This window comes from Gymnogyps californianus, chromosome 11 (assembly GCF_018139145.2).
Source record: "Gymnogyps californianus isolate 813 chromosome 11, ASM1813914v2, whole genome shotgun sequence".
Lineage (NCBI taxonomy): Eukaryota > Metazoa > Chordata > Aves > Accipitriformes > Cathartidae > Gymnogyps > Gymnogyps californianus.
In genome coordinates, this window is record NC_059481.1 from 193,700 (window position 1) to 265,448 (window position 71,749).

Consider the following 71,749-nt stretch of genomic DNA (forward strand, 5'->3'; position numbering starts at 1 on the left):
TTGCCTTGCTGAGCAACTGGCGTGGCAGTGTGAGAAACAGAAAAAGGCCTTCATGCTGTCTAAGCACTGTTCAGCAATAGCTGAAAATGAGTGTGTTGTCAACACTGATTTGGTCACAGATACAAAACATAGCACCATATGAGCTACTATGAAGAAAATTAACTCTCTCTCAGCCAAACCCAGTATAATCTCCACCCCTTATTCCATACCATTTACATCATGCTCAGGTCCCATACTGATGTATCCAATACATCATCATTAACCAAACCCCCTTCCCATCCTTTGATTTGTACAGATGTCATTCCCTTAGTCTATGGGCCATGCTGTAAAATGTCCGTAAAATGTCCATAAAATATCCATTGAGTTCATTTAGTCCATGACTTTCGGCCCCGTCGGTTCCAGTGGTCATTCATGACAGGAGAGGTGGTGTGTTGTGTGGAGTTATTGGGCACCAAACCCAGCTCACATCAGGTCACTGCTGCACTTGCACTGCTTCTTGTGAGGCTCATTCTCCATTGGTTCGGGTGGTTCCTTCTGTAGGGTTTCCTGCATCATACAGCTTAAATCATGGGTTGCAACAATGTAAAGGTACATCCATTACAATCCCCACCCCTGGTTTCATTGGACCAGGTTATAGGGTTTAACATTGCAATAAACTTCTTCCCTTTGCCCCTGCTCCAGCATGGACTTATCTACAGACAACAATCCCTTAGGGGTGTTCTTGCTGCAGCATGGACTTATTCATGGACCAGTCTGTTCAAGGGTCCACCTGCTGCAGAGTAGACTTTTATCCACAGCCACAGTCAATTCAGGATGTACCTGCTTCAGCGTTGCATCAAGAGCTGCATTAAGATCAGTGCTGAGAAGAAACAAAGCGTTATGGTCATAGATGACTCCCTCCTGAGGGGAATGGAGGCACCCTTTTGCAGACCAGACCCTCTTTTCAGGGAAGTTTCCTGCCTCCCTGGGGCCTGAATCAGGGACATGACCAGACAACTGACAAGCTTAGTACAGCCTTTGGATTATTACCCACTCCTGCTCTTTCACATGGGTACTAATGATGTCACAAGAAGTCCGGGTCAATCAAAAAAGATTTCAGAGCCCTGGGAAGAATGCTAAAGGATTCAGGAGCACAGGTAGTGTTTTCCTCAATCCTCCCAGTAATGGGGAGAGACATTGAAAGAAACAGGCATGCCCAAGACATCAATAGCTGGCTCCAAGACTGATGCCTCCACCGGAACTTTAGTTCTTATAATGACGGAAGAGCCTTCGAGACACAAGGTATGTTAAGGCCTGATGGGATCCACTTATCCCAATGGCAGAAACACTTCTTTGCTCGTAAGCTGGCAGGACTGATTGAGAGTGCTTTAAAATAGAATCGATGGGGGAAGGGGATACCATCAGAAGAGCTGAAGGTAAGCCAAGGGTTGGCATGGCACCGCCTGAGGGTGGCACAGCTCCATGGACACTAAGGGTTTAGGAGCACATCTGAAATGCTTGTACACCAATGCACGCGGTATAAGAAACAAACAGGATGAACAGGAAGCGTTGGTCTGTTCCCAGAGCTATGATGTCATTGGTATTAGTGAGAGTTGGTGGAATGAGTCTCATGACTGGAGTGCTGGGATGGAGGGCTATAGGCTGTTCAGGAGGGATAGGCAGGGCAGGTGAGGTGGAGGAGTTGCACTGTATGTAAAGGAGAGGTTTGACTGTACAGCCCTTACAGTTAGCAATGATGTGGTTGAGAGCCTCTGGGTGAGGATTAGGGGGGAGGAAAACAAAGGAGATGTTGTAGTGGGTGTCTACTATTAATTGCCCAGCCAGGTTGTTAGCACTGATGATTTATTCTATAGGCAATTAGGAGAAATCTCTGGATCAGCAGCTTTTGTCCTTATGGGAGATTTCAACTTCCCGGACATCAGCTGGGAATACCATACTGCTGTGACAAGCAAGTCTGGGAAATTCTTGAAGTTTGTTGAAGATAACTTCTTGTCACAAGTATTCAGTGAGCCAGCTAGGAAAGATACCCTCCTAGACTTGTTTGTGAGTAGAGAAGGACTCATGGGAAATGTGATGGTAGGTGGCTGTCTTGACCACAGTGATCATGAAATGGTTGAGTTTAAAATTGTCCATGTAATGAGAAAAAAGGACAGCAGAGTTACTACCCTGGATTTCAAGAGAGCAAACTTTAAGCTACTCAGGGAGCTACTTAGCAGTGTCCCCTGGGAATCTGCTTTTGAGGGCTTAGGCTTAGGGCTCTCCAGGACCGTATTCCATGGGATTCTTTCAAGCAGATCTATAAAGAGGCTGAAGTTTGCTCTACTGAAGCCTAGGGTTATGATCCTGCTTTTTGTGCCCTACTCCCTGCTCTTATGATCCTAAATGTCACCATCCCATGGTCACTGCAGCCAAGGCTTCATGTCCCCAGCCATTTCTTTCTTTTTTATAATAATTGAGTCCAGCACAGCATCTCTCCTCTATGACTCTTCAGCCACCTGTGCTAGAAAGTTGCAATCAATGCACTCAAGATATCTTCCACATTGCTTATGCCTTGCTGTGCTGTCCCTTCAGCAGATACCAAGGTGGTTCAGGTCCCCAGGAAGACTAGGACCTGTAAATATGATCCTTTTTGCAGTTATCTCAAAGGGGGCCTCATCTACTTCTTCCTGTAGGAAGGAAAAGCACACGCAGTGGAACCAGGGTTGTGTATCCTGGGAAGAGAATAGGGATACTGCCCAGATGTAAAGGGATGGGATCAGGAAAGCTAAGGCACAGTTGGATTTGAATTTGGCAAGAGATGTGAAGAATAATAAGAAGGGCTTCTACGGGTATGTTGGACAGAAAAGGAAGATTAAAGAAAATGTATCCTCCCAATAAATAAGACAGGAGAACCAGTGACAACAGATATAGAGAAGGCTGAGGTATTCAACAAATTTTTTTTTGCCTCAGTTTTCACTGGCAATCACTCTTTCCACATCTCTCAAGCCCCTGAACCTCCAGGTGGGGACTTGGGGAATGAAGTCCTTCCCATCATAAGAGATCAGGTTCGAGACCATCTGAGGAACCTGAACACACACAAGTCCATGAGACCCAACAAGATGCATCCCAGAGTCCTGAGGGAACTGGCAGATGCAGTTGCTAAGCCACTCTCCATCATTTTTGAAAAGCCATAGCAGTCAGGCAAAGCTCCCAGTGACTGGAGAAAAGGGAATATTGCACCCATTTTTAAAATGGTAATAAGGAGGACCCTGGGAAGTACTGACGAGTCAGCCTCACCTCAGTAAGCTCATGAAACATATCCTCCTGGAAGTTATGTTGAAGCATATGGAAGACAGGGAGGTGATTAGAGACAGCCAATATGCTGCACCAAGGGCAAATCGTGCTTGACTAATCTAGTGGCCTTCTACAATGGAGTGACTGCATCAGTGGAAAAGGGAAGAGTTACTGATGTCATCTACATGGACTTCTGTAAGGCCTTTGATACAGTTCCTGACAACATCCTTACCTCTAAATTGGAGAGATAACAGTTTGATGGGTGGACTTTTAGGTGGATAAGACTTCCAATCAATGGCTCAATGTCCAAGTGGAAACCAGTAATGAGTGGTGTCTCTCAGGGGTCCTTACTGGGACCAATACTACTTAGTATCTTCATCAACAGCATAGATATTGTGATTGAGTGCACCCTCAGCAAGCTTGCAGATGACACCAAGCTGAGTGATGCTGTTGATACACTTGAGGGAAGGGATGCCATGCAGAGAGACCTTGACAGGCTTGAGAAGCAGGCCTGTGTGAACCTCATGAAGTTCAACAAGGCCAGGTGCAAGGTCCTGCACCTGGGTTGGGGCAATCCCCATTATCAGTACAGACTGGGAGATGAATTGATTAGGAGTAGACCTGCAGAGAAGGACTTGGGGGCACTGGTGGACAAAAATAGGACATGAGCTGGCAATGTATGCTTGCAGCCCAGAAAGGCAATCGTATGCTGGGCTGCATCAAAAGAAGCGTGGTCAGCAGGTCAAGGGAAGTGATTCTCCCACTCTACTCTGCTCTGGTGAGACCCCACCTGGAATACTGCATCCAGCTCTGGGGTCTCCAGCATAAGAAAGACATGGAACTGTTAGAGCAGGTTCAGAGGAGGGCCACGAAAATGATCAGCAGGCTGGAACACCTCTCCTGTGAAGAAGGGCTGAGAGAGTAGTGGTTGTTCAGCCTTGAGAAGAAGCATGCTCTGGAGAGACCTTATGGCAGACTCTCAATATATAAAATGGGCTTTAAGAAAGATGGAGAGAGATTTCTTACGAAGGCCTGCAATGACAGGACAAGAGGCAACGGTTTTAAACTGAAAGAGGGAAAGTTTAGATTAGACATAAGGAAGAAATGTTTTACGATGAGGGTGGTGAGACACTGGAACAGGTTTCCCGGAAAAGTTGTGGATGCCCACCACTGGAAGTCTTCAAGGTCAGGTTGGATGGAGCTTTGAGCAACTTGATCTAGTGAAAGATGTCCCTGCCTATGGTGGGGGGTGGACTAGATGATCTTTAAAGGTCCCTTCCAACCCAAACCATTCTATAATTCTATGATTCTAATTCTGGAGTGGAGTGGCTACATGGGGTAAAATGAATCTTTGTTAGAACCGAATCTGATGACATGATTTGTACCAGGCCTTTTCCTAAAACAGGCACCTCAGGATTATAATAGTCTTAGAATCTTTCCACAGTTCATGGGGCAGAGAGACATCTTCAGATGGAAATACTGTTTCTATGTAGGTTTAATTACCCTTGAGAGGGACTATAAGTGCTATACAGGAACTATAGAGGAGTCTGGGCTGATAGGGTTACAAACTTCACTAAAAGCTTAAAGATAAATGGATTTAATCCTTCATGCTTCCATACAGTTATGCTCTGTGAGGATTATGCTGTCAGTCAACATGGTTTATTTCTGACAGACAATGTAATTTACATGGGTGAAGGGTCCAGGAGAAGTTTAAAAAACCCTGATTCTAGCATTTTGTTAGGATGCTTGGGGAGTAGCAGAATTTTATTAGTGTTGTAGTGTTGTCATCAGGAGCTGAATGTGATCTTGAGCATTCCCACCTCTCTCTGTCTGACTTTATCTTTTGCAGGCCTCAGAAATTACTACACTGTCATGGGTATCATAGCTTCCAAAAATACCAGTAGAAACCAAAGGACAAAACATTTGCTCAGGTGGGGTACAGCAAAGTGAAGAAGCTGTCTGTGCAGAAGCCAGCTAAATGAGAAGAAGCCCTTTTCCTGGTGTTCGTTTTCCTTTCCATCATCAGTCCCCTCCTGATACCAAGCTGTGATGTGGTGAAGTCACAGTTACCATCTCATCAGACCCTCTGTCCCCTTGTCCTCTGTTTTAAATATATCCTTATTTAAGCTCTTGGCTTTGCTTCCCTCTCAGTTTCTCTCTCTTGTGTATTTTTTAGCCTTCCCTAGGTCTTAATTCCTGCCTACAAAAATTCAGTTCTTAAATCCTACAAATGAGAAAAACTTATTTTAGATCTACTGGTCACAGCATATGCTTCCTTACAGCTTCCCATATCCCTCAAGATTACAGTAAATTATTTTTTGTGTTCCTTTCTATCTCTTGCTGATGCATGTGATGTTGTTCTGTTTTTAACTGTGCAGTGTATGCCAGCTTTCTGTGAGATCTCCACCTTCATTTACTGTGTGCGTATCATGACTGCTATGGAAATGTTATCAACATGGTAAGGAACTTTGCATCCAGCCCAATTCCTTTCCCTGGAAAAGATGAATGGATTTGAAGCATAGCTTGAGACCTATGTAGGCAAGTCTATACACCTTGGATCATGTTTTCAGCCACACAGAACCTCCAAAAGACCTTGAAAATGCAACCTCCCAAATCCCCGGGAAGAAGCAAATCACAGAAGCTTATTTGGATTGAAACTTCTGCTTCCTTTATTTAATTATCTTCTGCTAACATTTCTGAATTATTCATGCTATTCTAATGCAAGTAAAAGGACAGTCTGAAGGTACAGTAGAAAAAGAAACATATTCTTTCCTGGAGCTGTTTGTCCCTTACTTTTGAACATAGACAGAAACAAAGAGTTATTTCCTATTAACATTAAAGTTACTGATGGCTATAATTCAACAAAAGAAAACACTAATCTTTTTCAAATTCTTGAAGAGAAATAGATCTTTTGCTTGACACATATTTCTGATCCCTGAAAAGCCGTGGGCTTTATGTCCACAAGCAGAGAATGAGATTGGCAAGAGGGAAGAGTAATGTGTTCAACACCACATGGGCAGGTGCTAGCTCTACAGGGATAGCTGGAGTCAGGCTTTCACAGCCTAGTTAAAAGAGCACAAGGGAATTTGTTTGTGCCTTTGAGAACATAAGTGGGAAGTGGATTCTGTCACTGAGGAACCAGATTGTGATGGCTGCACTGACTGATGCCACAGATGAGAGGGTTTCAAATGCCATTAATAACATCAAAATACACACATACCTAGTGTGTTGGGTTTGTGTAGCGAGGAAGGGGCTACAGGGGTGGCTCCTGTGAGAAGCTGCTAGAAGCTTCCCTGGCTCCAGCCTGGACCCACCTCTGGCCAAGGCTTGAGCCCATCAGCAACGGTGGTTGCGCCTCTGTGATAGCATATTTAAGAAGGGGAAAAAAGACTCCTGGGAGTGAGAGTAAGATGGAGGAGGAGGAAGAAGAAGAAGAAGAAGAAGAAGAAGAAGAAGAGCTACAGTAAAAAAAAAGAGGAGGATAGGAAAAAGAAGATGGGAGAAGAAGAGGAGCTCCAGTGAGCAGAGGAGTGGGATGTGAGAGAAACAACCATGCACACACGGAGGTCAGTGAAGAAGGAGAGGGAGGAGGTGCTCTGGAGCAGAGATTCCCCTGCAGCCCGTGGTGATAGGGCAGGCTGTCCCCCTGCAGCCCATGGAGGTGAATGGTGGAGCAGAGATTCCCCTGCAGCCCATGGAGGACCCCACAGTGGAGCAGGTGGCTAGGCACAGAAAAGGCCACGACTCTGTGGGAAAGCCCACACTGGAGCAGTTTACAGAGGACTGGAGTGCGTGGAAAAGGACTTGAGTTGGAGAAACTCATGGAGGGCTGACCCCCGTGGGAGGGACCCCACGCTGGAGCAGGGGAAGAGTGTTAGGAGTCCTCCCCCTGAGGAGGAAGGTGCGGCAGAGACAACGTGTGATGAACTGACTGCAACCCCCATTCCCATCCCCCTGTGCCGCTGCAGGGGGGGAGGTAGAGGAATCAGGAGCAAAGCTGAGCCCGGGAAGAAGGGAGATGCGGGGTAAGGTGTGTTTCTAATATATGGTTCTGTTTCCCATCTACTCTGATTTGGTTGTTAACAAATTAAATTGGTTTATTTTTTCCCCAAAAATCGAGTCTGTTTTGCCTGTGACCATAATTGGTGAGTGATCCCTCCCTGTCCTTGTCTCGACCCACGAGTTTTTTGTTGTATTTTCTCCTCCCCATCCCGCCAGGGAGGAGGAGCGAGTGAGCAGCTGCGTGGTGCTTTGTGGCCGGCTGGGCTTAAACCACGACACCTAGGCCCCTGCAAGTACCCCTGGCATACAAAATATCTGCATGGTGATGAGAACAAGACTTAACTATGAATAAGGGAGCCAGGTGCCTTCTGCAGTTTAATAGAGAATACTAACTTTTGGGTCTGTGGGAGGAGGCTGCTACATCTCAAGGCCAACCACCAGTGAAGATAAGCCATTTGCATGCTTACCTTAGCACGCTGATGACTTGTTTAGACCTAGAACATTGATGTTTAGGTTGTGGATGTTGAGTGTCATGGGCAAGGCAGAGTAAACAATGAGTAGAGGATGTGGATGCCAGGGTTCGTTTAAGAATGAATGAGATTAGAGTTTTTACTGCTTGATTATTTCACATACTTCTCATTCCCCCACAACCCCAGAGCCATTCACTTGTTCTCAACATCTCTTCCCATCAGCGGGATTGCTGCTGGCCTGGGAAGGTCAGCAGATAGTCATGACAGTTTTGTGCCATGCAGCTGCTTGCAGTTATCAGTCTTTGGTGTTACCAGTGGGGTCCCTGGGCACCCCCAGGCATTTGATTCATACATGTCCTCCTTTTCTGGGGTCTTCTTTATCTCACTAAGCCCATTTTTCTCCATCTAAATAGTTTTTATGCAAAGCACAATGCACGATCAGTCTACTAATCAGTGGTTTCAACATCTCCCTTCATGAGTTGGAGGATTTAGTATGTGTCACTTCAGTTTAGTCCATGTGTTTTCACAGTTTACAACTAGCTTGTACCAGCTGTAACTAGCAACTAGCAGGCCTGAACTTGAGAGTTCAAAAGCTCAGTTTAGGATGCTAATACCCCCCCCCACAAACACACATATATACATAAACACTTATCTGCTCCCCGTTGGCGTTCACAATCATCTCAGTTGTTTCTCATCTACCACAGGGAGCTGAGCAGCAGATAGGAAGGTAGGAAAGCTGGGGCACATGCAGTGGGCATAACACCATAATGAAACAATCCCCCACTTTGTAACACAGCTTCTGAAGTTAGTCAGTGTGAATAACCTACTGTTTCTTCCTGCTCACTTCATTTTTCTGTTGTCTGTTTTCTTCAGAGAAATTTGATAAACTATTGTCTTCCACAGAAGTGCTAATTCAGTACTTTATCATTTCCATCCTCCCAAAGATGGGGTTTATGCACTGTCCACATCCACTGCCAACATGTCATGGCAGTCCCTCTGCTTACAGTAGGATTTCAACCTGGGAAACAGTTGTGTTAAAACTCTACTCCTAGCTTTTGAACTAAAAAAACCTCAGAACACCTGGAAAGCTACAAAGGGAATATAGAATGTTGTCTTGTCATATTAATAATATGATTTCTAAGTCTCCTCCATGGTCTTCCTGCCTGCTGTCTACACTAAGCTCCTAAAAGTAAGATTCAGTTCTTCCACAATTCTGTCTCCAGTACACCTAACGAGAAATCCAGTCTTTCAAGCTACCCCTCCAAAAGTAATCTTTTAATGTTTTCCCCATAAGGCATATATTTTCTGTCCATTTTCCCCAGCTTTCATTTTCTCTGCCCACTTTTCTGTTTTCATTTCTGAGATGTCTCTTGTGGGTGATAAAAGGCTTAGTTCACCCCTGCTGCCTGGGTGCCATGGGTCCGATAGAAATGGGGGAAAACAAAGCAGCAGAAATGGAGCTCATCATGTTGTTAACTGTAGAGATTTAAAGAGGAATGTATATGTATGTTTGTTACAATGGTGGATGACTGCGTATCTTGCTCTCAACCCCTATTAGCCAATCAGCTTTTCCAGCTTCCCAGTTGCTAAGCTGTGATTCAGCAGATGGCTATGATGATTTCAGGGAAGTTTCTGACCCCAAGGGGAATCTTGCTCCAAGCCATCAGGACTGGGAAGTGGTCAGAGCACTAGAGGAAGGAGGTAGACCTGGGCAGGCACACAATGATGATGGGGAAATTCAGTGCTGCCAGTTCCTGGGGTGCCATTCCCAGTGTCAGGATTGTTGCTGTATTACTGATGGCCCAACCTTCTGGGAAGGGGGAGAGAATCTCTTCTACTCGTGGAAAAGCAGGAAAGTTTTATTGGGCTGAAAATGCCTGAGGCCTGGGGAGAAGAGACAAAAGAAGGTGATCTAGAGCACATTCCCTGGTGAGTGTGGCAGGGCGTCTGGGACTGTAACCTGGAGCCTTCCTGCTAGCAGGCCCCCTTCAGAAGGTCCCGTCTCTTCCACCCACTGGGCCCTTCCCTCTCTGCACCAGATGTCTGGTTTCAGCTTGGGACCCCTTGGAAGTCAATGTTTCCTGCAGTAATGGAGGGAATCGTGTCTGCATTCCCTGTGCACAGGACCCACTGCTGTAGTGCTCTTGTTCTGGGAACTCTCTTCTCCCACTGTCTTCCTACAGTCATGGAGGAGAAGGGAGGTATTTTCCTCTGCAGGCGCAGTGGAAGCTCTGAATAGATCAAAAAGGAAAGGAATGGACAAAATTTGTATTTGTCTCAGGAAATCACCCTGGGGTGGGCCCTGTAGCTCAGTGGTTAGAGCACTGGTCTCGTAAACCAGGGGTCGTGAGTTCAAACCTCACCAGGGCCTTACCACACAAGTGGCTGGGTGTCTCTGCATCCCTGGGTGCCAGTATGGCTGCTCTCTGCCTATGCACTCTGGAGTGGTGAGCACCCACTCAGCCAGGCCTTGGGCTGCACAAGCCACTTATTCCCCTTCCCTCCCAGGTTATTCACCCTGCCAGGCAACAAATGCATCCTTTTCTCAACTAAGTTACATTTTTATAGGGACTGTTTCAGCCTTGACGTGGCCTCTGCCAAAGCCTTTGAAGAATCAATCACCAGCACAAGGGAATCCTGCCTCCTTTCCAAAACCCTAAGCTGAGCTTGCAGTCGTGATCTGTGCTTCAGAGGAGGCAGGCACCAATAATTCAGCTACTGGCACTTTGGAAATTTTATCAGAGAAGCACTATCTGTACAAGTGAGTCAGAAACATGACTTTCTTTCTTCATGTTATTGGCATTCTGGAGATGTCTTTTCAAACCATCCTGTGATGAACTCAGTGGGTGTGGGACACTGATGAATTAGGTAAGGATATGTGGAACAAGAGTGTCTGCTCCTTTAAGGGTGTCTGGTCAAAGACCTTTTCAGTGCAAAAAGGGGCAATAAGAAATGGAGGAAGCCATAAACAGAACATACAGAGACACAAACCTGACTAACAAGTGATGAGGAGGCAGTGATGAGAATCAATCCTGATCAGTCACACTATTTGATAATGGTATGTGGGACTCAGAATGTTTATTTCAGCAAGGTTATCTGACCAAGGACCTTGTCAAATGGGATATTAAGGAAAATGGGGAAACTGTAAACAAAATATACAGAGACACAAACCTGAAAGGCAAACATAAAGAAGACAAAGACAAGAACCAAGCCTCACCACTTACGCTAATTCATGGGCTATTAAGAAACTGAAGGCAAACCAGGACTTTGTAGGATGCAAACCTGAAGGTCCTGGGTGTTGGAGGGGGTTGGTGGGACTGTACAAAGTGAAGAGGGAATGTGCAGGGGAAGGGAACTGAGGAGGAACAAAAGAGGAATAGGCAGAAATGGATGTTAAAGGGGTCAGGCACTTGCAAAACAGGGCTAGTCAGTATGCCTGTGTGATTGAGCCCCGTGCCTGATCACTGCAGTCTGTCCTATCTTCTTATTAAATCTTTTCTAATGATCCCTCTGCCTAATCTCACTCCCTATCCCATGTGTATGTGTGCTGCAAGGACTAGGTGCTAGCTACCTGGGTGACTGGCATGAGTGGATTTGGTGCCAGCTACTGGAGGCAGACCCAGGGTGTGGGCATCCCAGGCCTGTGGTGTCAGCTGCTGGAGCAAGCAGGGTCTTGGCCACTAGCAACTGGGCCATGAACAGTGTCCAAAAACCAGCTACTGGGGTGGGGGGCAGCGTGAGTGAGGCGAGGGCTTGAGCAATGCCAGTGGCTGGAGTGGGACCACGAGTCACAGCCACGTGCCCAGTTCTGACCACTGGAGGTGCAGGGGTGTGGGAAGGGAGGAGCTTCTGTATCTTCCCCAAACCTGGTGTGCATGCAGACGTGTGTGTATTCACTAGCAAACTTCAGGCTGGACCAACTGGCAAGTAAGGGGGCCTGAGGTCCAGGCCGGGCTATCAGGCGAGCAAGGGTCCATGCTGTTATCCAGAGGGATGCATAAATGTGGGGTAACTGTGGGACCAGTGCATGAGTGCTGTGCATCTGCTAGGAAGTGTCAAGCTGGACCAGCTGGTGAGTAGGGGATCTGCGGGGTGAGTAAGAGGGCTGGAATCTGGACAGGGGTGCCAGGCAGACAGAGGGGCTGTGCCAGTACTCAAGGGATCTGCAGATGTGCACAGAGAATGTTGTGGGCATGCTTTTACTAGTGGAATTCTACCTCTACCAGCCAAAGAGGAAGAAGGGGACTTGGCCATCTGTGCCTGTGTCTTATGTGGGTCCTGTATGTAGGTGCTGTTGAAGGCAGCACCTTGTCTGTGGCAGTCTATGTGTCAGTGTTCTCTGTGAGTGTGTGTGTCTGTGTGTGCATCACTCGGATACATGCTCAGCTTGTTGTGGTTTAACCCCAGCCAGCAACTAAGCACCATGCAGCCACTTCCCCCTCCCCCAGTGGGGTGGGGAGGAGGGAAAAAAAGTAAAACTCGTGGGTTGAGATAAGAACAGTTTAATAACTAAAGTAAAATAAAATACACTACTAACTAATAATAATAATATAATAATAATAATAATAATTGTAATGAAAAGGAATACAACAACAACAAAAACACCCAAGAAAAGACAAGTGATGCACAATGCAATTGCTCACGACCTGCTGACTGATGCCAGAGCCGTGATCCATGCCTCCCAGCCAACCCCCCCCATTTATATACTGGGCATGATGTTCCATGGTATGGAATACCCCTTTGGCTAGTCCAGGTCAGCTGCCCTGGCTATGCTCCCTCCCAGCTTCGTGCACACCTGCTTGCTGGCAGAGCATGGGAAACTGAAAAGTCCTTGGCTTAAGATAAGCGCTACTTAGCAACAACTAAAACATCGGAGTGTTATCAACATTATTCTCACACTAAATCCAAAACACAGCACTGTACCAGCTACTAAGAAGAGAGTTAACTCTGTCCCAGCCAAAACCAGGACTCAGCTTCATTACTGGTTGGACCTGTAAATGGGAAAGCAGCAGCCATGTCCCTCAGCCTGGGCAGAGACCCCAGGTCCCCGGGCACAGGGCTGGGCTCCAGCAGCTGAGCAGAAGAGTCCCGGGCCAAAGCAGCAGGAGAAGGCAGCCATTTCTAACTTCCCTTAACAAATTAAATCATCCATTACCAATGTTTCCTGTGTCTGGCACTGTGGGCTTAGAGATGCTGAGAAAGCTGAGAACCATGCCAGAGATACATTTCAACCATACACCGGTGAGACCAGAACTTAATGCCAGTGATGAGGGGCTGTGTGCAGCAGTTCTCATGACAATGGTGATCCAGGAGGAGTTGGCAGCAGTTGTGGCCTGGCTAAGCCAAGGACCACTGGCTGCTCCTTGCTGTAATGAGGCAAGAAGAAATCATTTGGGAAGAAGTTAACAATGATGAGCAATAATAATCAGTAGAAAGTGGGTTTTGGTGGGTTCCAGTCCACATTTGCAAGCATGCCATGCTGGAGCAGTGTGCAGTACCTACAGAGCAGACCTAAGCAAAAGGATGCTGAGGTTGAGAGTTCAAGGCTCACCTGGGGCTTTTGCTCATCCACAGCCTGCTCTCCTCTTGGTTAGTGCAGGTGATGCCAGTGTCCATACAGTCTTCTGGGACAGCAAGCCACAAGAGGCAGTTCCCAGGTGATGTGGGCAGTGCAGCATAGGAGTTACTGTCTGCCAGGCAGAACTCTGCTCCCCTCTCTTCTCTGCCGCAGGCAAGTCTCTTCCATAGAGGAGCTGGAGGAACAAACTCATTTGCCGTGCTCATCTGCTCTCATTTTTCTTTGGCTCTACAACACATCCCAGTACACAGATACTCTCACAGCAGCTCCCTGCCCAGGGTCACTGCAACAGATTCTCCCTATTCAACCTTTTCACCTCCAGGTGGAGCACAGGGAGACACTCTTTTTTTTCTGAGCTGAGCACAGAGAGCGGGAGGTAACATCTCTTCAGCCTTGCAGTCCTCCTTACTCAGCAGGGAAGGAAGGAGGGCAGTTCAGCCCTTCCAGGCTGTGTTTACCTCCCAGCACAGGCTGATAGCTCTTCCGGAACAAGAATACAAATATTTTCTGCTGCTCTTCCAGAGAGGGCAACAAATCCCTTCCAGGTACTCCAAAAAGACAGGAGCAGCCTCAATGGGTTTTTAAAGCCATTTCCAGGCAACTGTTCCCATCGCTGAATACAAATGCCACTGCACAGACATCTGCTGTTCAATTTCAGAACTAAATCTGGTGGCCAGGGCCACCAAAGGGTATAAAGCTAATTGAGTGCAGCAGTACTTTCTGCTTTCAGGAAAATCACCAAGGGCAGCTCCTGATGCTGCTGACATGTGGCTGTGACCTGGACTGCAGCAGGTGCCCATGTGACACACACTTGCTGGCACATGGACCAAAATGGCCCTCATTGTTTGGTCTCTGATAGCAGAAATACAGAATCACACACCCTTCACACACACACATGTGCGCGCACACACATGCACAGAGATCTATTCACTCCCTACACAGATCCACAGATCCTTGACACACACAGACACACAAACAGTCCCATAAACCCCTCATTCACACACACACACACACACTTAGAGACTCATGCACCTCTTAGAGGTGCTCTCACACACATACACATACATAGACATGCACACCTCACACACACACACACACACAAACACAGACCCTTGCACCCCTCCCATGTACATGCACACACACAGAAAAACAGACCAAACTGGAATGCTGCTGCTGGCAGAAGCAGTGCTGTCCACGGCCCATTCCCTGAGGAAGATGCTGTGTGATCACACGTAGGGGATCCGCGTGCTAGAGATGCAGCATGCATCTCAGACTTGGCAAACAAAGTCCAGCTTAAGTTGTTGTGACATTAGGTACCAAAATCTATTGACCAGTGCCCAGGACACTGTGCTTCTCAGCTCTTCTGTAAGTGACTCTGGGCACAGATGCACTTGCCAGGCCAAAGGACTGCTCTCTTACAGATGTTTCCAAGACCCCCTGGCTTAGACTGCCTCAGCTTGCAATTTTGCCCCAAGGAGCAACTGAACACGTGATTCTTCTGGAGGGCTAGTGATCAAGTCTGTATTTTCTGGAATGGAAGAAGCGTGGCCAGCAGGTCAAGGGAAGTGATTCTCCCCCTCTACTCTGCTCTGGTGAGACCCCATCTGGAATACTGCATCCAGCTCTGGGGTCTCCAGCATAAGAAAGACATGGAACTGTTAGAGCAGGTTCAGAGGAGGGCCACGAAAATTGTCAGAGGGCTGGAATGCCTCTCCTGTGAAGAAGGGCTGAGAGAGTAGTGGTTGTTCAGCCTTGAGAAGAAGCAGCTCTGGAGAGACCTTGTGGCTGGCTTTCAATATATAAAGGGGGCTTAAGAAAGATGGAGAGAGATTTCTTACGAAGGCCTGCAATGACAGGACAAGAGGCAACGGTTTTAAACTGAAAGAGGGAAAGTTTAGATTAGACATAAGGAAGAAATGTTTTACGATGAGGGTGGTGAGACACTGGAATAGGTTTCCCGGAAAAGTTGTGGATGCCCCACCACTGGAAGTCTTCAAGGTCAGGTTGGATGGAGCTTTGAGCAACTTGATCTAGTGAAAGATGTCCTGCCTATGGTGGGGGGGTGGACTAGATGATCTTTAAAGGTCCTTTGCAATCTGAACCATTCTATGATTCTATGATTCTATGCTAGCGTGCTAATGTTTGTGTTGAGCAGGGAGCTCTAGCCATGTTGGTCCATCTGCCCGGAGGTACAAAGGAGTCTGCGATGTGTGTGTGCTGCAGATGAGAAGAACCAAGTAGTCACCAAAGGAAGGTCTTGAGAAAAAGTCACCAGGAACGTCAATGATCTGCAATAGAATCTCAGCCTCAGTTTTACAAGTTTACCTGGTTCTTGATGCCATTCCCATATATAATGTGCTGCTTCCTGTTAGTTCTGGCTAATGTTACATAAGAAAAAGCTACAATGTAAAGATGGCTTCGCAGACATGCACAATAGAACTTGACCAACAGTGACCTCGTCTGTACAAGTGGGTCTGCTGTTAGAAGAAACCAGACCAAACCCTCTGAAAGTGGCAAAGTTGCAACAAAATAGCGCAAACTCAGCTAATAAATATGCATTAAGCACACTTGCATGGGGGGGTTCGCATGTACAGATACTCAAAAGTGAACGGTAACAAGTGATATCATGGTCAAAGCCAACAGGTTATGTAAATTGTAAAAATTAATATGTGAGTGGTCTTAAAATTGTATAAGGAATCAAGAGTGTAACATGGGGTCCTTCTTGGGCTCCAAGACAAGCAATAAATGGGGTTTTATCCAGTGTGTACTTCTGCTGCCTTCCAGTATGTGCGCACAAATTGGAAGAGAAGAAAAGTACAATCAAATCCATTTTGCTAACAATTTGGTGACCCAGGTGGGACTCTGCAGGTTTCTGACCTGGTGAGTGTAGCTACTGCATACAACAGAGTCAGCAATGGGTGAGTTCACCCAATTGTCCTTGCAGGATCCGTATTCACTGGGATGGTACTGAAACCAGGGGCAGCATAAGTCATGGGGGTTCAATTGGTAAGGTAAAATGGGGTTCACCACTGGTGGAAATTCTGGAAAACTGGAAGAAAATTGACAGTACTTCAGAACTCAGTAAAGCTCGAGCTATAGTTCTCTGTCAGGATGAGTGGCCAGCTGAAACTCAGGAGGAGACGCCCTCTGAGCAGTGGCCCCTGGAAGGTTCATTTGATATGAATAAGCTGACTTTCCTGTGTCAATGCTTGGAGAATCAGAATCCTCAGCAAATGGACTACTGGTTAGTCTGGGATAACTGGGCTTTCAAACAACCAGGGGGATATGGATTTGGTTAAAGTAAGACAGCTGCTAACACAACAAATGCTGGGAGACTCAAGTCTAAACTCTACCCCGGCTCTGCTTCACCCTGTGTCTGCTCCTGCTACTTCTCAGACTCCTAAGCTGTACCTGCCGCTTCTTCCTGAAAATCATGCTCCTGCTTTGCAAGCTCCTATGATTGGGATGGTGGTGGCTAACCCGGCTGCAGGAATGCCTGTGGCAGCAGGACAGTAACCACCCCCTCCAATATGTTTATATTAGCCACAGGCTCCAGGAGATTTGACTCAATGGCACAACAGATGCCCCGGGTACAAGAGGACCTGGAAAAGACTGTCCGACTATTCCCTACAATAATAGAGGGACATCACCCCTGTTGGAGGGATGTTCAAGTACTGTTGCAGCAAATATTTCAGGCGGGAGATAGAGATTGGATATTGGGAAAAGATAGAGAATTAGCAAATTGTGATGAAAACAGACAACCTTGGCCAAGAGCAGACCCTACCTGGGATTATAACAATGCATGTGAAACAGCTTGCCATAACATGGTCATGCAATAAAAGGCTGCAGGACAAACAAATATTAACTGGGAAGGAGTTCAGGAAGTGAGGCAAAGATCAGATGAACACCCAAGCAACTTTTGAAATCACTTGCGGCAAGCACTATTGTAATATGGAGGAATGATTGAGGAAGACTTTAATGACAAATTTGCCGTGAGTGTATTACTCAACAGGCAGCCCCAGACATTCATAAATACTTTGTAAAACATGTTCCAGGATGGCAGGGAGAGAATCTACAAAAAATATTGTCTCTGGCAGCGTATGTATATGACAGCAGGTCAGAAAAAGAAAAGAAAGAAAAGGAAAGAAGAAAGAGAGAGGAAGTAAATATGTTGGCAGTAGCTTTGGGACGAACTCCAGTAATGAGAGAAAGAGGAATGAATTTGAGAGGACAGAGCCAAGGAGGAAAAGGTGCAGCAATGGCGGGAGCAATAAGAAGACAGTTGGACCCAAATTGTTGTGCATACCGTAACAAACCAGGCCACTGGAAGAGACAATGTTCAGTTGGGCCACAAATGACCAGAGGATTTGGGAATCCTCCTGTTTGGAAACCACCAAGTGGGGAGAAAATGCTGAGGAGTTGGCAGAATTCACTCAGTATGACTCTCAACAATGACAGGAGGTGGGAAAGCCTGGAACTCTCATGGCATGTGAACTAGTGGTAGGAGATTGTGCTTGAATCATGACAAAAGTCAATAATCACACTTTAGAATTTCTAATAGACACGGGTGTGACCTACTCTACATTAAATCGATACTCAGGTGGATTAAGCCAAGAGAAAGTACAAGTGCAGGGAACTGAGGGGCACCTGGTGACATTGGGGATAACAATCCCCTTATTAGTAGAAGTAGGTCCACATTTATTATACCATCAGTATGAGATAATGGAAGGCAGTCCAATTAATTTATTGGGAACGGATTTAATGAAAAAAATACAGGCAGAAGTTATGTTTGGAAGTAAGGGCATGGTGCTGGAACAGCCGAAGGTAACTGGTCAGATAATGATGGCTGATGAGTTCCAACCGATACCCCAAAAACTGAAAGATGTCCCTAGGCGAGTATGGGCTATGCCTGGAAATGAGGCTGGATTATTAAAATCAGCTATGCCTGTAAAAATGTCAGTAAAACATGATTAGCTGTCAATAAAATAACACCCCCTTCCTTGAGAGGCTGAACAAAGAACTGAACCTGTAATTAATGACTGTCCTGGTTTCGGCTGGGGCAGAGTTAACTCTCTTAGTAGCTGGTACAGTGCTGTGTTTTGGATTTAGTGTGAGAATAATGTTGATAACACGCTGATGTTTTAGTTGTTGCTAAGTAGCGCTTCTCTTAAGCCAAGGACTTTTCAGTTTCCCATGCTCTGCCAGCAAGCAGGTGTGCAAGAAGCTGGGAGGGAGCATAGCCAGGGCAGCTGACCTGGACTAGCCAAAGGGATATTCCATACCATGGAACGTCATGCCCAGTATATAAATGGGGGGGGTTGGCCGGGAGGCGTGGATCACGGCTCTGGCATCAGTCAGCAGGTGGTGAGCAATTGCATTGTGCATCACTGAATTTTTTTTCCTTTTTTTTCCCCCCTCCTTTTTTTGTTATATTCCTTTTCATTACTATTATTATTATATTTCATTATGTCGTGGTTTAAGCCCAGCCAGCCACAAAGCACCACGCAGCTGCTCACTCGCTCCTCCTCCCTGGCGGGATGGGGAGGAGAAAATACAGCAAAAAAAGCTCATGGGTTGAGACAAGGACAAGGAGGGATCACTCACCAATTATGGTCACAGGCAAAACAGACTCGATTTGGGGGAAAAATAAACCAATTTAATTTGTTAACAACCAAATCAGAGTAGAATGATGAGAAACAGAACCATATCTTAGAAACACACCTTCCCCCCGCACCTCCCTTCTTCCCGGGCTCAGCTTTGCTCCAGATACCTCTGCCTCCTCCCCCGCAGCGGCACAGGGGGATGGGAATGGGATTGCAGTCAGTTCATCACACGTTGTCTCTGCTGCTCCTTCCATCAGGGGGAGGACTCCTGACACTCTTCCCCTGCTCCAGCGTGGGGTCCCTCCCACGGGGGTCAGCCCTCCATGAGTTTCTCCAACTCAAGTCCTTTTCCATGCACTCCAGTCCTCCGTAAACTGCTCCAGCGGGGGCTTTCCCACAGAGTCGTGGCCTTTTTTGTGCCTAGCCACCTGCTCCACTGTGGGGTCCTCCATGGGCTGCAGGGGAATCTCTGCTCCACGGTTAACCCTCCATGGGCTGCAGGGGGACAGCCTGCCATCTCACCATGGGCTGCAGGGGAATCTCTGCCCCTGCACACCACCTCCCTCTCCTTCTTCACTGACCTCCGTGTGTGCATGGTTGTTTCTCTCACATCCCGCTCCTCTGCTCACTGGAGCTCCTCTTCTTCTTCTCCCATGGTCTTCCTCTCCTCTTTTTTTACTGTAGCTCTTCTTCTTCCTCTTCTTCCTCTTCCATCTTACCCTCACACCGCAGCCTTCCCCCCCCCCCCCCCTTCTTAAATATGCTATCACAGAGGCGCAACCACCGTTGCTGATGGGCTCGGCCTTGGCCAGGGGAGGGTCCGGGTTGGAGCCAGGGAAGCTTCTAGTAGCTTCTCACAGGAGCCACCCCTGTAGCCCCTCCCTCGCTACACAAACCCAACACGCATTATTATTATTGTTAGTATTATGTTTTACTTTAGTTATTAAACTGTTCTTATCTCAACCCACGAGTTCTATCTTCTTTCCGATTCTCCTCCCCATCTCACTGGGAGTGGGCGTGGGGGGGAGTGAAGGAGCGGCTGTGTCGTGCTTGGCTGCTGACTGGGGTTAAACCACGACAATGACAAAAAAATGGAATTTTAGTCTGATACACATCCCCATGCAACACTCCTATATTACCTGTTAAAAAGCCAAAGCTAAGCCCTGATGGAAAACCTGTGTACCAGTTTGTACAAGATCTGCAAGCAGTAAATAGAATAGTGTATCTCCCATACCCTGTAGTACCAGGATCCAATTCGATTACTCACTGAAATGCCTTCTGATGCCAATTGCTTTACAGTTTTAGATTTAACCGCTGTGTTTATTAGTATACCTGTTCATGAAGAATTGCAATTCCTTTTTGCTTTCACCTGGAAAGGACAACAATATACCTGGACACGATCACCACAGAGTTCTCCCACACTCTTTTCATGAATACTGAAACATGACTTACTTACAGAAAATAACACTGTCGAATGATACTGTACTAATACAATACATAGATAATTTGTTCATTGCAAGCAAAGACTGTAACATTTGTTTACAAGACACTAAGGCATTGTTATTTTCTTTAGCAGAAAAGGGTCATAAAGTGTCCCTTGCCAAAATGCAGCTGTGCTAGCAACAAGTAAATTACTTAGGGATGATAATTTGGCATGGGGAAAGGATAATTTCATCAGGATGAATACAGGCAATACAAGAGATATCTTTGCCTCAAACAAAGAAACAGATTAAAGCATTTCTAGGTGCAGCTGGTTTTAATAGATATTGGATACCTGGGTTTGGGGGAAAAGCAAAATCCCTAATAACATTAGCTAAAGATGAAGAGCCAGACCGATCTGTGTGGGCTCCGGAAACCCAAAAGGCATTTAAAGATCTAAAGCAAGCAGTCATGGAAGCTCCCTCATTAGCCCTGCCAGACTACAACAAACTTTTTATAGTGTATTTACATGAACAGAAAGGAATAGCCAGTGGTGTGTTGGACCAGAAAACAGCCAAATGTCTGCAAGCCGTAGCATATTACTCAGACCTTGTAATTCAAGGTCTGATTTCATGTGCTAGGGCTGTTGCAGCAGCAGCTGTGATGATTGAGAAAGCAAGAAACATAGTCCTAGGGCACCCCCTAAGGGTAACAGTGCCCCATGCAGTGAAAGCTGTATTGACTCAGAGGGGTCATTCCTTATTTACCCGTCAACGCCTGCATCATTATGAATTGATACCACTAACCGAAACAAATATTACCTTAGAACAGTGGGACTTGTTAAATCCAGCAACTTTACTGCCAGAAATATTACAGATGGAATGGAGATCTCTTCAAGACTGCCTAGAAGCTCTGGAATTGAAACCAACAGTGTTGCCAAATGTAAAGCAACAGCTCCTTGACAACCAGGACTTGGTGTTATTCTGCGGTGGATCATCCTACTACGAAAAGGGACGACCAGTTACAGGATATGCCGTCACCATGCAATTTGTGGTGCTGGCAGCAAGAGCTCTTCCAGCACACCTCGGGGCACAAGCTGCAGAATTAATAGCTTTAACTCGAGCATGTGTTTCAGCAGAAAATCAAACTGCTAACATCCACATAGACTCCAAATACACTCTCGGAGTAGTGTTTGCAGCAGGACTGATCTGGAAAGAAAGAGAGTTTCTAACATCAGCATGAAACAAAACAGCACGTTGAGAACAAATTTTGGATCTTCTACATGCCCTAGAAAAAACAAAACAAGTAGCAGTATTACACCATAAAGCCCACCAGCCAGATACTTCTGATCTGACTGAAGGAAACAATCTTGCCAACGGTGCGGCTAAGGTGACAGCTTTACAACCCTTACAGGTCCAACCAAAAATACAAGAAGAAATGCTATTGACCATAACTGAAGAAGAATTAAAAAGAGAACGTGAAACCCGACCCACAGAAGAAACTGAAAAATGGAAACATTTTGGAGCAAAACAGGTAAATGGAATCTGGACATTAGAAGGAAAACCTCTTCTCCCCAGGATTATATTGATACCTTTGGTCAGAGAACTCCACCATCGGACACGTGGAGGAGCATCTTATCTAGAAAATCATGTCTCTCCATCATGGGTGGCACCTGGATTGACCCAAGCAATATTACAAGTCACAAAAGGATGTTTGAGTGTGCAGAATGTAACGCAAACTCCAAAACAGAGGCAAAACCAAAACCAGGGCACCCTTGGGCCTGGGTGCCATTCCAGAAACTACAGATTGACTTCCAAGAGCTGCCTCCCAAAGATAGAAAAAACCACCTACTGGTTATAATGGATCAATTATCCCATTGGGTAGAGGCATTCCCTACCCGAAAAGCAACTGCTCAAGTGGTGGTTAAAGCTTTAGTGAAAAATATCATACCACATTTTTGAGTGCCTGAAGAAACAGACTCCGATAAAGGATCACATTTTACAGCTGAAATATTAGAAAACTTGTATAAAGCTTTAGGAATTTGACAAAGACTGCATACACCTTACCACCCCCAATCCTTGGGACAGGTAGAGAGAATGAACCGTACTCTAAAGAGTAAACTGGCAAAGATTTGTAGAGAAACTCAATTAAAATGGACAGAAGCTTTACCATTAGCACTACAGGAATTAAGGCAATGCCCAAACTCAGGTCATAAATTAACTCCTTTTGAGACTGTATCCAGAAGACCAGATAGAATTCCAGGAACCGTTTTTTCCAGCACATACAAGTCTTCTGGCAGGGAATGAAGCAGCGATCAAATATGTCTTATAGCTACAAAAAAGTTTTAGAAAGAAATGATATGAAGCTGTAATTACACAAACTTTACCTTTAGGAAAGCATTTGCATCCATATCAACCTGGAGATTATGTCATGACAAAGGTCTGTAAGACTAAAGATGCATTACAACCCAAGTGGGAGGGTCCAGTGCAAGTATTGTTATGTACTTATTCTCCTCTCAAAATTGCAAGTAAAGACGCATGGATCTACCACTCTCAGGTGAAAGCCACACCGAACTCCCTGCTATGATCCTCCTTTTGCTGCTGTTGAACACAATCTGAGAAATTCCACTACAGCACGTAACTCCGAGTTCAAACTGGTGGCTATTATTAGCAGACACTGCCTTAAATAATTCAGACAAATTCTGTGTATAGAATGGGTCAGGTACCACGAAAGTTGCAGCTACATGTTTCGTAGGCATGAGCACACCGGTGTCACTAAGATGCAACAACTCAAACTTGTCGAGCTTTGAGGTGAACTTAACCTACACTCAGCTTCCCAGTATAGGGAAAGTCTCAACACTGGCTGCATGGACAAATCAACAAGCCATGCGATTCCAACTTCTCAATGTTACTCCAGCCAAAACTTGCATGTCTATGGTTGATGCTACTGCACCATTAGTACACTTGAACAACAGTGATTTAATTTGTAACACAACAGCAAAGGTTTCCTATTATTCCACTCATAGCTATCTCCCAAAAGGATGGTTTCTATTGTGTGGACTTCAGGCCTGTAATTATGTACCCAAAAATGCAACTGGAGGTCCATGCATACTTGGAAGACTCACAATCTCTCTACTAACAAGAAATACCTCAGCCAAATATAACACAAGAAGCAGATGGAGCCTACCTTAGGCTCTACCACCGGATTGTGACTCAAATGTAAGTCTGTTCAGCAAAGCGAAAGCAGTGGCCTTAAGCGTCTCATTAGTGGGAGTCCCTGCACTAGCACTAGGTGCCAACCTCCCACTGACAAAGGTGACATGTACACTAGCAAAAACTCTGAATGCCACCTGCACTTTGATTACATTATTACAGGAGGAACAAGAATCGAACAGGGACGCAATCTTAAAAAACGGAGCAGCCATAGATTACTTGTTACTTAGGGCCAGCCATGGGTGTGAAGATTTTGAAGGGCTTGGTTGTTTCAATCTCAGGTAACAGTAAACCTACAGAAGCCCAACTGAAAAACTTAAAAGCTTTAGTACAAAATGTAAGACAGGACCCGAAAGGAAGAGAAAGGTGGAACTGGTTGTCAAATCCATTTCTTTCTACTGCCCCAATATTGAAAAAAATTATCAGTTTGATATTAATGGTATTAGGAGTTTTACTTATTTTGGGGATTACAGTCTGCTGGTTTACTGAAGTATGCCCAACCTGTCGTGCTCAAATTAGTGGATACAAATACTATTCTGCTCCAATTTAAGGTGTGTAGGTATGCACAAAACAAAAGGAGGGAATGTTACCTAAGAAAAAACTCCGATGTAAAGATGGCTTCCAAGACATGCACAATTGAACTTGACCAACAGCGGCCTTGCCTCTCCAAGTGGGTCTGCTGTTAAAGAAACTAGACCAAATGGGCTGAAAGCAGCAAAGTTGCAACAAAATTTTGCAAGCTCAGCTAAGAAATATGCATTAAGTGTGCTTGCACAGCGGGGTCACATACTCAAAAGAGAAGGGCAACAGATGATATCATGGCCAAACCCAATAGGGTGTGTAAATGGTAAAAAGGAATATGTGAGTAGCCTTGGCATTGTATATAAGGAATTGTCATGTGGGGTCCTTCTTGGCTCCCACCCAAGAGGCACCTTTATTGTCAGCAATAAAAAGGGGTTTTAACTAGTGTGCACTTCTGCTGCCTTCTCTCTGGTACCCACGCATGAACTAGAAGAGAAGAAAATGAGAGCAAATCCATTCTGGTAACAGGACTGAGAAACAGGAGACAACCTGAGATACCACTGATAAGGGCAAAACTGGGGATGGTAACAGCAACTTACCATCTGAAAAGGTGGAAAATAGTGTGGAAAAAGAGGAAGACACCCTGAGAAAGTAAGGATTGGTAACTGCCATTGGCTGTTCTCACTGCAAGAACAGGAAAACAGTCTGGAAAACAAAAATTGGTCTGAGAGAATAGAAAACATCATCGTCCCTTGGCTGTCCTGGGTGAAACACAGAAATTACCAGCATCTATTGGCCGCTTGAAGCAGTGGTGTCCTATGCCCTCTTAGGTCTCTGTGGTATAAAAATGACCTAGTTTTCACCCACAGCGGAGTAAGATGTGAGACTCTGTCTGTTCCTTTCTTGATCTCCCTCTGAGCCCACTGCTGGGGGCAGTTCAGTTTGTCCCCCCCACCTCTGGGATGGTTGGGTCCCCTTCTGGGATCTGTCTCATGCACTGGGTACCATATAGAGACATATAAGTAACCTATTCTAAGTGTATCTGCTATTCTATTTTTGATACATTTACTTTATTAGAGATAAGTTTGTATTAACCTGTAATACTATATAGATACTTGGTGCTCCTGTGATTGATTGTTGCTGTTATTGATTGATGATAATTATTTGTGCTAGCGAGAGAGAGAGAGAGAGAGAGAGAGAAATATACATATTCGCTTTTTTAATCCTGGGCACACTTGCTAGTGGGGATTTTGTGGCATTGGCTCCTGCAGAAGGGAGATCGTAACAAAAGAGAAAAATCATCTCAGGTAGCTTCCTTGGAGGAGTCTGGGGCTGCTACATGGGATTTCCGGTCCCTAAAGCAGAGGTCAAAAGACTCTGGGAGATGCATGGGAGGTCTCAGGTGGATCCCGGAGGAGAGAGCTTCTACCAATAGAGAAAAAACACATCAGGTAGCTTCCCTGGAGCAGTCTGGGACTGCTACCCTGGATCTGAGGTCCGTATGAGAAGAGGTCAAAAGACTCTGGGAGATGCCTGGGAAGAATCTAGGGTGAATCCTGGAGAGAATTTCCTCCAAAAGAGAAAAATCATCTTGGGTAGCTTCCTTGGAGGAGTCTGGAGTTGCTATCTGGCATATCCAGTCCCTGAAGCAGAGGTCAAAAGACTCCGGGAGATTCCTTGGAGGAGTCTCAGGTGGATCCCGGAGGTGAGAGCTTCTCCCAGTAGAGAAAAATCATCTCTGGTAGCTTCCTAGGAGGTGTCTGGTGCTGCTATCCGGGATGTAAGGACCCTTAAAACAAAGGCTAAAAGACTCTGGGAGATGCCTGGGAGACGTCTCGGGTGGATCCAGGAGGTGAGAGTTTCCTCCAAAAGAGAAAAAACATCTCAGGTAGCTTCCCTAGAGGAGTCTGGTGCTGATATCTGGGCTCTAACATCCCTTAAAGCAGAGGTCAAAAGATTCCAGGAGATGCCGGGGAGGAGTCTCGTGTAGATCCTGGAGGAGAGAGCTTCTACCGATACAGAAAATTTATTGGGTAGCTTCCTTGGAAGAGTCTGGGGCTACTACCTGGGATCTCATGTCCCTGTAAGCAGAGGTCAAAAGACTCTTGGAGGTGCCTGGGAGAAGTCTTGGGTGTATCCCAGAGGAGACACTTTCCTCCAAAAGAGAAAAAATCACCATGGGTACTTTCTTTGGAAGAGATTGGAGCTGCTTCCTGTGATCTCCATTCCCTAAAGCAGAGGTCAAAAGAGTCTGGGAGATGCCTGGAAGAGTCTCGGTAGGATTCCAGAGGACAAAGTTTCCTCCAAAAGAGAAAAAACATCTCGATTACATTCCTTGGAAGAGTCTGGGGCTGCTACCAGGCATGTCAGGTCCCTAACAGCAGAGGTCAAAAGACTCCAGGAGATGCCTGGGAGGAGTCTCAGGTGGATCCTGGAGGAGAGAATTCCGTTCAAAAGAGAAAAAATCATCTCAAGCATCTTCCTTGGAGGAGTCTGGGGCTGCTACCTGGGATCTCAGGTCCCTATATGAAGAGGTCAAAAGAGTCTTGGAGATACCTGGGAGGAGATGTGAGTGGATCCCGGAGGAGAGAGTTTCCTCCAAAACAGAAAAAATAATCTCAGCTACTTTATTTGGAGGAGTCTGGGGCTGCTTTCTGCAGCCTGGGATCTCCGCTCCCTAAAGCAGAGGTAAAAAAGTCTGGGATATGCCTGGGAAGAGTCTCAGGTGGATCCTGGAGGAGACAGTTTCCTCTAAAAGAGAAAAAACATCTCAGGTATGTTCCTTAGAGGAGTCTGGAGCTGTTACCCTGGATATCTACTTCCTCAAGGAGAGGTCAGAAGAATTCGGGAGATACCTGGGAGTAGTTTCTGGTGGATCCCCGAGAGGGAGCATCTACCAATAAAGAAAAATAAGCTTGGGCAGCTTCTGAGGTAGAGTCTGGGTCTGCTACCCAGGATGTAAGGTCCCTTAAAGCAGAGGTCAAAAGATTCCAGGAGATGCCTGGGAGGAGTCTCGGGTGGATTCCAGAGGAGAGAGTTTCCTCCAAAAGAGAAAAAACATATCGATTACCTTCCTTGGAGGAGTATGGGGCTGCTACCTAGAATCTCGGGTTGCTATAAGAAGAGGTCAAAAGACTCTGGGAGATGCCTGGAGGAATCTCGGCTGGGTCCCGGAGGTAAGATTATCCTCCAAAAGAGAAAAAACATCTTGGGTATCTTCCTTGGAGGTGTGATGGCTCCCTAGGATGACAGGGACCTGCCAGAGGTAGAAAACCATCTCTAGTGTCCATGCTTGTAAGCCCCTGTGGTGCCTCCAGTGGAGGAAGAGAAGTGGTCAGGCAGTTCTGGTGTCCCCTGGAGCCATGGCAGCCCCCAGGGCTGGGCAGCAGCTATTACTCACATGCTGAGGGAACAACATCACCAGTTCTGGGGTCAGGAAGGAGTTTTTTCCCCCGGGCAGACTGGCACAGGTCCCTGGGGGTTTTTTGCCTTCCTCTGCAGCATCGAGCTTGGCCTCTTGCCAGGGCTCCTCAGGGCCTTTTCTGGCCAGGGATTCCCTGCTGTTGCAGGACCAGGAGTCCAGTTGTGCCTTCCATCCCTCCACCTCTCTTCCCTGTGCCAGGCTGGCAGGGGAACCTCAAGGACCTCCATGCATTAGGTCACCTGGGGGTCTTCTGCCCTGTGCAAAACATGGCCTGTTTGGAAAGGCTGCAGGTGTGATACTCCGTCAGGAAGGAGCCCCCACTTGCTGCCTGGCTGCGCATGCAATAAAAGAGCATCTCTACTGGCACAGGCCTGATCCTTTTCCTTGGGCCCAGGGCTGCCCAGTCTGGCAGCCTCCCCTGCCAGCAACCTGGGTTTCCCAGGGCCTGTCCCTGCAGGCAGGGATAGGACAGGAGCCTGTTGCCAGAGCCCAGCCCCTCTCCGGATCCCCACTTCAGCGGGCAACCCAGTGCCGGCCGCCCAGCCAGACCCCCATCCCCAGCAGCAGCGGGCAGGGCTGTGCCCAGGGGCTCCAGAGGGGCTGCGGGGAGGGAGGGGAGCACCTCTGCCCTGCCAGCCTGGCCAGCATCCAGCCCTTTCCTCCAGGGAGCGGCTGGGTCTGCCATGGCCATGCTGACCTCCAGTCAGAAGGGTTGGTCAGTGCTGACAGCAGCAGGAGGAGCTGCTCTCCAGGAGATTGCTCAAGCCTGGCCCCCCTGCACTCAGTCCCAGGGGCACCCGCCGGCTCAGCCTGGGGATGCCCAAGGGTTGTGCCTCTGCCTGCTCCTGTGAGGATCTGCTCATGGACCTGTTGGCCAGGCGTTTCTGCCCCTTGGGCCCTGCTGGTACCTCCACAGCCTCCCACGGAGCAAGTTCCACATGCTCCCTGCCCCCAGGCAGCCAGGAGGTCCTCGCTTCTTCTGTGACCTGCTCTCTTCCCACTGCTGCATGGAAGCCCGGTTCTCGCTGCGGGACTTGGCCGACACGAGCTCTGTGCTCAGCTCGCCCACCACCTGCATGGTCCTGCACCCCGACTCCCCTCTTCCTCCTCCCCGCCAGATGGGGAGGGGGTCCCAGACATCCCGCCTCTGCTCCCAGGGCAGCAGCTCCATCCCTGGGAGCAGATCAGCCCCATCCACGCCTGCCTCATCTCCAAGGGCAGAGGACCCAATGGCCATGCCCAGCCAGGCCCCGCACACAGCCTGGCTGCAGCAGTGGGAGCCCTGGCAGGGATTCGCGGCCGCACCCGTCCTGCCCCGGCTCCATCCCCCTGCCCCAGCTCCGTTCCCCTGCCAGCAGCCCCCCAACCCCTGCCCGCAGCCCCTGCCTCTGCCTGCAGCCCCTTTATTACAAACTGCTGCAAAACAGCCACTAGTAAAAACAAATACATACATATATATGTAAAAAAAAAAAAAAAGTACGTATGTAATACAAGTCAGTACAAATTTCGCCCAGGAAAGCAAATATCCCTATGGTACAAGAGCAAAGCAAAGGGATGTACATGAGAAGCTATTCAGGGAATCTCCACAGGGCAGCAAGTCCAGATGCAGGACCTGCTGCCTGTGCGTGCTGCCCACCAGTGATACAGGGTGTCACTGGTAGGACACTCCCCACCCCACTCCCAGCCGCGGGGCTCATTGGCGACGGAAAAGTCTCCCGTGGGAGATGCTCTGCGTCCTGACTCTGGAACCAGCCGGGTGTCCCCGGCCAGGGGCTGCTTGGTCCAGGGAGCTCCTGCGGGGGAGTGTGTTTGGGGTTGACAACCAGGTACCTTTTCCACCCTGTTTGGTGCAGATGCACGGGTGGGCATGGGACATCAGTCCCGGGACAGCTGTTGCTGACTCCTCTTTCCTCGGAAGGGCAAATCATTATCGCCATGTCTCTGTCCTGCACCCATCAGTGTTTCTTTGTCCTGCCAGCTGCTACCCACTGAGGAGGGTTCAGCTGAGCTTAGCAGGGATGTCCTGGGACCCGCCTAAGGAGACCTCCTGCTTGGTCAGCATCCTCACCGATTCGCCTTGGTGGGGGCTCCAGCACTGTGCTGAGCCCAGCCGAGCTCAGCCGAGCCCAACCTAGGCTAGCCCAGCCCAGCCCAGCTGAATGGAGCCAAGCCCAGCCAAACCCAGCTGAGCCGAGCCAAGCCAAGCAAAGCCAAGCTGTGCCCAGCTGAGCTGAGCCGAGCCCAGCCAAGCCAAGCCCAGCTGAGCTGAGCAAAGCAGAGCCCAACTGAGCCGGTCAGGGCTCAGTGGCACGGGCGGGCAGGGCGGGCAGCGCTGCCTGTGGGCGCGGTGCGGCTCCTCCAGCCGCAGGTGATGGTGGGCAGGAACTAGTCCCTCGGCACCACGCACCGGGTGCTGCAGCTCCTCATCCTGCCCCGCTCCGGTGGGGGAGCATGGGCTCAGAGACCTCCTGCCCATGGCAGGGATAGGTGGGCAGATGGAGAGGGACACCGCCAGGGGCGAGGGAGCGGGGGGCTGAGGAGCAACCCGGGGGTCCCTATGTCTCTGGCAGCAATTGCCCTGATGGCAGGGACACCAATGCAAAGGGACTGAGCCGATTCTCATCATTCCAGCGCTCTCTAGAGGCATACAGTGCCAGCCAGGACCAAGCCTGCACCAGCCCTCGGCTGCACCCACTGCAGACTTTGCCTTGTGCTCAGCACTGCTGGCCAGCCTGTTGCTGCCACTGGGCTCATTAGCCAGCTGCCTCTGGGCTAGCCCCACTCTCAGGACAGTACATCCCACTCGTGAAGCGTTGCCTGGGGTTGCCCTTCAGGAACAACTCTGGAGCATTTTCCTGCTGCTGCTGCTCCCGTCCGTGTGATGTACGCGGCAGTTTCCCTTGCAGGTCTCTGCTGGTCTCTGCCTGCAGGACGTGACCCCTTGGGCTCTGTGCAGCCCTGCCCCACACACTGGGGATGGAAAGCAGCTGCTGCGGGGACAAACCCATGGGGGAGAAGGGGTGGGCTGAGGTGAGGGTGGGTGCTGCGGGAGGACAGTGGAGCTGGGTGAGCTCTGGGCAGCATGGTCCGGGGCTGTCCCTGGTGGGGGTCTGCCCGGCCCGGCCCCTGGGATGTTTGAGGATGCCGGTGCCTGCTTTTCCAGGGAGGAGCTGGCAGAAGGAGCTGGACAGGAGTGTGAGGAAGGGCAGCTGCCAGGCTTTGTGCTCTCTAGGGACACTCAGAGCTCCCAAGGGACTGGGACAGGCTCCCCACCGTTTTTGTTAAGATTTGTGCTCTGACTTCATGTTGCACTTAAATGTATATCAGATAAGCTTTGTTTCCCGCCCTGCAAAGATAATGCTGGCTTTCCTGTATGTGCTGCTTTTGGCTGGGATAGAGTTAATTTTCTTCTTAGTAGCTGGTACAGTGTGTTTTGGATTTAGTGTGAGAATAATGTTGATAACATACTGATGTTTTACTTGTTGCGAAGTAGCGCTTATCCTAAGTTAAGGATTTTTCAATTTCCCAGAGGAGAAGTAGTCGAGCTGAGATAGTTGGAAGACTAGACAGGCTTTTGAACACACAAAGCCTGCAGAATTGTCATCCAGTTATCCTGGTCCCCTCTTCAATGTAGTCTTTGAAGTCTAGAAATAAAAGTGAAGCAAATGTCCTCCACCCAGCATTCACCTTATTTTGCTCATCCCCCTTACTCCTGTGGGACCAGTCACCAGAGTTTTTCCTTCTTCCCTAAAGTTTACAGGGGCATTTATCTGCCGTCAGTCTGGCCTGCTATCAAAAGACAGCGCTGGAAAAGCTTTGTGCCATTGCACAGCATAGGCATATAGAAGCTAATATTTAAATATTGTCATGCATAGGTTTTGTTTAGTATAGTTTCCTGGGGATTTCACTTTTGGTATTTAAGTGCTGAGGCATTTGAGATTAGATTGTTCTGGCCAGCAGCTTTACTACAGGCTCCTCCGCCTTCTAGATGTTTTTTCATCAGAGTACATCAAGAGCCCAGCTAGCCTTCATCTCTTTCTTCTCATTTGTGCAACTGGACAGAATTTAGCCATGTCTGCTGCATATTCTGCAGCTTATTAATTTGAATTGACAATAATTAAAGAAATGGTAACCATTATTTAATGTTTCTATTGTAGTTGCTGTAGTGTAAAGGGTTAAGAAGAAGTTACTCTCCTGAGGCTCTTGTTGAAGAGAAAAGTAAGTTAGTTGAATGAGAAGCCTTTTCAACCCTAAGATGTGTCACTTTGTGAATCAGATCAGGCCCTCTGGCATCACCTCCTGTGATTCTGAGTGCCCAGGAGTAATGAACACCCATGTGTTTCCGTCTCCAAGGCATTCCCTTCCAGTCTTGGAAGACTGCATTATCGCCACACCTTGTAATAGCAGGCAAGAATGAAGTCATCCTCTTTCTCTGTCAGAAGCAGGTACCTATGATAGCAACTTATTCCTGTTACTGCCAGGAAGAGAAAGTAGCCAAGAGCATCGTCAGACAAGAAGCACCCAAACTAATGAAGCCTCATTGTTGGTTTGCTTCTCTAAAGCTCAGCCAGTTTTGCCTGAATGCTTGAGGAGTGTTTGATTCGCAAATGTGTATTTCTAGAACTTGGAAGTCCATCCACATGCTCAGCCAGCACTGGGCCCTGATGAGAACTGCAAGCTCAGAGGCCTGGCGTGACAAATTGTCCTGCAATCTGTGTGTCAGGCTCCTCGCTGTAGCATAACTCTTAGTTAATCACCAGCTGTGGGAGTCCTTGAAGCCAAACTCAAACGAGCAATTTCATCCCTTAAAGGAACTGATTGTGTCAGTGTTTCATCTAGGCAAATCTTAGGCTCCATCTCCAGTCCTCAGGATGTTAGATTCTGCTAGCAAATGGACTAAAAGTATTCATTTTACCTGTTTCTTCCTGAGATCAGAGGCATGTACAGACACTGCTGTCTAGCATCATCCATTCTTGCATGAGCTCCTAGGTATGAGAACTGCACCCACAGGAAGGAACGTCTGTAACTATGGCAGTTGTCATGTCAATTATCTTTTTTCCTCCCATTTTGAACTGTGAAGTGAATGTAATGATGCTACTCCTATGAATCCTAGTCCTTTTCAATTTTTAAAAGAATTACTTTTTAGTTAGGAAAGCTGATGAATTTTTATCCATAGGGTTGGGAGAGCCTGGCACGTTGTTTCTAGCAGGAGGATGTCAGGACTGAAGCCAAATACAGTTAAGGAAACACAACACTATTAATACAAGCAACTGATGGGACAGTATCACCTGGATGAGTGTTTCTTGTAATGTGTTACTAGTGCTGTTTCACAAAGTTCATACCAACAGATTGTATTTGCTCCCTTATTACAGTTCAGTGTGGTATGACTTTTGAAGCTTTACAAGAAGACATTGTCAGGACTCCTGCTCCTTTGAAATGTTAGTGCTATGTTCTTAAGTCTTATGCTGTTCTCAGATTTGAGTAAATGGGAGAGAGTATCGAAGATGAAAGTCAAACATGAGAATGTCCATCTTGTGCCTCATCCCTACATTTGCACTGTGTATCTAGAACTCAACTCATTTCAGCAAAACATATCTTGTGGTAAGTCTGTATGGTTATGTTTGGATAATTTCTGGAAATATCTATGATGTATGTCTTGCTTTTCCCTTTCCCTTCATCTACTGTGTCTTTGAATTAGAGGGAGCAAAACTGCATGCAGTATGGCTGTACCATGGATTTGAAATAGAGCAGAACAGTGTGTTCTCTTTTGTCCTGTATTTTCTAAAATTCCCTGAATTTCTCTTTGCCTTTTCAACACTGCTGACTCTTCAGCTAGTATTTTTATGAAGCAATGCCCAGTGGCTCCCAGCCATCATGCTTTAATGTCAGTAGCTAGGCTGGAGCCAGCACATGTATATGGAACACATGTTTTTCTTCCTTGTGCTTGACTACGTTTGTTGACATTGAACTTCACACTCTTTATTTCTATTTTCCTAAAGAAAGAATGCATTTGTTTTTCTAAATAATGATAGTAATAATGGTAATAATATTTTCTGTATAATTAGCAAATGTTGTCACCTCTCTAGTGTGTCATTTTCCAGGTTTTCTATGAATTCCCTGGACAGCCTCAGGCCTCAGCTGAGACCTCTGTGGGGCTCTACATTTAACCTCCTCTGTTGTGAAAACTGAGTGTTTATTCTTACTATTTCCTGTTCTGGTTATTAGTCCATGGGAAAAGCTGCTGGTTTGTCTTATGACTGCTTAGTAGATAATCTGGTCTCCTTTATAAAATGGACAAGTAGTGTTTTCTTAGTCTCACCCATTTGCTTGTGTGTAGCATCCCCTATCAAATATACCGTGTTTGGATGTAAAAACTTCTAAACTTGGAGAATTCACTCACTTCCATGTACACCTTGCTCCAGTATTTAATTGCCCTCTGCAGATAGTTGCATGACATTTCTATTCCAAAATTATGCACAGCATAACATGCTGTTACTTTCAGGCACTGATGTTTCAAGTTTCTGTTGGCAGGGATTTTTCTTCAGGAAAACATGTATGGATCCCATGCATCAGAGGTTAGCTGGCCAATATTCTGTGGAGGCTGTGCTCCAGCTGTCCTTTCATCTTCCATCTGGTGCCCAGAACACAGGGTGATGCTAACAGTTCTTCAGTTCCTTCTTCTCTTCTGAAGACTCCTTTGACTTCTTCAAGAAAAGCAGTTGTCCTCATCCCATCAACATGTGGTATTCATAGCCAGGAATTCTAGTTCTGAAAGTGCTGTATTTGCAGTTTTTCAATTTCAACATATCATATGCAAGTCCAGCATTGTTTCTAAGTAGTTTATCTTGTTCTCAGAAAGTGAGGTGCAATGCAAAAATGTACTTTTGAGTTGGTTAAAGAAAGTCCAGTCTAAATATTCACCAAATTTTATAATACCTTTGTTAGATGTAAAGAAGTAAACAAGGGCAGTGATGAGCTTGTAAGTTGTATGTGTGTTTTTGTTTTGGTTTTGGGTTGGGTTTTTTTTTTTAAATTTCTATTCTAAATAGTCTAGAGAAGCAGAATATATATAGGCAATGATACAGTTCTCCTATTTCTGGGTGTCAGTCAGGCAATGTAAGGTGGCACTGAATTCTCACCTAGAACTGTCCAAGTTGAGAGAAATCTTCCTGTCAATTCCATCGGACTTTGAATGAAGTCCTGCCTCAGGACCTGAAAGCCCTGCTGGCTTCAGTTAAATGCGTTTTCTACAAGTCTGAGCTGAGCTGTCCAATGGTTTCTTCACTGTGAGAGTCTGTATGAGGTCAATATTGCTGAATAATTAAGTAGTTTCCTATGTACTGTGTATGTCATAAACAACAAAGTTAAGCTTCTTTGGGAAGTTTTTGTTTAATGAGAGCCCAGGGTGGGTTTGTTTTCAATACAAGTAAGTGTCTGAAGATGGAGTGAATTAGTGAAGATGTCCTGTCCAAATTCCCCAAAAGAATTTTTTCTATCTCTGCTAGCGTTACATTTCTGCTAATTACATTCCTAGGTCCTCCTCTGAAGGTGGAGCAAATAGGATGTCCTGGAAAGCAGTATTTTTTGTTTAAAACTGTTGAGCATAATTCTCTGGATGGCCTCTCAGTGCTTATCTTCTGTTTGAATAAGGAAGCTAATCTTTTATTCCTAAAAAATTTTTTTTTGTTTTCATTGTATAAACATGAACAATTTTGCAAAATGCAAATGTATATCAACTCTGAATTTTGTTCTAAAATAGAAATGTTGAAATCAAATTTTATCAATACCAAGTTTGCAATGTTTTGAAGGTCAAGAGAAGAAATGAAGAGTCAGAAAGTACTGCAGTGGAAGAAACGGTGAAGAGAAGAGTGGAAATCGGAGCAGAGACCTCATGCCCACAGTCGGGTATGGACAGGTCAGTTGACTACAAAATAGTCTTCCAGGGCACATATCAATATTTTTAATGTCTCTTGTACCTTCCTTGTATTTCATTCCTATGTAATCCTTTACCCCATTTGTCTTCTTCCTTCTCTTCCATAGGTGACAGAATCTAAGCAGCATTGCCCATATTTGGAGAAAAGTTGTCCTATGCTTTCAGGTTCCCATGCTATTAACTAGAGGTCTTCCTGTTTAACTCCTTTGTGTTAACATTATCTGTAGAATCACAGCGGGATGAGAACTCAGCAACTAGACAAAGCAGTGCACTGGCTTGCACACCTGAGCCAGGGATGACAAGGGAAGAACTGGGAACAGTTTTCTAGCTGCATCCCAGCCTGTTCCTCTGAGTTGACTGACGAATGCTGCCTCTCAACTTGAGGCTGATGGCAAAACACATTTGAGCTTGCTGTTTCAAAGTGCTTTAGAGTCTCACGGAATTGCATGTGTTATGTGTACACGTGAGTATTATCACACATCTTTCCCATTGGTTTGTTTGGTAACTAAACTTCTCATGGTGATACCAAAGTAGATCTCTGTCTCTGGATTTCACAGAATCATTGAGGTTGGACGGGACCTTTGATATCATCAAGTCCAACCCCTCCTGCTCAAGCAGGGTCACCCAGAGCAGGTTGCCCAGGACCTGTCCCCTCAGGTTTTGAGTGGACTCCAAGGGTGGAGATGCCACAACCTCTGCGGGCAACCATTTGCAGTGCTTGACCACAGTTGTAGTCAAAAAGTTTTTTCTTGTGCTCAGATTTAATTTCATGTTTTGCAATTTGTGCCCTTTGCCTCTCATCCTGCCAGAAGGTGCTGCTGAGGAGAGCCCGGCTCCCTCTTCTTCATTCCCCCCATCAGGTGTACATCGATAAGATCCCCCCTGAGCCTTCTCCAGGCTGAATAGTCCCAGCTCTCCCAGCATCTCCACATCTGAAACATGCTCCAGCCCCTTCATCATCTTTGTGGCCCTTTGCTGGGCTCACCCCAGTGAGTCCCAGTCTTGTCCTGGGGAGCACAGTCTGGACAGAGCACACAGACTGGCCTCAGCAGCCCTGAGCAGAGGGGAAGGATCATGTCCTTCGAGGTGCTGGCAAAACTCCTCATAATTTAGCTCAGGATGTTGTTGGCTGCCTTCAGCATGAGGGTGCAACGCTGGCTCATGGTGGCTAACTTCAAGCTTAGTTCTTGACTATATTTCAGAGGCAGGCCCAATATTAGTTATAGTCTAGCAGGCTTCTTTCTTTCATAGAGTGTAGCTTTTAGAAAAAGAAAATTTGTGTCCATACTTAATGTTCACAAGTACGTGGCAGAGTCCCAGATCCAGCATGATTGGAAGTGTTTATGCTCACCTTTCCCCTTCCATGGCAATGTACAGACATTGTTGCCTTATATTCTGTCCAATTCCCAAATGGATTTCATGCAGAGATTATAATGGGAGAAGTCTGAAGCCAGTTCTTTTCCTGCTCATACAAATGTAGTCCTTTCATTGCCTTTTCTCCCCTTTCTCAGCTTGTGGTCACAATAAAACTGCTGGAAATGAGTGAAGAATGAGACCAAGATCCAGAATGCTTTCGAATCTCTTTTAGCCAAGACGTGAGTTGTAGATTCATAAAATACAAGGCCAGAAAGGTCTATTTCATGATCCAATCTGGCAGTTCTCTCTTAGTCCTGTGTCTTGCCCCAGAAGTTAAGATTAAAACAGTTAATAATTCTAAAGTGTATTCTTGATTTCAAAATTAAATTGGTGAGGCATCAACTTCAAGCCTTCTGTCATTTTCTTCCAATTACTCTGTTAGACTGAAGAGCTCATTCAGTCTGAGCATTCCCCCCTCCCCGAGAAGGAGTTTGCCTACTGTAATCAGACCACCTCTTGATCTTTTTTTCTGTTTGGACAAGCTCTTTTGCTCATAAGTCCTCATGGGGAATTTGGATTTGGGTTTTCTTGTGGTGCTATTGAGTGTTGAGCTATCAGAATCTCCAGGTGTCACTCCCCAGTGATACTGATCAGTTCAGAGAGCACTATTCTGTGTGTGAAGCCAGGATTGTTTTTCCCCATGTGCATCACTTTGTACATCTCCGTACAGAGTTTCCTCTGCCATTTTATTGCTCCATGACTGAGCCTTGTAAGATCTTTCTGTGGTTCTTTGCTACCTGCCCTTCTCTTTATGTCAGTAACAGTGTAGGATTTGCAAGCTTTCTCAACTCGCTGCTCATCCCCCTTTCCATGTCATGTAACACTGTTTTTAACTGCTTGTTGTTTTTTCCTAGAAAAGCAGAAAGCCTAATACTGGAATCAGTGCATATTTTTGTTTTTTAAGTGAGACTTTGAAACATGAGTACAAATATAGATGAAGGGTATCTATCTTGTTGGCTAGAGGTACTAAAGTCCTGATTTCGAATGAAATACTTGGAGTAGCCATTTACAAGATTGCTTCCTTTTTGTGACTTTTTGTAAACTCAGTTCTTACTTGACTTATTTTTAGAACTGGAGCCAACTGTGTTCACCATATGAGTAAAGCAAAGCATGGATTTGAAACAGTAAGCTACAGAATATTCAGAAACAGACAACAGCATCCGTTTAGTCCTGGATTCTTAAAGTGGCAAGCATAAAAATGCCTTCAGTTATTTTTTTTTCCCTTTTCACCTGCATCACCTGTATCAAGACATCTGTGATTCCTGCTCATCAAACTTAGCCAAGGGATGAGTTTTACCAGGAGACGACACAAGCTTTTCTGACTGTCAAGATACAAACTCAAGGGGTGAGCTTAGCCTCTCAGAGCTGAACCTGAAGGATGCCCTGCCTTGTCTTCAAGACTCCAGTGCTCTTTTAGCTCAGATGCCCCTTCTAAGTGACTTCAGGCTAGAAACCAGCACAGCAAAGAGAAATTAGCACAGCAAAGTTAATTAACTATAGGAGTGTTTGCCCAGGGCATGTGCTGGATTTTCCAGTGCTCACTGATGAGAAGGTGCATCTTAAGTGGAAGGCAAGAGGCAGGGGCAGGAGTAGCTGGATCAAGTGCAATGGCATCTGTCATGCAAAAAGCCAGAGGAGGTGATCACAGTGATCCTTCTTGATCTTAAAAGTCTGCTTGAAAGTTGCTGCTGTTTCTGTGCTGCTGTAGAGGCTGGAACTCCAGTGTGACTCAAGTTGAAGGGACTGTGACCTGCGGATGAGTCTATGCGGGAGCAGGACGCCTCAAAGTGTGTGGCCATGGATAAGCCCACAACAGAGCAGGTACACCCCTGGAGGGACTCCAGCCATGGGTAAGGCCATGTTGGAGCAGGTTTACTTCTGAAGGGACTGTGGCTGTAGGTAAGGCCATGCTGGAGCAGGTGTATCTCTGAAGGCATTGTGGCCCATGGATAAGGCCACACTGGAACAGGTGCACCTCAAAGCGACTGTGGCTGTGGATAAGTCTATGCCGCAGCAGGTATACCGCTGAAGAGACTGTGGCTCATAGATAAGGCTCCACTTGGAGCAGGTACAACCCCAAGGGACTGCAGTCTGTGGATAAGTCCAATCTGGAGCAGGGGCAAGGTGGGGATGTTTGGGGTGATGGTGTTTGTCTTCCCAAGTAACCATTATGCATGATGGAGCCCTGCCTTCCTGGAGACGGCTGAACACCTACCTGAAAGGAGGTTGTGGCGAGGTGGGTGTCGGTCTCTTTTCCCAAGTAACAAGTGATAGGACAAGAGGAAATGGCCTCAAGTTGCGCCAGGGAAGATTTAGATTGGATATTAGGAAAAATTTCTTCACTGAAAGGGTTGTCAAGCACTGGAACAGGCTGCCTAGGGAAGTGGTTGAGTCACCATCCCTGGAGGTATTTAAAAGACGTGTAGATGTGGTGCTTAGGGACATGGTTTAGTGTTGGACTTGGCAGTGTTAGGTTTACGGTTGGACTCGATGATCCTTGTGGTGGGTTGACCCTGCCTGGATGCCAGGTGCCCACCAAAGCCACTCTATCAGTCCCCCTCCTCAACTGGACAGGGAAGAGAAAATAAAAGGAAAGGCTCGTGAGTCGAGATAAGGACAGGGAGATCACTCACGAATTACCGTCACATGCAAAACAGACTCGACTTCGGGAAAAATTAGTTTAATTTATTACTAGTCAAATCAGAGCAGGATAATGAGAAATAAAACCAAATCTTAAAACACCTTCCCCCCACCCCTCCCTTCTTCCCGGGCTTAACTTTACCCCCGATTTTCTCTATCTTCTCTGCCCCGAGCGGCGCAGAGGGATGGCGAATGGGGGCTTCGGTCAGTTCATCACACGTTGTTTCTGCCACTCCTTCCTCCTCAGGGGGAGGACTCCTCACACTCTTCCCCTGCTCCAGTGTGGGGTCCCTCCCACGGGAGACAGTCCTCCACAAACTTCTCCAACGTGAGTCCTTCCCACGGGCTGCAGTTCTTCATGAACTGCGCCAGCATGGGTCCCATCCACAGGGTGCAGTCCTTCAGGAACAGACTGCTCCAGCGTGGGTCCCCCACGGGGTCACAGGTCCTGCCAGCAAACTTGCTTCAGCGTGGGTTCCTCTCTCCACGGGGCCATGGGTCCGCAGTTCCTGCCAGGAGCCTGCTCCAGCGCGGGCTTCCCACGAGGTCACAGCGTCCTTCAGGCATCCACCTGCTCCAGTGTGGGGTCCTCCATGGGCTGCAGGTGGATATCTGCTCCACCACGGACCTCCATGGGCTGCAGGGGACAGCCTGCCTCACCATGGTCTTCACCACGGGCTGCAGGGGAATCTCGGTTCTGGCACCTGGAGCACCTCCTCCCCCTCCTTCTTCACTGACCTTGGTGTCTGCAGAGTTGTTCCTCTCACATATTCTCACTCCGCTCTCTCTGGCTGCAACTGCAACTCCCCTGTAACTTCTTTTGCCTTTCTTAAATATGTTATCACAGAGGCGCTACCACTGTTGCTGATTGGCTCAGCCTTGGCCAGCGGCAGGTCCGTCTTGGAACCCGCTGGCATTAACTTTATCGGACATAGGGGAAGCTTCCAGCAGCTTCTCACAGAAGCCACCCCTGTAGCCCCCCCGCTACCAAAACCTTGCCATGCAAACCCAATACAATCCTAAAGGTCTTTTCCAACCTAAATGATTCTATGATTCTATGTAGAGACAGGACAAGAAAACTGGAAAAGATTTATTATTGAGAACAAGAAACACTTTATTACTATTATTTATTTCTACAGTAATCTATTTCTAGCTCTATGACACTATTCACTGGTATCTAGCATCTACGCTTTCTCTAGTATACCCTGTGTTGGGGTCCAACCCTGTCGCCTGCAGCTGCACTATTTGGACAGCTGGTGCAAGTAGGGCAATGAGGGTATGCTAGAGCTTGGTAGTGAGGTGGCCTTGGCATAGCAACAGCAGAAGGTGCTGCCAGCATGGAAATTGAAAGCCATGGGTCACAGCAGGGAAGCAGGCTAGCCCAGGGAGCCTGCAGAGCTGCTAAATGTAGATGCCCAAATGGAAAGGCAGGAAGCCCCAGTCCTGGTGTCAAAGGACTATTTGGTACAGGAAGTATAACGTGGTGTGGTGAAGTAGCAGATGGAGCAGAAGCAGCCTCCTGGACACCAGCTGGGGTGTGGCTGCAGTGTTGTGGTGACAGGGATGGGGCCGGAGGCTTGAACTTCTCCCTGCCCTCTGATACAGCACGACCTGAAAGCGTCATAGACGCTGTGTGTGGGGATGTACGGGCACTTCCCATCTGGGTGGTTGCTTTAGTTCATTGCTTGGTAGGTGTGGACTTGCTGGGTGCAAATGTCTGGGTGTCCTCCTGTGGAGCTGCTGTGAAGGGATGGTTCTCCTATGCAGAAGCAGCTCCCATTGCAGGCTGGACAGCTGCCCTTCTTCTCAGGCGGCCTTCCTTAAAATCCGGGTCCAGTGGGAATGCAGCTGGTGCTCTGTTTTTTACACCAGCACTTGGCTTACACATTCTTAACAGGTGAGGATAATCTCTCTTGAAATATGGGGCTATAGTAGAAGAGTAACTAAAAAATGAAAAGAAGAGTTAGTTGACACCATTTCAAGACTGAGAAAGACAAAGATATGATAACTAAGTGTTAGAATCACAAAAGAAAAACATGGATATTAGGAAGGACTCTCAGGTATTCTGAACATGAATAAACCAGGCTAAAATGTTATGATACAGTTCTGTTAATTACTAACCACCCTTGTGTTTTTGTTTTGGTCTCCAGTGGAGATGTGGCTCATGGTGTCCTGTGCTTAATAGCTTCTGATGGGCTTTCCTATGAATTTGTTGAAATGTTTTCTGAACCCCTGTAAGCTCTTGATATCCTTGGCATCTGCTAGCAATTAGTGGTTTTATAGGTTGTGGTTGAAGCCATTTGTAATACTTTCTTTTCCTGGGCTGAAGAATCCTGCTGCTGGGTCCTGATCTGAAAACTTTAATCAGTCTTGTTTTCTGGCAAAGCCTGTGCTCTTGAATCTCCTCATAGCCAGGTCTCCCTCCTTCTCCTTTTGTGTTAGAAAAAGGTGAACTCCACAATGTCAGTTATAAGATTGTTGCACTTGAAAGTAGGGGTATGAGTTAGCAGCACAAGAACGTTCAGATAAGCTTTTCCATATTGTAGGGGCTCTACAAGTCAGTGCTATATTTGACCAGCTCTGCTTACTTAAATACACAATTCCTCATAAGCACCATGAATTTCAGAGGCCTCCTTATCTCATCAGTGACTGAAATAGAGGTCTCTCCTATGGGAGGGCTGCTCCCAAGCCAGCCAGGGACTCACCATGGGCATTAGGCCACCTTCTTGGTGCTGCAAGGCAGGCCCAGCCCTGTCTGCTGGGTCTGGGGAGCTTTTGGGGCTGACAGAGCAGGGCCCCTGATGCCTGCCTGCCTGCACAGACATCCTCTGGCCCCCATGGTTTGGGACCTCTGGGGGGGAAGGTCCCTTTGGGACCTGGGCAGCAGATCAGCTTTGTATTCCCCAAACCCAGGGCAAGACAACTGAACCTTGCCAGAGCCTGCACATGGGGACTGGGAAGACCAATCAGTGTGATCCTGGGCAGTCACAGAGGAGGGATGCTCGCTCAGCCTTTCCTCCTCTTTCCAAGCAGCCACATGGCAGTATTAGTTGGGGCAGGCAAGGATCTGGCAGCTGCCCCACACTTCTTGCCTGGAAGGGGTGGAGAGGCGCTGGCTTGCTGGGGAAGGCTCTTCCCAGTTTTTTCAGTGGATGTTCCTCACCTGGTGCAGATCCTTGCATTTCCCTTTTGCTGAACTACATGAGATTCCAGCTGGCCCATTTCTCCATCCTGCTGAGGCCCCTCTGAATGGTAGTGTGTGCGCGCGTGTGCACACACACACACACACTCCCTTTATCAAGCAGTCCTCCCAGTTTTGTACTACCTGCAGATTTGCTGAGTCTGTTCCATCAGCCAGGGCATTAACAGAGATGCTATACACCATCAGTCCCAGAATCAAAGCAGAGGTCTCTTGTAGCTACCCTCTCCCACAGCAGCAGGCACCCCAGAGCTCCTAGCAGAGGACTGCTCCCAGGAGTCTTCCAAAGAGCCCAGAAAGCTTTCCCAGAAGCAGCAGAAAAGTGGAAGCAGACCCTGGAAACTGCTGTGCAGGCTGCTGCATCCCTTGGCTGCCTCTGCCTGCTGCTCTCCAAACCTCTGCTCACTCATGGTGAGGGTGTAAAATCCAACACAACATTCAATAGGAAAGAGGCCACATTTAGGCCAGAAAGAGAGCTGAGGGAACAGTCTTGCCTCGTCAAGGGGACAGGCAGCAATCTGGTACGGTCTTCTCCAGCTTTCATACATGGCAATTCTGGGGCGGAAAGAAGGAAATTACCATTCTTCCAGCAGTGTATTTCATTCTTTACAAGCTTTTTAAGAAACAGATGGCTAGTATGTATAGCAGGAAAAGAAATCTGAGCAACACAGAGCCAACTGCAGGTGCTGGTCTGCCTAACTACAGCAGCTCTCCTGTGATCCATGCCTTTTCCAGCATTGTTTTTCCATGTCTTTTACTCTAAAGGTAGAAACCTTCAGAGATTTCTAAAGGCAGATTCAGTAACCAAATCTGTATAAGCAAGGGAACAACCTCCTCTAGGGTAAGTTTCAAACTCTTTTTTAGGCAGGTATAACCCAAGAGAATCCAGGCAGGTAGAAGCCAGGAAAGTTCACGTACTCTTTTGCTAAGTTCAAGCCTCACGTACTTAATGTGTTCTGAAAAGCGAGGTGTTTTCATTAGGAGGTCACTCTTTCATGAGGAAAACCTTGCAAAATCTGGCTCAGTGACATGCTCCAGTTTTCCAGACTTTCATTCAGTCATCTGCAATGCTCTTGGCCAAAACACACTGAGCAAAAGGGACAAGGAGAAAGCAAAGACAACAGAAAGTAGGAACATGGTGTTTTGTGGTGAGGTTGTTCAAACACAGGGCAGTCAAGAATAAGAAAGCAGACCGAGCAGGTGCATTAGATATGGCCTTTGAGAACAGAGGACCATCAGGCCCTAAGTGCTAGACCAATTCCCACCACGAGCTTTTGTGCTCAGTGTGTCCATTCCTGCTTCAGGGAGACTTGAGCACCCCTGAGCCCCTTCAAGGGGCTGTGAACTGGAGCTGAAAAGTGACTGATACACTTTTCTTGCAGCAGCCTGGCTCAAGTCTTTCCTAACACTTTGATGTGTGGCTATAGACTATGTGACCATGCAATCCCAATTCCCAGAGCACCTCGCTGCAGCAGGAGAGACCTGTTGTCTCTGCTCCCGCTCGTCTCACTGCTCAGTTCTTGATGTCACAATCTTGTGCCTGCTCATATTTCCAGTATTTATGTTTTAAATCTAAAACATTACCTACTAAAAAATGCAAAGCTCTGGAGCCCTCAGGACACATCAAGAGGCTGGGCCTGCAGAGCTTCCTTTCCACTGTTTGAACTAAAAGAGCTGACTGCGGTGGCAGGTTAGTTTTCCTTAAGCAAAGGTTCAGTGCAGGCATCTCCCCAGTGTGCTTTCCAGTAACTGACAGGCAGCAGACGAGTGCTGGAGCTGGAGAATGAGGAGCTGGTTCCAGGCTTGCAGAGGGCTCTGCCATGGTCCCCCTCTCCCTTATCCAAAACAGCTGAATCCTTCTGACTAACTCATCCCCCAGAATTTGGGAACTAAACCTTGTGTTCAGGAACTGTGGCTGGTCAACCTCAGCTACAGGCATCTGGTGCCACCAAGAGATTAACACCATCAGCATAGGATGCTGGAAGGGATCTTAAACTGATGGATGTAACTTCTCTTCCACAGAAGACACTTTCTCTAAAGCTTTCTGCTTGATGTCCCAGACACTTGGATTGCTCACGTCTGTGCCATAAGGAGGGCTGGGAATGTCCATCATTCTGTAGTGACACTCATAACCTCTCCTAACAGCATCTGTTGTTGCCACCTTCAGAAAAAAAATCATCCCACCCTATCCCAGGTGGGTGTGAGAGCATTTAGGGGAAAACTTCAAAACTTTACTGTTTTGAAGGGCAGAGAGCTGTTCTTCTCAAGTGCAGACTTTCCCTGGACGTGCACTCAGGCATTGCCTGAGTCCCCAGCCCTGCTCCTGGCCTGCCTCGCCCCCAGGCACCCTGGGGACCCCTCCCGGTGCCCGGCAGTGCTGAGCAGGGAGTCCCACAAACACAACTGGTCATGCTGAGGTCCTGCTGCCGGGCTGGGATGTGCAGGGGGGCAGCCCCACAGCCCCCAGAACCGCCACTGAGGAGGAGAGGACAGGAAGGAAATGCTCGTCCCTGTCCTTTTCCCTCCCTCCCTGCACAAAGTCTCTCAGATATTTCCACACTGACTCACAGGTACCCTTTTCCTTATTTTACCCCTTCTTTCTCTTACCCATCTGCCACTCACAGAAACGTGGTTTCAAGCATCCTCTCACGTACTCCCACAGCTCAGTCCCATTTACATCTCAGACAGCAACTCCTGACCTGTTCTTTGTCGGCTGAAGACACTGGCTTTTTGACGGAGAGAACAATCTCATACTAAAGCACAGGTTTCAGAGAGGTGATACCATACACCGTCTGCATGCCACATCCTACTTTCAGGAAAGGGTTTGTTTAGGTAGAGTTGGGCTTCTTGCCTCTGAGAGATCTTTCTTGTGACAGAGAGCAAAGGGTCTCTATCTCCAACACCTCTTGTGGGTCCTGGTAGGAGATTCCTAGGAAACAGAAAAGCAAAATATGTCAATGGGAGCACACGCACATTCTCTTTTCAACCTGCGATGACAAAAAACCACCTCTGTAGCTGATGGGGCAGGAGCAGCCCAAGGCCTGTGCAGGTGCCGGTGAGGATGTGACCCACTCGAACCTCCTCACCCTCCTGTTGGCAAGCGCCAAACCACCTGTGTACACAGGGCCTGGTCAGCATCACTCATGCACAACGCAGAGATTTTAAGCAGTTCTGCTGCCTGTGGTTTGTGTTTCTGTGTTTTGGTTTCTGAGCATCACAGGCTGCTGTGCAGGTGGGCTCTCGGGAAGAGCAGCGACGTGCGGGGTGCGCTGTAGTCTTGCTGTCACCCTCCCGTTGTCAGAATGAAGAGTCTTCTGCTGGTGGATCATTGGTGCTGGGGATAAATCGGGGCACAGAGCTGCTAATTGTGGTGGGAACAGCACATTCCTCAGTTTTGCAGAGGAATTACAAAATTAAGCCAGATGAACCCTGGAAGAAAAATAACAGGTCTAATTCCTACCCAGAGCAGATCCGTAAAGCTCAGCTCTCTTCAGCAGGCAGAGGAGGCTTTATCACAGCTGACACCGTGGATCAGCTCTGTCAGTCCCACATCACGGGGGTGGCCACCGAGGGCGGGGGGAACCCGTGTGCCCAGAGCAGCCCTGGAGGGTTCCTGCTGGCTGGGGCAGGGTCTGACTGCCTGAGCTGAGCTCACTGCCACAGACGCTGAAAATAAACCTGCGGATTTTAATAATTTAAGCATTTAACTGCTATTAATATTTCGCTAAGCAGGACTGATAATGTAATTGTTATTTAATAAGTACCTAATAACGCATAATATTAAGAAACCCGCTGGCAGCGGCAGTTTCTCGGGGTTTAAACCCCACTGTTGCACACCGACATGCTTTCTGGGCGGCGCGTTGCTCAGCGGCTGTTCGCAGCAGCCCCAGCGCAGCGTGTCCCTGCGGGAGCCCCCGCCACGGCAACTCACTGCCCCCCGGCCCGGCCCCGTCACCGCGCCGCCCGCCGGACAGCACTACCAGAACCTGGCGCCAGTGGCGCCTCATGAATATTTATGACCGGCGGGCGGGGCCTGCATGGGCGGGGCCGCGGCGGGCGGGCCGGGCGGGCCACGCGAGCAGCAGAGCCGTGGGGGGAGGCCCAGCCCCGGCCCCGGCCCCGGCCCCGGCCTTGGGAGGCGGCGGCGGCCCAGCACTGGCGGTGGGTGAGCGCGGCGGGGCCGGGGCCGCTTTCCCTGGTGGGGGGTTGGGAGCGCCCGGGAAGGGGAAAACTTTGATCTAAACCCCCTAAATTTTACACGGTTCTGATTATTTTTTTAAAAAAAACAGGTTCATTGTCACAGCTAGGGCTGGTTCAAACGCGCTAATGTGTGGCCGTGCTTGTCCTTTTACCTTGAATTTGCCAGGTTTTTGCTGTCCGTAAGGGAACGTTGTGTCCGTGGGGTTTATCGATCAGATTACCCCAGGGGAAGTTAAGTTTATCCCTTTATTTTTACTTCAAATGTGAAAAAAGTGACGCGTTTAATGTTTTCTGCTATTTGTGGTGATTTGAATTGGGTGGTTTTCATCTGATTGAACAGCCTCAGAGCGGTATTTCTGAGGGTCTGAGTTACCTGAACCAAGATGCATCGATCAGAAACCAGTATTAAGCCAGAAGGCGAGAGCTGGCCCCAGGCGGGTTCTTACCTTCCGGCTGCGGGACGGGTTTGCACAGCTGGTAGGTGCTGGGAGAGGCTGGGGGGTGAGCAGGGGGTGTCCTGGAGACCAAAGGCCTTTGCAGAGCCTTGCTGCTCCTCTGGCTTTCAGGATAAAGTGAGTTCCGTTTCGGTAGTGAGCTTTGTATTTGCACATTTTTCAAAAGGCAAAGTGTGTTTTTTCAAGTTTGAATGACTGGCTCCACATTTAGAAAATAATCTCTTCACATCTATGGGCAGAGCAGAAATCTCAAGCAATTAAGGTACAAGAAGCAACTGAAAAGTAATTAAAGTACAAGTTTCCATGTGCTGGGAAACTGGGAGTGCTTCTGATTGGGAAGTATGGCAGCAGCACTTGCTCTGAGACTGCAAATAGTGGGAGGACCTCATGCCGTGTGTGGCACTGCTTTAGCCTCCAGAGTCAGATACTCCTTCATCTCCACCTGTCTCCTCTTCAACAGCTCTGCACAAAATAGTTGCTCTTCACTGCAGTAACGTTGTGGCTGTTGGTTACTATAAATATGGTGTAACCAATTGCCATCGGTTTTTTTGCAAGCTTGTACTGCCTGATTTGCTGTCAGTCTGCAGATTGTCACCTCGTTGCCAGATGACTGTCGGTGCTTCTCCTGGGGTCCCCGGTGTATCCAGGCTTTTAAGGCAGCCTTGCTGCTGCCCCTTCCCAGTATCCAAACCCTGAGCCACCCCTACTGCCCCAGTGACAAACTTCCCTGTGAGCCTTGGCGAGCCCCCAGTTCCTTCCTTGCAGCGGCTGCTCCATGCTTCTCCTGCGCCATCTTTCTGCCCAGGGGCAGCTCCTGGGCCTGCTCCTCGTCGTAAAGAGACAACAGGGATTGTCACAGGCTGGTCTGCGCTGTGCACTTGTAACAGCTGCATCTTCTTCAATGTTGAGAAAATGCCCATGTGACAGTAGAATTAATGATCAGAATAATTGATAACGAAGAATTAATCGAGATTTAAACAAAATAATGCTCGTCTTCAGAACACTTATGTAGTTCAACTTGCCTATTTTTTCTTCACCTCTCCTTCAGGATCCTGTTCAGTTCTGCTTTGTCCTGCATCTCTTTTTGTTTCTTGTACCGATTTCATGTAGCCAGGCAGATCGATTTCCTCCTCCTTTTCCCTGGTTTTCTCCCTCTGAATCCGTTTTCTGTAATTGCCTGGTCTTCGTGGAAACACGTTTAAAAACTGCTTTTGCATGCTCCAGCCTTTCAGGAGATGTCTATACCTGCAGGGATGCTGTGTGAAGCAGGTGGCACAGGTCTGGTGTCTGCTCCGGGTTGGTGTTTCCATCCCTCAGGTGCTGCTGAGAGGCAGGGTGCTGTCGACACGCAGTGGTAGCTTGGGTTCAGAGCAGAACCGGGTCTTTAGGGAAAAATGGAGTTTTCCTAAACTGACACCCTAACCCCGGCTCGCCGCCTGCTCCCGGGCACCCGGCGTGTCACCTGAGACTGGGAGCTGGCCGGGTCGGCTGTCAGGGGAGCGGAGAGGTCTGACAGCACCTTCCTGGGGTGCTGGGTGGGACAGGCTGGAGAGGTCTTCAGCTTTGAGTTTGATGTTCAGGGGAGGAGATACAGCAGGTAGAGCCGGATCGTCTCTGCTTGACCTTTTGAGGCAAAGTCCTGTTGTGGTTTTAGGTTTTAGAAGAGTTAACTGAGATCTTTTTTTCTAAGTTACTGTTGATAGATATGAAAAATGTCTTGTACTATTTTTGTTTTTAGTTTGATCTGCTGCTACTTTGGAACTTGATGCAGACTCCTGGGACTTAGAGAAACTGCAGTGCTGCTTTTCCTTCTGCAAAAAAATCTAGGCTATTTCCATTTGTTATATATGGGAACGAATCTATGTAAACTACATCTGTTTTGTTATTTGTGGATGAATGCTTAAGCCTGGAAAACGAAGCATTCAGAAGTTACAGTTAGCTTCCATTCTTATCCTTTAAATTTGTATCTTGAAGAGACTCGAAAAGTCCTGGGGGCAGTCGTCATTGTTGCTTACTGTTGGTTAATGCATTTATCCCGTGATCCCAAGTGATGTCCCCACATCTTTGCATGTCAAAAGGCAGAGCAGGATTTGTTTGGCTCCTATTACAATACCTGATCGATTTATTGCGTGAAAATCGCTTCCTGTGAGTTAAGAAAAAACGAAATTATGTTGACCCCGTGTCGTGGTTTAACCCCAGTTGGCAACTCAGCACCACGCAGCCGTTTCCCCCTCCCCCTCCCAGTGGGGTGAGGAGGAGGAAAGCAAAGGGAAAAAAAAAGTAAAACTCGTGGGTTGAGATAAGAACAGTTTAATAACTAAAGTAAAATATAATACTAACAATAGTAATAATGAAATATAATAATAATAGTAATGAAAAGGAATGCAACAAAAAAAAGGAAGGGGGGGGGGAGGAAAAAACCAGTGATGCACAATGCAATTGCTCACCACCCGCTGACCGATGCCCAGTTAGTTCCCGAGCCGCGATCTGCGCCTCCCGGCCAACTCCCCCCTGTTTATATACCGGGCATGACGTTCCATGGTATGGAATATCCCTTTGGCAAGTTCAGGTCAGCTGCCCCGGCCATGCTCCCTCCCAGCTTCTTGCACACCTGCTTGCTGGCAGAGCATGGGAAAGTGAAAAATCCTTGGCTTAAGAGAAGCGCTACTTAGCAACAACTAAAGCATCAGAGTGTTATTGACATTATTCTCACACTAAATCCAAAACACGGCACTGTACCAGCTACTAAAAAGAAAGTTAACTCTGTCCCAGCCGAAACCAGGACACCCTGTATGCAGTACATGATGCTACTTGAATATCAAAATACATAAGCATAGTCACTACTAAGCTGTTAAGTATCATTTTATTATTGCGCTTTGATGGAAGCCTGAAGTTTGGGATCTAAAGCTTTTCAGGCACTTTTCTTTCATGTAAAGCTGCCTGGCAAAGCTGGAGACTGGATTAATGTGGGCTGAACAGGATCTGTGGTTTGTTTGTGTTTGTCACAGCCCTTTGACACCTATGAGTGTTGACTTTGGAGTTCATGAGCTTGTGCCTCAGGGGTTTACCTGGAGTTCTTTGTTTGCTTGCTTTTTATCTGCTATGCTCTATTAAAAAAAAACCCAACCAACCACAAAATCCCAAACCCCTTACTGTAGCTCTTTGGACTTCTGTCATTAAATTGGGTATTGTTTTATGGACTAAAATAAAGGAAGTCCCTAGGATTTCTACCCAGGAGTGAGGTGTCCAGAAGGGACTGTCCTGGTACACTGCTGTCAGCCTTCAGTCTAGTGAAATGTCTGGTAGTGGTGGTGGTGTGTGTTTAACAGTCATGTAACTCAAATGTATGTTAAATATACAAGTTTCGCCCTTGTTCCGGATCTATCTGGGAGATAATTCTCAGGAGGTCATAAAAGGTATGTTCTGCTGTGCTTTACCAGTTTAAGATAATCTATCACCAGAAATGTCTTCTGTAGTGACTGCACAGAGCAAGAACCTCCAGTAGTGTTGCAAATTAATCTGATAAAATAATGATAAAATAATCCAAATTTGATTCTGTATATATAGAAGAGTTATAAAGCATAGGTTTGTTAAGTTTGCAACAATTAATGGCCTATAGAAACTTCACTAGAAATTAATGGCTTTTTGTTTTGTTTTAAGAAACCAAAGTGAATGATAGTCTGCTTTGTTAACGGTCCATGAAGGACCGCTTAGTGTTGCCAAGTTTAAGTGAAACTAGGGGAAAGGTGATTCTGGCAGGGGGAGATCACGACCACTGACTCATAGACCACCAACTCAGGAAATCCACCGACCCAAAAGGTTAAGGAAGTAAAGGTCTCAAATCGTGAGTGGGCATGCGTAGTAATTTACATGGTAGGTGAAGAAATTTTGACCAATCATTTAATAGAATAACAATGAATATGTATTGAATGATTAAATATGTTAACATCTCGTGTATAAAAGGTGATGGATTTTGATGTGAAGGGGAACACGGTTTGGCGGAGCTATCCCCCGTGTTCCCAGTGCTGAATAAAAGGAGTGCCTGCTTATCTGCATCTCATTGGTGTTGATAAGTTCTTTCCATCTCGTTTGGTGACAGTAGCAAGGGCATGCTGACCCTTGGGCAGCTTCAAAGCAATGGAGGTTTGTAAATAGGTTAAAAAAACAGTCCTGTGGTAGCAGTGTGTGTGTCTAAGTCCACCTGACTGTCTACGCTTACTCAGCATGTCAAAAGTTTTTGTGGGTAGGGGTGGATGAAGTGGGTATACTCTATAGGCAAGTGTTATAACTGTCCAGGCAGTTATCTAAAGAAATCAAAATTTATGTCTGAATGGAGTGGCATGCCTTTAGATGTAGGGGATATATGGCTTCTTGCTTCCTTGGTCTCAGCACAGTGTAGTGAGAGGTGTTTCCATCTGAGGGAGGGAAACTTGTCCAACAGCTGTCATCAACCTCAGGGCTTGTGGTCCTTGATGGAGTCCTAAGCGTTTGGGATAGTTTCACTTGTGTGGTGCTTCTCATTCTGCTCCCAGGTTTTCCCATTAATGCTTGCTCTTTGATTAATTTGTCTTTACAGTGTTTTGTAAATGTTCTCCATTCATAGCTCTGAGTACCTTTGTTTTGTTTCATTTTTTAAATGGCAGGTAAAGGACATGTTCCTTTCTTTGGAAACCTGTAAATAGCTCCAGAGTTTTCCTTGGGAGCTGAGAAAATGGGGATCCTCTAGAGTAGAGAAGAGAATTTAATATGAGAAGCACTTCAATGATATGTTTCTTGTGAGGATAAAAGTACCTGCTTTAATTTCTTTTGGTTGCTTCTGCATTATTTAGCAGTAACTACTGAAAAGTCTGATTACTTCAGGAAAAGAAGAAGAGATCGCTTCCGATTTTTGTGTCTGACTGAAAGAACTAACCTGAACATACAGAAAATTGATGTGAAGAGCCATTTTTTGTCATTATTGGGTACCATGTCTGACCTGTGGTGCTTCCAAAAAGAATTGAGGAGGAGGGGTGTTCCTGCATCCATTTCTGCTGTCTAGTCTGTGATGCTGCGTCCACATCCCTGTCATTTGCCAGATGCAAGGCAAAAGGTTTATCCTCATTAAAATTACTTGTCTTATTTCAGAAACCGTCCACATAGACTTCAAAATTAAACTTTTCACAATCTGTTTGTGCAGTGGGATTGTTTTTCAGGGCTGTGCCTGTGAAAGAGCCTTTAGAGGACTGTGATCTGTCCCTCGACTCTCAGATGGGGCAATGAAGAGTTTGAGAGAGTCATGGATATTTTTGATGCTCCCCAAAGCAGTTTGTTCTTATGTAGCTTCTAGCCAGAGGTCGAATATTTGCAGTCAGATTTTGCATCAGCCTTTGTACAGTACCTAGGAGACTTTCTTTTCCTGCACGATCTTTGTGCGCAGGAGGTGTCTTTTCCATTGACACAGTCATCTCTGTAAGTAAATGCTGCACACATTTGTACAGGTGCTGGACAGACTAGAAGCTGTAATGCCAATACAGAACGGCAGCTTAATGCTGGGATCATACTGTAGCTCTCACAAGTAGGGAGATTTTGGTTTGTTATCGTTGTGTTACAGGAATTTCCCAGGTTTGGTATTGAGTGTGAAACCACAGGGACCCTGCAGTTTCTCAGGTCTGGTTAAATGATGGTCCATATCAAGGTGGCTGCCTGAGTCTGGGGGTTTCAGTCCATGCTCACTAAATTGCTTGCAGGCAATTAGTGCCCTGGGGGGGAGTAATGCAGTTCAGGCTGTGTTGGCTAAGTGCAAGGGTGTACAGCTGCAGGAGAACCTGGACGTTCAAGCCTTGGGTGTAAACCCTGAGTAAGAACAGAGGAGGGGAAAAAGGGTCTTCAGAGGCTGTAGTCATGAACAGTTTTCTTCCCAGGGCCTGTGGTGCTTTCTGGGCAGAAAACTCTCCCTGAAACTCCTCCTCCTGAAAGGTCTGTTATGCTTTGTACCTTCTGCTTCATTTTGGATCTTTCTTTAAAAAAACTAATGTTTTTTTATTTGGGGTGTTTCCCCCCTCTCTAGGATGTGACATGCCTCTGTTTTGGAGAAAAGCGAGTAAAAGAGCGGAAACTGGGACAGGACTAGGTAAGTGGGAGGAGTGGTAGAATATTATGGGCAAAAGTGGGTTTGGATTTTGATCTGCTCCGAAATTTTCATACCAGCCTTCAAACTCACTTGTTATTAATGTGAAGGTGATAGTGAATGAAGCAGGGGGAGACACAAAGAAGTGCAGGGAGCAAGGAAGGACTCAGAGGATTTGCAACACCTCGTGCTGTGTTAATCCATTCAGCAAGAGATCTTCCCCACTGCTCCCAGAGTGTTAATGCGCTGCTCGTCCAGCGTCAGAAGAGGTGACTTGCCAGTGACACAGCTGTCACTCCTCATCCCTGACTTCATAATTCCCTTCAACCAGGGCTACAGCCTTTCTCTTAAGAATGTGTGTTAGAGGTACGAGTGCACAGGGGCAGCAGTGTGAACAGTGAGCAGTGAGAACAGGCAATGTCTCAGTCCATGGACGGGGAACCTGTTACTCCTGTCTTCTGATGGTGGGATGTCGTGGGCTTTAGCATCTTGCAGAAGGTTGTTCTTGAAAGGATGAGAAACAGGGAACTGCTCATCTGTCTTCCTAACACGTGGCATTAGGGAGGTACAGTTGGGCTCCCAGTGCGTGGGAAAATCTGCTTTCATGCTAATTAGTTAGTATGTATTAAAATGAATTTGTCTTATCTTCATTTACCCATGGCAAATCCAAGTGGCCTGCTCCCCACGTGGAGCTGCTCCAGGCAATGTTGTGGCAGCCTGGTGACTTCATCACCAAGGCTTTTCCTTATTTAGCTTTTTGGTTCAGACTTCCCACCTTGTTTCCTGAAGTGTAAGATCCGTCCCAAGTCCGTGTTTCCATAACTGTGGTTTAAAGAGTAGCTGGTGTTCTTGCAAGTGGTTGCAGAAACCATTAAGCGAAGTCCAGCTTCCTCATTCAGGGCTGTTCTGGATGGAGTAAAAAGGGAAAAATGGCGATTCCTGTCCTGGAGTTTTCCTGGGGGAAATTTTCCAAATCCCACATGTTAAGGTTGAAAATTTTCACGGTGGAAATTAACTTACAAATAATCCAGTGTTCCTGAAATCAAAGCACTCTGTGTTATTCCTCAGTTTTGATGTCTTTCAACGTTGGTGAGTCGCTACAACGTTAAAGACATATTTTGGTTTGTGGCACACTTGCTGCCCTCTCATGCTTTCCCCTCCTGACCCCAGGTGTGCTTTTCCTCCCTGTTGCATGAGGGTCCCTGCAGCAGTGTCCGAGGGAAATGGTGTGCGGGTCTGTGTGTTGCAAACCATCTGGCCAGCCTGGCCCACAGCGGTGTGTATGAGCCAAAACTCTAATTTTCATAAGGCAATGGAGGTGATTTGGGAAAAAACTCCACTTTTTCATGAAAATTGATATGAAATTTTCCAAGCTGTTTCAGGAAAGGAAATTATTTGAGTTGGAGCAACTGTGTCAAGTATTTCTGATTGGTGAAAGTCTAATGATTTTCTCTCAAATTTAAAACTTCCCCATGAAAAGCTTAAGCTTTGCAGAAACTAAAATCTGTGTCAGAAAGATCTTACTGGTTGGTAATCTGCTCCCGCACTGTGCATATACAGCCTCACAGCACAGATTAGTTTATTCTATCATTCTGCATCCACTAGTTGAGGATTATAATCTCTTTTCCAGAGTAATTGAGCATGTGTTTATAAGATAAGCATAAGTGACAGTATCACATTTGTGACAGCAAAAAACCCTGTCCTGGCCTGAGCCTGATTGCTTGGAGACAGGCCTGTTTGCACAGAGATGTAATTTGAAATGGTAGACACCCTGCTTCAGACTAGGAGTGGACACCTGGTGCATGGTGGAAATGGTGGCAAGTGTTGTTTACTTCTTCATGTCTAAGCCCTGCAGTTGAGTTCCTGCCTTAAGGATGGCAATTTCAGTCGCAGCAATAAATGCAGGACAAGGTTCTTGTTCTGGAAGTGCAGCAAGGTCAGTAAGGGACCCAGCTGAGGAGTCTGTCCGGCCATCTGGGCTGTCTTTCCCCAGCTGATGGCAGGGTTGTGGCCTTTGACAGATCTGGAGTTGTTGTTGTTGGAAATAAATATCAATTCTGCTCAAATTTCAAGTAGCTGCCAGCCTGCCCCTGTTACAATTCCAGGTGGAGCAGGTCTTTGCAGCTGAGCAGCAGTGCTGTAAATCCAGCTCTACCTCCTGCCCGATCTGTCTGGCCATGGTCTGGTCTGGGACAGGAGCCTCAGTTCACATTTGGGGGGTTTGGGCAGCTGAGTGCAGGCTTTCTGTCCTTGCTTTGGGTGAGACGTGACATGCAGGAGGTTTGTGCCAGTCTCTTTAATGTCTTGGTGGCTGCACCTCCACGAGCCAGCCCCGTTTGAGAGCAAAGGTGTGCAGGTCCATGCATCTGGACTCTGCTCCCCTCACCTGTCCTCTTGCGGCATGGAGGAAGGTTACTTTAATAAAGTGAGAACTGAAATTCTGCGTTATCTTTAATCAATAAAAGGAGAATTCTGTAATTACAGGATTTTGGAATAATTCAGATCCTTGAGATAAAACCATGGATCACCACATTAGAGGATTTCTGCCCCCATTCTGTGGATTATACAGCCTTAAAATAGCCCTTTTATATCTTAGTTTTTCCAAGTTATGTCCAGGTCTTGTGTGGGACATATGATGCAATCCTCTAATGGGCAGCTGGGTGCCATTTGTGTGCTCTGTGTGCTGTTGGGCTGCACATCCCTCCCCGGGGCTCCTGCCCTGCCTGCTCTGTTGCAGGATGTTGCACCAGAGGCAGGTCTGTGGCTGCCAGCGTGCAGCGGTCTTGCAGCAGGGCTCTGTCCTGCCCTCGACTGCAGCCCTGGTCCTGTGGAGAACTGGACCCCATGTGCGGTGGGGATGGCCATCACGTGCATCCTGCAAGTCAACAGCGTGGCCAGGGGACCAGAAACATCCGCTCCCACAGTTTGTGCACCACTGTGGTGGTGGGGATGCACCGAGTCTGGCTGGGGAGGGGTTGTATGTTACTGGGGACCTGCTTCCCAGGAGTGCATTGCCTGCTGCGCTGCTTTTTTGTCATTCAGCCCTGCTGAGCAGGAAGACCTAGGAGTCTGGGGAGTTGATTTTTATCTTTTTGCCTCTCTGGTGGAGGAGGGGATGGGCATAACTGTGTGATGGTTCAATTTGTGCTTCTGCCTCCTGTGGAAGGGAGTGAAGGCATAGCATAGGAAAAGCAGCAGCACCCTCCTGGCTGCAGGGTACACACCATGGTGGGATTGTCTCTTTTCCCCAGAGCTTGCCAGTACGTGGCATTAGACAGAGCTTTAGTGTGGGACAGCTTCCCGTGCTGAGGAGAAAGCGAAGAGGAACTTAATCCATTGCTGGGATTGCTCTGACCTGCCCTGGTGCTCAGAGATATTGATGTTGGAGGAACTTGGCACCAGCCACCACGTGCAGGATGCAGAAACTCAGCATTTCTGACCACTGTTCAGACTGAAAGCATAGGAAGGAAAATCTGGGTGATCACTGCCTACCTCCTTTTTTTATTCCCTTTGTCCTCTTTGTCTGAAGCATTCTTTGTCACTGATTTGTTTTCCCCTTTCTCCTTGCCTTCTCTCACAGGCTTTGAAGCGGCCTCGTGGCAGGTGAAGCAAGACTGGTGGCTTCTTTTTTCCTGCATGTGTTTTCTTCTGCTTGTTAGCACCTTTTTGTGCTGGCTCTTTCCCTGGCAGATGGTGCCATACACAGGGTACCTACTTGTTCGGGCAGAGCTTACTCTAACACTTTACTGTGGAGGGAATTCAGCCCTTAGTGCCACATGCCTGTTGCATGCAGCAGTTCCTTGTGAAAGGCCGTTCGGTTTCGCAGGATCCTCTAGTTTTGCTCCTTGGGTATGGGCTGCAGTGCGCCCTTCTGTCTCTGCTCTCCTCGTGTCCATTTAACCAGCAGTCTTACCTGAGCATGAATCAAAAGCTGGGGGCACTACAAAACCGTTTGGATTTGACCAGAATTTGGTGGTTTCCAAAGGAGCTGTTGAATTGGTATCCTCTCTCACTTTAAATTTCAGCAGCGTCCTTACTGAATCCTGTTAGGCGCAGGTAGTGCCCAGGCTGAGGACCCTTGAGGTGCCAGCACTGAGTGCCACTTGCTCCAGCGGTGGGTGCCTGGGATAAGCAGCAGCAGGAGTGCAGGCAGGATGCCTGCTGTGACTTTTGGGATAGCACGTAGGCCATGAGTGATCGCTGACTTTTGCTTTGTTTCTCCCACCAGCAGACGATTCCCCAGTACGAGGGTAAAGAAGGAAAGGGAAAAGTCCGATGCAGGTCCGAGCACCTCCTCTGCCTGTACAGGCATCTCTGCTGGGGACAGACACGTCAGGAAGCACCAGGGGGACGTGTGCTGGCGCTTTGTGAGCAGATGCTGGTAAGCTAACGTTGTATTCCCTCTCTCCGTGCACTAGTCTTATCTGCTTTCTGTGGCAATTTCTCTGCAGCAAGTAGAGGAATGGAGATGATTTCTGAAGTCTTCCACTGGCCTGCTTCACCTCGTCTGCTTGCATGTGCCTCTTCTTTGAGGAGACTCTGCTTTTATCGTTTGGCCTGCTCTTTCTCAGATCAAAATGAGCTGTTCAGTGGTGGCCTGTTTGGGATACTTCTGGTTCTCCAGGCTGGATACTTCAGTCTGCACTTGATTTGCTTGGGACAGTATTTAGGGAAAAGAGAAGAGTAAACTCGCTTAGAAAGGCTGAAAGCAGGTTTTGGTTAGAGCTGCATCTCTGGTTCTCTTCTAGTGGATTTTAGCTTTCTAACGAGACTAAAATCCAATGAATATTGGATGAGCTTGATAGCATATTTGCCACAACCATGTTTTTGTAACAGACTCTGCTCTAAGTGGTAAACGTGTTTTGCTTGCTGAGCACTGCTCTGAGAGTAAGGGTGTTAAAAAGCTGGTGTGCTTCCAGCTTCAACAGCTGGATACGAACCTAAGCGAGGAGAAGCAGCAGCCTCTGAGGGAGAAGGCCGTTACAATCAAGAGGGAGATGGTGTCCTGTCATTGGCACACATCCAATGCTGTATTTCTGACCCTAGCTGCTGTCTTTGGTGCTGGGGTCATCAGGAGGAGGCACTACAGGCTCTGCAGTGGCTCCAGCACAAAAACTCCAGCCTGGCTTCTAAATAAAAATTTCAGAAGTTTCTTGAGTTAAAATAGGACCTAAAATGGAGTCCCTCTGAATAAGTCAAAAGAAATGTGCATACATGTTAAATCTTGCTGGCAGTAGTATGTAACACCACAATTATTCATTTGGTTGGTTATTGAAGACTTGCAGGAAGCTTTCAGCAAAGTGGTTGATCATGCAGTAATTAAACCAATATTCAATGGTGATAAGGATTCAGCTGTTATGTGTTTCATCATTTGACCAACTTTCATAGCTTGGTTTTTGCAAGAACAGAGGGAACCGTGGTATTCTGTAGCCAGTGATGGCATCTTTTCTTTGAATATAACTTTTTACAAAATTCACTTTGTTATTCAGACTAAGTTTTTACTGCAAAGAAAACCTTGATACTTTATGAATGCTTTTGAGATCTCTTGATATGTTCAAAAATCTCTCTTTGCAAGAGAGAAAACTTGTGGAGATTCAGTACGTTATCTCTCAACAGGTGTCAAAACCTGAAAAATAAAATACAATTTTGCAGGATGACCTTATTGCCAAATACTGAGCTGGAGAACACAGCGTTGCTAAAAGGCACTTTCAAAAATGGAAACATTGCTTTCTGTTCTGCTGACTATTTCCCCCCCCCAAAAAAAAAAAAACAGTGAGAAAAAGCAAGCTAACTTAACTCAGGTTCTTCTAATTCTGCTTCTTGAAACTCAAATTTCAGATTTTTTAAATTTTTTTTTAGATAATAAGTAGCTTTTATGTATTTAAAAAAAAAAAAAAAAAATGAAAAGTCCAATGACAAGCCCACGGGCACACATTTTCATTTGGGGTGAAGCCATCCGCTGTCTGCATGCAAATATCTTATGTCATAAACCTGGATTAAGCCTTGACTGCTGTGATATCCATTCAAAACTTTGGCCAGAGATCATTTTTAGAGGGCGGGAGGAAACAAGGTTTCTTGGAACAAGATTTCTGGTGTAATTTATCAAGTATTTTGAGGTTGAGCACTAAGCTATCGGGTGTATCCTCTCTGAAATTTCACTTGATGGTTTTTTTGACAGTCTCTCTGAGCAGTTTGCATTGAGGTGCTGCATTTGAGAGCTAAGTATTCATGTGCTACTGGATGAAATACCTACTTTCTTGACCCTCTGGGCTTACTTGACTGTTTTCAACTCACCCACTCCCTCTTTACTCTCTTCCTCTATAAACTCTGTTTTAACGGGTTCCAGCTCAGCCCTTTCGTCCCGTTCTGGAGTCCGGCAGACAGTCCCTGCCCTGGGTGTAATCTTGGTTCCTGCAAGTGCTTCCTCTCATCTTGCTGCTCCTGCCACCCCATCCCTTGGGCTGTTTGCTTTTTAATGGCAGCTGATGACATTCGCACATCCTCTCTCGTGCAGTTCTTGGGTTGACTTGCTGTCTTGGGATCCCATCATTTTTTCTCCACAAGATTTCTGGAAAGTACTAAGATACCCAATTTCAATGTTGTGCTCTGTTCATGAAGAAAATGTACCTTTTTTCTTCCCACCCCTGTCTTTTCGTGGCGTAAGTGTGCTCAGTTAATTAAACCTGGCCATCTGACTTCTGGATCCCCAGTTTCTGAAGGTGGGACAGGGAAATCGAGGTTCCAGCATGAGCTCTGTCTCTTCACTTTGAGCTCCACATAAAAAGTCACAGAGCCGACAAAGTTTTATGCAGTTTTGTTTTTTGCCTACCTGCCTTCATCTGTGAAAGTGCTTCTGATTTCCCTTAGTGGCAGAAGGCGATGCAGGCAAAGTTGGTGACTGTTTCCCATAGTGCAGGGCATATGCAACTGCAGCTGTGAGCTTTGGCTAGGTGCTGCCAAGGCTGGGTGAGGTGAGGGTTAGGAAGTAGGACTTGCAGACACCTGCCCCTGTAGAAGCAAGAGTTCTTTGCAATATTACTGGAGCAAAATATTATATGTGTCAGAACAGTAAATTTTGGCAGTATGGTTGTATCATGTTATGGAGGAGGCAAGACGAGAGCTGTCTGAAAATACCAGACTGCAGCCCATGGCTGGTGGAGTCCTGGCCGTCTTTTCTGTATTGTTTCTGTGCAGACCTGGCTCCTGACTTCCCAGCTGTGAAACTGACTGCTTGTAGGTTTTTTGGGTGTCAGTGCCATGCTGCCTCCTCCCTGGCTCACCGTGCTGGCTGTCCTGGGCTAAACTTGAGCAAACGCGCTGCTATCGGTGAACTCTCTGGGATGAGGAAGAGCACAAGAGGAAACAGAGGCTTAAATGGGAAAGCAGATGGGACCTGTTGTTTGTGGAGCAAGGGAGTACAAATACATTGCTGATGTGGCATGTTCCAGCTATCCAAGGGTGTTGGCAATGTTGTTGAACACATCCTTTCTAAACCCAACACAAACAGCTACTGCTGTCCCCAGCGTCTGCATCAATAGCCAGGTCTGAAGGGGCTCTGGAGCAATCTGAGGGCTGCTTCTGGCTCTTAGTGTCTACAGGATGAGAAAAGCCCATGCAAGCAGCTCTCTAGTTAGTGTCCTTGTCCCAGGATCCCATTCATGGCCATGTGTGGGAGAGCTGGCACAGCCTACCTTCAAAACGCCCTGTATGTCTTGTTCATGAGGCTCGCTCCTTCACAGCAAAGGCGACGGATGCTACCAGGTCATGAAGGAGAATAAGGCCTGCCTGCCAGGGACTTGGGTGATGGTGGCTGGAGTTGGAGAGAGGTTTCAGTTATTGGCTGGAAATGGGGGTTTGTCTGGGGCTTTGTCTTTTAATGTGACTCCTGCATTACGGGTCACAGCTTTTGCGTCCTGTTTAGTAGCTACGCATGCTGGATATCATCACAGGTAGGCAGGTGATTTTCGCCGTTCCAGAAGCATGTACTTCTTTTTTCAGGGTAGGATTTGGGGTTCAGTGCATCATTAGTTAAGGATTTTCCATGTTTGGTTTCTCAGATGCAGAGCTGATGTTGAGACACACAGGTGTAGTGCAGCAACTTCTCTTCCTTTAAAGCAGATAGACATCATTCCTCATACTCGAGGAAGACCTCGCTGTTAAACAGAAACTCATTGGAAGAATACCAGGAGATGGATAAGTACCGGCTGCTATTCTTGACAGAGAAATTGTTACACGTCATTATTATCAAAGGTAGTTTGTGGTTTTTAAAAAAAAAAAGAAAAAAAAGATTCAAGTGATTTGGGCACCTGTGACATTTCAGGACTTGTAGCTGTGCTAGTTTTTAACCAAAGCCATAGACTGGCCCAAATCACAGCTGTTGGAAGCAGAATATAAGATGGATTTCTCTGAACACACAATGAAGTGCTAGCCCTTTTCTAGCCACAAAAGCACCATAGTCCTTTCCATATGTGATTTAAATACCTCATATGGTTAAATATAGATGTTAGGAAGAAAAGAATGGGTCTTTTGAACAGATTGGTACTTTGCTTACCGTAAGGGTGTGAAGGTGCTGTGCTGTACAGTGTGACACCAGCACAGCCACGCTGAAGGCAATAGAGGACATCCTGTACAACAGGGACAGACATGGCTCCGCTCCCTCTTTCAGGTACCCCTGGTGTAAACCTGCAGACAGCTCCTGTAAAGACCCCCTTGGAGCACCACCTGCCTCACAGACCTCAGAGCAGGCACTGGCTGAAACATGTGCAAGTTGCCTGTTGTGTGTATAACACCCATTAAAATTCTTTGTTATGACTCTCTCCCAGTGCGCGGGCGCTGCAGCTGCAGTTTGCTGACAGAGGACCTTTCTTCCTCTGCAGCGCAGGACACGAGCCAGGCAGAGAGCTGGAAGCCAGCGGTGCTGTGTGTCCCGGAGGTGAAATGGGACATTGTGGGTGTGCAGCTGCTAGGCTGTTTGGAGTCTCTGCGGGTGTTGCTGAGCAGCAACCCCATCAGGTGAGGTCGGGAAGGGTGTGGGGCGGGACTCGGGACAAAACTGGGGCTATCAATGAGAAACTGGGAGCTTTGACCTTGGGAACTGCACTGTGGCTGAGTAGAGGTGAGGAAGGGTGGGGGCCATGCGAAACTGCTTGGGGTTTTTGTGTGTGCTGATGATCTTGTCTGTTCCTGACAGCTGAGTGCAGAGCTTTGGTCCCAACAGCCTCGCCACCCTGCTGGAGATCTTAAAAGGCTCCAGGAGGAGAAAAAGGTGCTGCAGGGTGAGGAGCTGATCGAGTGGACATAATTGCTGAGTGTCTGTCATAGTTTGTGGAAAGCCACAAGACTCGTTGCTGCTCCGTGCTCTTCCTAGCACAGCCCCACAGACGTGGAGCTCTGTGTCCATCTCTGTTTCAAGTGTTCTTAATCTTCCTGTCTGTTTCCATACTACTGAGTTTGAATTTAGCTAGTATAATCACACGGAACATGCTGCAATAACTGACCACTGGAGAGTATTTACAGCTTGCCACATGGCTCCTCAGGACTGCTTACTCCTGGGATCAGGCCAAGAACTGTAGTGCCTGGAGAACCTGTTTCAGACCTGGACTTTTCCACAGTCCGATGGCAACCCTTTTCCCCTCCAGGTGATTGTTCTCCCTGTGTGTTCAGCGGGGTGGCCATCCTGGTCCCAGGGTGTAAGGAGAGTGCATGACGACCCCATCAGTGATGCACACCACAACACTGTGGTGAGGCTGGGGAAGACCGGTTCCTGGTGACCACGCATTTTTCATATGCAGGATTACTACTGTGTCTGTATGTGGTGTGGTTTTGTGAGGAGGGAATGAAATACCAGTTCAGTGTGGTACTGCCAGGGAGGGAGGGGAAAGGAAAGAGCATCAGGGCAGGTTGCTCATGTGGGGATGAGGCAGTGGTTTGTTTGGAGGCTTAAAGATCTCTTCTGAGATGGAGATGGTGGGGGAGGTGTTTGGGATTGAGCTGAGGGATCCTTGTGAGTAGTGGGGGCAATTGATAGCAGTGTGAATATTGGCTGTATCGGAGTTCAGTCTGGTGGTTTCCTACATAAACAACCTTTTCTGCTGTCTTTTGGAGGTAAGACAGCAGGTGGACATTCTGAGGTAGAATCTCAGTGTGACTGTTGGTGCTGAAGTTCTCATCATAGCCTAATCGGAGAGCTCTGGAGGAGAGAGGGGAGCTGTCTTGTTCCAAAAGTTTGTCAGCTTGCTGATTTTCTTGCTCACAGTTCATACGGTACACAGAGCAGACAAGAGACTATTTGATGCCTGAAGGCTTTTATACACAACCAGGTAAAAGCCTTGTCCAGTGTCCGGAGATGACCTCACACAGCCACAGCTCTGGCCGCATGGTGTCTGCCCAGATATCTTGGGACAGTTGCTGGAATGGGCAGGGAAGATGCTGGTGGAAGTCTGCTCTTTAGTAAATCCTTGTTACCATCACATTGCTTGTTCTGCTTTTTCCCCTACTGTACATTTCCTGGTACCATCACCACCATATACTTTTTCTGGGACTTAGAAAATACTTTCCATCTCTTTGTCCAGGCCTGTGAGACTTCAGCTGCTCTGCCCTCTTGCATGGCTTACTCTGCTCCTCTCTGATTATCCCTCTTAACCTATCTATGAGGGCTTGATGCGCTTCAGATTTTTTCCCCTTTGTCTTTCTCTGCATCTGTGGGTTTTTAAATGTTTATTATTTTACACTCCTGTGCAGTGGACACCTGTTTCCCCTTCCCTGTGAATGAGCTGGGGCACTTCGTTGTCCCTGTGTGTGCTCTTCCCCACTCTGCTTGGGTAAACAGAGAGTCTCTCTTTCCTCCCAAGTCCACATGTTCCTTCAGTGGCTCCTGGGGTCTTAAGTTTTGCCGAAAGCCTTTCTCTTGCTGGCAGCGTGTGGTTTGAGATGCATCACTCCCCTTCTTGTCACTCTGTCCCATCAGAAACAAGGGTAACATAGATGTTTGGACAAGGTTTTGGGGGCAAGTGTTTTCTCATGGTTATTCCTCAGAGCATTCTCAATCATGAGGCGTTCCCATTGGACTCTTCTTTAGACCTGGCCTGGTCTCAGACATTGATTCCAACTTTCTTCTCTCCTTAGTTTGGAAGCAAAACACCGCTGGGTACAAAAGAGGGGATGCTGCTCCTGGCAAGAGCTGTTGATATCAGTCCCTTGCATGATGCTAGATGCTGCGAAGGGTCTGTGTACCCTCTGTGTCCTGCCTCAACCCAAAGGCATGTACATGGTGGTAGAAGTCCTGCCTTTTGCTGCTCTTGAGCTTTCGACTCCCTGTGGAGTCTCTCTTCTGACTCTCAGTCTTCATTTTACAGTGGGCACGCACTTGCACACTCCTGTCCTGGCTTGTGTGTAGCTGTGAGCAGATGCTGGAGGCTTTTACTGGAAGAGCAGAAATGAATGGAGTGGAGAGATTCAAGCCCCTCTTGAATGGCCTGGAGAGTTGAACCAAGGTGGCACTGAAGGTACGTAGTTCCTCAGGTTTTTGTGGACACGGCACTTGGAATCTAACACAGGATTTGGAGAGCTTGAAGTGGGATGAATTTGGTGCGGATGCATTTGGCTTTGCTGCTTTTTTTTCTGTTGCGGCTTTGTGTTATCTTTGGGCCTCCTTATAAGTCCTGAACCACTGACTTCTAGTCCATGCTCAAAAGCTTTCTCTTGTGTGTGTGTGTGTCGTTTGTTTTCAGGTGGCATGTATGCAGCTGATCAACGCCATGATCTGTCCTGCTGGTGAGCTTGACTTGGGAGTTCCGATTTGTATTGAGCTGATGGGTTCTGGACTTCAACACATCCTCAAGGTAAGGAGCTGCCGTCTTCCCTGTTTCCCCATGGAGTCTGATGGCCCCACAACTGTAGCAGAGCTGTTTTCAGTGTGAAAACACCTAGAAATAGTGTGTTTCTAGTGGACACAAAGCAAAGCTGATCTTCTCAGATCTGCTGGTGCGATGAGACGTGCTATATTGCAGTCCTTTCAGTATCTTTCTAGCTGCCCACACTTGCAGGGACATTCAGCTCCAAGCATGGATTTTTGTTAAATAGCGATAGTGCTTTTTACTGGAAACCTGTGACAATGATCTCTGCTTGTGAATGTGCAGTTCACCCTCCCTTCTGGGTCTGTTGCTGGCCTCAGCTACGTGATTACATGCTCTTCCTAGGGCCTTATTCAAACCTGTGGGCGTATTACCAATATACCCAATCCAGACCATGTTACTTCAAGGTTTACTGTGAACTCTGAGCCCCTGTCATCTTCAAACAATGCAGTTCAGAGGCCTTAGCCTGTAGCTTGGTTGATACTTTCTCAATACTGCAACACCATCAGTTTTCATTGGGTGTGCTTATGTCATTGACAGGAGTTGCGAACACTGGAGAAAGAAGAGCTGAAACTGCAATTGGATATATTTGAAGAACAGTGTGGGGAAGACTCTGAAGACCCAAGGATTCATCTAAATGATACTCGTGCTCAAATGGAATATCCTTTTGCTGTTTGCTGGGCTGTGGATCAGTGTGGGACAGGTGACCTTCCTGGAAGGTTTCTCAGCTCAAACCCAGGTGAAAGTATGACTGGAACTGCCATCTTTACCCAAAGAGGAAACGTGCATGTGTCCAAGCCCTTCATTGCTACTAGGCAGGCATAGGATTGTATGTGGTTTCAGACAGGAATTTCCATAGAGTCCTCCTATCTTTATGGAAGGGTGGGTATGTGCTGATGTGTGGGGTTGGGTTTTTTTGGCAGGGGCAGGGTGGTGTGGTTACCACTTAAGTCAGGATGCAGGTGAACCCAGACATCTTGCTGTTATTGGACCATAGTTGTTATAAAATTTTGCATGCTGGGTTGTCCAACTCTGCCTAAAGAATAAGGGAGTGGGTGAGGCTAAGGCTGGTACTGCACCCTGGAAGAGAGGTTGGTCTGCAGATGACACTTTCGGAGCTTGTGAGTAACAGGAGGCAGAACTGTGCCCAGTGATTTGATACAGCGTGGGCCACAGCTTGTTGGGTATCTCCGTCTAGACTGGCCTTTTAGGCAAGCTGTGGTTTGCCTCCTGGGCAGCACAATGTGGGTGACGTTTCTGTGCAGCATATTGAGCTTTTTGGAGACGGCCCCCAGAGGACACATGAAACAATGGCTGCTTTGCAGAAATATCGTTTTGGAGTATTTTCATCCATGCCTTTCGGTGTGTAAATCTGGGGAGAACAGCAGTCTCTGTAATGGACCTTTCCCCCTGCATAGAGAAATGCCATCCCACAGCCATAGCATGGGATGTGCCACAGCACCCATACTGTGCTGCGGCTGCTTGCGGTTGTGACCCTGGTTAGGAGGGTGACTGGCTAACTAGTCACTAGTTCCCAAAGACATGCCATCCTCAGACTGTACTAACAAAACCCCAGGACATAGGTCTCATCTTGGTCTGGAAAGTGGAGGAGGCAGCTGGTGGTTCAGGCATGGCTTTGGGATGGGGTAGGCAAGAGTAAAGAAATGAGAAAAGAGCATCCTGCTGCCCTGCTAACTATGAGGCACTGCTTGTGGATGAGAGACTCAGACTGAAAGCTCTTCATCCCTGCCCCCCAGGAGTGGCACCTGCACTCTTTCCACGCTACAGTCAGTTCTGTTATAATTCCTTGGGGCACCAAACTGTCTCATCAGAAAGTAGAGTGGGAATGTCAGGGTCATTTTGTTACAGGAAGTGAGAGGCTTTAAAGAAAAGGTATCTTGCAAGAAAGTCTCTGCTGTTGTCTCTGACGTCCAACCCAAGAGCTAAGGGTGGTGGCCTCCTAAGTGTTTTGGTGACTGCGTGTATGTCCAGTGCTGCTTGGCTGCAGTACTGCAGCCAATTTGCTGCTGTTCTTACTTAAAATTATTCTTTAAAATAAGTATGAACCTAAATTAGCAAATTTTCCATGTTCCTTCTTGTGCCTTTGCCTACAATTAGTAGGAAAGTGAAAATTCTTAAATTCTCTGGTTTTCAAAGCTGTTTTATTTCCCCTTTTTGTTTCCCTTTTTTTTTATAAAGTGGCTTTGTTCTTTTCAGCTGTGAGGGAGACGTGTAAGACTAATATTTTTTAGGGGATAGAGAGAATAGGATTATTAGGCAGAAGATCTAAAGGGATGATTGTGCAAGAGGTGCTGCTCACCCAAGGAGTACGAGGTAGCAGGCAGGGAGACGAAGCTCTCTGTCCCATGGGAGTGCAGTGAGCGACCTGCCAGCAGCCTTTCCTTGCCCATTTTTGCAGGAGGCAAAGGCCTGCTGAAACGAGGTTTGAGTAGGGCTGTGCCTCTGGTGTGTGCCTGGAGGTGATTCCTTCAACGACCAGTCCTGCACCGTTTCTTCCCCATGCGGTGTCCATAGCTCATGTGTAAGATCAGTGCCTGAAGAGCTTCCTTGCCGGGGATAGGGATGAGACAGGAGGCAGAGCACCCAAATGTCTCAACAGCCCAGAGAGCTGTTTTTCCTTAGTCCATTCTTCACCGATCTTAGTGAAGTCTTCCATGTCCTGCTCAACACTGTGAAGGATGCCGCCACAGAACCATTTCTCCTCTCAATAATGCAGCACCTTTTGCTAATCCCCAATGACTGAGAAGCCAGGTGAAATTTCGCCCTGGGCCGTGTGAGATGCATGTTTGCCTGTGGTCCCCACTGCACTGCTTTTGTATGAGTGGGAGCAGTGAATAAAGGTTATGTAGGTAAAACTGAAAGTTCTCGTAAGTTTAGTTAGCTTCAACAGCAGAAGGAAGTAGCTAAACACTGCAAGGTAAGTAAATTCCTGATGGTGGGTCTTAGAAGAAAATGCTACAAGTTAGGAATAAATCAGATAAAAGCACAAAATCAGCTAAAAGCATAGAATGGAGCACAGGTGCCAAAAACCAGCAAGAACAAGAAATCATTTTGTAAGTATATTAGTTGCAGAGAGCTCAGGATTAATATTAGTCTGCTATTTCTGGTGAAACGTTGATATGATTCCAATAAGAATCAAATACTTAATGCCATTGTGTTTCAGGCTCCACTAAACAAAAACCACAACTGCACTCCATTTAACAAAATAAATGATATTAAGAAAAGTGGAAGACTTTGTAGAATAGAGGGTGAAAAACTTAGAAAATTAAAGAGCATCTCTGAAAAGGAAGAGTATTCAGATTAGGTGCACCTGAAAAAAATAACTCCGCTATGAACTGACTGAACTGTTAGTCGTCATTCTTCAGAGGTCAGAGAAATTCCAAAAGACTTGAAAAGATTTTCAGAGAAATTATTTTTCAACATGGAAAAGCTGAGAATCTTCTGTTAGAGAACAGAACGCAAAACTGAAGAGTAGATGAGGATGCTTGCAGCAGTTATTGAAAGCTTAAAGTTACTTGAAACTAGTTCCAAAATGCAGTGGGTTGACCTTGGCTGGCCCCAGGTGCCCAACAAGCCACTCCATCACTCCCCTCCTCAGCGGGACAGGGTAGAGAAAATAAGATGAAGAACTCATGGGTCAAAATGAAGACAGTTTAATAAAGAAAAGCAAAGGCCATGCATGGAAGCAAAGGAAACAAACAAAAGATCCTCTGCTCAGCAGGCGATGTCCAGCCACTGCCTGGGAAGTAGGGCCTCAGTTTGTGCAGCTGTTGCTTCAGAAAACAAACGCCTTAATAACGAATGCCCTCCCCCCCCCCTTAGCTTTTATTGCTGAACACGACGTCATATGGTATGGAATATCTCTTTGGTCAGTTGGGGTCAGCTATCCTGGCCACGTCCCCCCCCAACCTCTTGCCCACCCCCAGCCTACTGGCCTTTTGGAGAGGTGTTTGGAGAGACAGCCTTGATGCTGTGAGCACTGCTCAGCAGTAGGCAAAACATTGGTGTGTTATCAACACCTTTCTAGCTACAAATACAAAGCACAGCACTATGAGGGCCACTGTGGGGAAAGGTAACTCCATCCCAGCCAGACCCAATACCATACCACAGAAAACTCTGGTAGCCCAGGTATTTATTAGGCTTTTGAGTTTGCAGGCACTTACTGCTCTCCGTTCTTCCTCACCCAGGACACCTCATCTGTTAATGGAGCTCTGGAAAACTGTGTCAAACCTGTAAAAGTCAGTTCTTTGCTGGCCGAGGAGTGAGACAAGGACATTTAGCATAGAATTACCAAGGGAATTTATTCTTTAATACTTGAGCTATGTGCATAGCCGTGCCTCAGCCTAATGCATGGGGGACCCTGCTACGGAGGAAAGCAGGGTTTCTATATGTTGCAGTACAGTTGTGTAGACCAATCAAATCACTCATGTTAAGGGGTGGGCTAATCAGTCACTATTGCTCGCTTAATCGGTATGTCCTTGTCCAATGCAGGATCAGTATGTGCTTGTCCCGTGCAGGTGGTGTGGACACACGGTCGGTCAGTGGTGTGTTAATCTTCATTGTTATAAACTGATGTCCTGTGCAGGTGGCGGGGTTTATCCTGGATTCTGGTCGATTGCGGTTCTGGCTGTGGTTATATGCCTGGTTGCATTGAAGGGTAAATCTTCTGTTATTCTATCACTGGTATGGGGTGTTCTCAGCTGGCAAGAGCTGGCTTAGGTTGGGTCTTCAGGTCACATTGACCCCTGAGGCTTACTTTCTAAGCAAGTACTTTTTTTCCTTCGGTTTGAATCTTTGGAAAGCTTTGAGAAGTGCAGGCACTAGCTCACATGAGAATTTTATTCCTGCTATTGTCTGCCCTGGAGGTGGTCAACATTCCTAGCTATGACATTGCCTATTGAAATACCCCTATGGCCAGAAGTGAAAATCCATGTCCCATATGCAGTGGTGAGCTGAAGTGAGGAGGAGCTCTGGACAGTTCTTTGTGGTGGGAGGCAACAGCAGCTTCCTCAAGGCCCTGGTGTTCCCAAGTGCTAGACTGTCTGGAAGTGGATTTGGTCTGGCTCAGTGATCATGAGCATTAGCAAGCAGCCTCTGCTGGCTCACTGAAGAGTGTCTGGCCTCCTTCTTGAATTGTGGCAACCGTAGACTGCTGCTCTCCGAAGCGAGCCACCCTAGACAGAAGGTACCTTCCTTGAAAGTGCTTCTCTTCCCTGCTTCCCTTTTGCTGTTATTATTGTTCTCCTCTGGGGTGTTGTCGTGGTTTAACCCCAGCCAGCAACCAGGCACCACAGAGCCGCTCATTCACTCCCTGCCCTGGTGGAATGGGCAAGAGAATCAGAAGAGTAAAACTGAGAAAACTCATGGGTTGAGATAAAGACAGTTTAATAGGTAAAGCAAAAGCCACGCATGCAAGCAAAGCAAAACAAGGAATTCATTCACCAATTCCCTTCGGCAGGCAGGTGTTCAACCAGCTCCAGGAAAGCAGGGCTCCATCACGCATAACGGTTGCTTGCAAAGACAAACACCATCACTCCGAACATCCCCCCCTTCCTCCTTCTTCCCCCAGCTTTATATGCTGAGCATGACGCCATATGGTGACCCCAGCCGGCAACTAAGCACCACGCAACCTCCCAGTGGGATGGGGAGGAGGATCACAAGCAAGAAGTAAAACTCATGGTATTTGTGTAACCCTTCCCACCTCATCAGAGCAAGGTTTAAAATTTTTTGTAACACCCATTAATATAACCTTTGATCTGAACAAGATCCAGAGAGTAAAACGGCCATATGCTCTCCTCCCTACTATTTGGGGATTCCGTGATAATACCTTTTTGGAGTGGAAAGCCCACCACTTGTTAGTGGAGGCACAAGAGGAGTTTAATTCCAAACGCCCTGAAATGAATACATCTTTAGGGATAAATGACACCTATTTTACATATTATGATCAAACGGTTGAGAATTTTTGGGGTCGGAAAATCTGCAATGCTTTTCGCCCCAGAATGAACTTCATCTTCTCTACCAAGGAGGTGGGAATGGCTCCAGTTTTTGTTAGAAGGAATAGAACCTCCATAGTGGGGAATTTTCAAATTCTAGCTGCAGGACCCTATAACATTTCTTGTGAGAAGGTTCCTTTTGACTATACCTTCCACCCTCTGAAGCAGCCAGACTATTATGAAGCAGATTTTTTGCTGAATGTTACTCTCCCATGGTGTATAACATTCCCAAATGGCACAGGAGTTGGGCCAAGAAATCTAACCAATTTTATGTGGCTGTGGTCTAGAGAAAGCCTGAAACTAGAACCTCTAAAGCATACCGACATTCTCCCTTCCCCTGGGCATTCGAATCTCTTGAATTGTAGTAAGATAATTGACTGCAATACAGGTCCCGGGGATCCTCCTGAAACCTGGCTGGTAGAAGGGATAAG

At 47.0% G+C, this 71,749-nt stretch overlaps 1 non-coding gene across 1 annotated transcript; it reads left to right on the forward strand.

Moving 5' to 3' along the window:
- Positions 1-10,043: 10,043 nt before the first annotated feature.
- TRNAT-CGU (transfer RNA threonine (anticodon CGU)) lies at positions 10,044-10,116 on the forward strand. Its single transcript has one exon. It is a non-coding gene; the product is annotated as a tRNA-Thr (tRNA).
- The last annotated feature ends 61,633 nt before the right edge of the window (positions 10,117-71,749 follow it).